The sequence below is a fragment of the Gobius niger genome (assembly GCF_951799975.1).
Source record: "Gobius niger genome assembly, chromosome: 1".
Lineage (NCBI taxonomy): Eukaryota > Metazoa > Chordata > Actinopteri > Gobiiformes > Gobiidae > Gobius > Gobius niger.
In genome coordinates, this window is record NC_136852.1 from 47,448,289 (window position 1) to 47,520,377 (window position 72,089).

The window sequence follows — 72,089 nt, forward strand, 5'->3', positions numbered from 1 at the left end:
ACGAAAGCTCGGAGGCGTCTCCAGGAGGTAGAGGCGTTCCTAGGAGGCAAACCTGTCCCTAAAATGGCCGCCATCAGAGTTTTTACAGATTACTCAAAAATACGTGAATGTGCCAAGGCAACACTTCAGGCATGTTTTTAATGAGGGAATGACATAATAACATGATTTATAGCTTGAAAAAGTCGATTTTGCATAACACCCCCCCTTTAAATAAACGTCAAACAGCTTGGTAGCTTCTAACTTCACCCCAGTTTGGAGCTATAGGAATATGCTAGGAGAGGCTTAATGCTAACAACGTCTTTGGTCTATTTGCCTGACTGAGCGCATGCATAAAAGACCAGACAGTTGCGCATCAACTCGTCGAAGCTAAGGTAAGAACATATCTCAGTATATAAAAACGATGGTCTGTTCCTTTAAAGCAGTACTAAGTAACTTGTTTACCTTAATAAATCCTTTTCGTAGGCCCTGTAAGGATTATACAAGTGTTGATGGGATGATTGGGGGGTCCTTCATCTCCCCCCTGGTGTCTCTGGCCAGAAAACCACACTTGCAGCTTTCTCAGAGGCCCCAATACACACTAATGGAATCACGAAGAAGAAGCTAACAGGCTAACGGGCAAAGCTAATTGTGAAAAAAATTATCTTGTGCGTAATTGGATGTACAATATCCCTCTCTCCCTTTGTCTTTTCTGTCAGCCTATTTACTCTCACGGACGATAAATGAGTAAAAAATGCAACATGCTACAACACCTGTGGTGGCGCTTATGGCCTCTGGGGTGTGAGTTACTTAGTTCTGCTTTAATGCATCAGAGGTGCAAGTGGAAGAAACCATAGTTTGTTTATCTGTTTGTTATTTTCAGCTTTACCCTGTCTTTCCCGCATGGCCATTTACTTAAAGCAGTGCAAAAATGAAATGAAAAACGCAAACAAAGTGGCAGATTTATAATGCGTCTGCGGGGGGCAATGGAATGGAAGTTTATTTATTTAGACCTAGCACTTTTCACATGACACAAGTCACCCAAAGCGCTTCACATAGTTTTAGGGGAGTTGTTCATTCATTCACTCACTACACATACTCTGGCGATAAGCTACTTATAAATGTAGCCACAGTTTCCCCTGGGGTAGATTGACAAAAGCACGACTGCACACATCTGTGCTAAAGGTCCTTCTGACCAGCACCATTCATTCACCATTCATTCACGTACACATCCTGACCTATTGTACATGTTTTTAGTGGTGGGGAAACCTGAGTACCCGGAAGAAACCTTTTCCCATACATGGAGAGAACATAGTCCACTCAGAAAAGACAAGTCTCGGAGCGATAAACATGCTGCCCATATTTCAAAGTCCTTTATCTACTTGTTGTGTGTTTCCACTACAAATAGTATTAAGTAGTAGTGGGCGGTCCTACGGCAGAAAGACAAAACACGCACCACTGAAGTACACACAACAATGAGGACAGTGGAGATAAAGTCAGGAAACTCTGTGGGCTGCTTGGGGAGCACTGTGGATAAACACTGCTTTTAGAGGAGCTTATGAAACTATTGAGAAGTGCCAAGCCTAAAACAAGGAAAGACGCAGCTAGTAGACAACTATGAGGGTAAGCTAATGTCACTAATGTTTTGCTAGCAGTGGTTCACTGGCAAAAATCGCCTCTTACAACCACATTATGAGGATGAGGTGAAATATGAGGTCACATATGCTATTTCAGAGGACTGTCTTCTCTCTCCTCTGACAAATCAGGAGCCAGCAGTCTATTCACATCATATTAGTATCAGTATGGCTCCTGGGAGGACGATTGTTCCAAAATGAGTGCTGGTCCGGCACACTAGCACCAAGTTGAGATCCAACAAAAGACAAGAGGCAGTCAGTTTTATACTTTGTGATCCTACACTCTTTGGACAACTACTATCAGTATACTACTTCTACTAGCTATGCTACAACCCCAGTTCTGTCAGTTTCCTATAAAAAGTATTTCAAGAAGTAATCTCAATCTGCAACACAATTATTATGTACTCAATCATTAGCACTCAAAACCCAAATTGAGCTGTAAACCCTATTGCCCTTCCAATTTGAAGACAGCAGCTTGTAACCTCCCTTAAACCTATAATTCATTCAGACACTGCACAGATAAGTGTTTTTTTTTTTTGTCTCTCTCTCTCTTTCTCCCTGCATTCCTCTGGTCTTTCATTACGCTCCGCCTGGGCCTAAAAAACTCCTTCGTATCACGTCTCCAATTTCCTCACCAAGTGCAGGGTCAACACCGGCATCAAAAAAGGGCCCGCCATTAGTAGTAGCAGCCAGCTTTCTCTCGGGCCGGGATAAAAGCTAAAATAATAAGCACGCTAGGTGAGTCTGTTGCACTCACACTGCTAATTGGCCATAAATGAGTCCATCTGGTTTGATTTGGGTTTTTCGGAAAGGCAGCGGGATAGCCAAGCACTCCCCTAGCCCCCCCCCCACCCGCCTACCCCCTACCCTGACACCCCTCCCGCAGCAAAGACCACCTAAGCTGAACTCATAAGATTGAAACCTAAACTTACACGGCTCCACGCTGCAGCAGGTATAGCAGCTTTTTTAGCCCCCACATAAGCCTGTCCTTAATGGCCACATTATGATTAAAAGCCCACAGCTAAAAAGGGCTTTTCCATTTGAGAAGCTGCCGTCTCATTACAGAAAATTAAAAATCGGTCGTTAGGGGATGGAGGGAATCAAACTCAAAGTCAGGAAGTCGGGATTAGGGCTGAAATGAGAAAGAGAAGACCTTGCACTGAACAGACCTGGCGAGATACTGTAAGATTGGATTTTCAGTGGAGGTGGGTGCCCACAAGATATATAAGATATGTCGAATAATGAGTGGTGTGCTGTCAAGGCCTGAAAAGCCTTCTCTACTGGCCTAAACTATTATATAATAACCCAAATGTATTTTATTATAGATCCTAATATTATTTGAAATCGCTCAACATATTATTTTCTCTATATTTAATCCATTATATTGTCATCCAACTGGATGTTTTGCTTTTGTTGCCGAGGGCAGAGAGGATTCAGATTCACAAGCAATACAACATCATATAAGCCACATGTGTCAAACACTAGGCCCTGGATTTAATCCGGCCAGTGACTTGTAGAGCAGAAATTCCCGAGTATGTAAAAAAGAATAAGTCTCGAGCGTCTAGCCCATGGCCCTTTTTATTTAAAATGTAATAATTCTACACAATTTTAACCTAACAACCAACTAATTTTATTGTGAGCCGGAGCTGGCATGAAGGTTTTAAGCATAAATAAAGGTGTGGGGCACAATTTAAACCTCTGCTAGTCGAAGGTTTCGCAACACTCGATCTGTGGCCCTTCGTCCCGTGTACGCTTCAGTATGCGGCCTCCCATGAAAAAAGTTCGGATATAGCCACAAGAGGGCAAGAATTCCACATGTGTCCAGCAGAGGGCACTGACATAGTTACAGATCAGGATATAAACAACACATTATAGCCATGTGGTAAATGCCCCAGAGCAGCTGTGGCTAGTACAACATGACTACAATGTAGCACTTTGAGAAACTTATTACACAGGCTTGTAAAGCGCAATATAAGTGTAAGCCGTTATTATTATTAATTGGCATAATCCTGTCGGGCTTTTATTTTAAAATCACAGTGCTCATTGTTCATTTATTGGAAAAGGTTTTCTCACTAGTATTTTCCTGTTTACAGTATATGTGGTCTGAGACCCACCGTGGAAACGGAATTTGACCATGAGATTGACACCCCTGATATAAGTGAACCAGCCAACCAATCAGAAGCCCTGATTTACATGGCCCTCTCAAAAGGCCATGGTGATGTTAACGCATCTCATTGCACAAGGCTCTGCCAATCAATCACAACCAATAAAACTGGTGTAATCTAGGAAATGTGTTTTATTGCTGATATGTTTCCCAAACATATCTCTATTGTTTTTATGTTTTTTTTTTAAACTGAACTTTTTTGGAATGACCCGAGCTTTGACCATTATGTTACCCGGAGCTGAGGCTTCCAATACTTTCAGCCCACAAAGCAAGAGCGTCACCCGGGGCTCATCCACCGGCCGGTCTCTGGAATATGTGGCTTTGAAAACAAAAGGACTAAATTTGGGGGAAACTAATAAAAAAAGAAGAGACTGTAATTTTGGCTGATATGATCAAAAACAAAAGTACTTATTGATGAAAAATACTTACACAATGAACTATATAAACATTTCGAAAATGAACATCCACACAAATTAGATTTACTTGCCTTATTTAACATTACACTCGTGGCACGGTGGAGTACAAATCTTACAGGAATAGGCCACCGTCTTTACATACTGAGATATGTTCTTACCTTAGCTTTGACGAGTTCTTTAGGACCTGTCTGATCTTCACCCGTGCCTTCAGTCACGTAAACACAGCGTAGACGGCGTTAGCATTTAGCCTCTCCCTCTCTCCACTATAGCTCCAAAACAGGTCAAGATAGAAGCTACCAAGCTCTTCCACGTTTTCCCTATTTAAATATGGTTACGTGAAGTGTTACACTACAAAGTATAATTACACAAAATTAAACAATGTGGATTTTCTAAGCGGATAAAAGGGGGAACTATATTGTAAGGCGTAATAATACCAGGAGTAGTTCGAAATCTGCGCAGTAATCTTCACTTTACTGTGCAGTAATCTTCACTTTACTGCGCAGTAATCTTCACTTTACTGTGCGGATGCCAAACTACTCCTGGTATTATTACGCCTTACAATATAGTTCCCCCTTTTATCTGCTTAGAAAATCCACATTGTTTAATTTTGTGTATTATACTTTGTAGTGTAACACTTCACGTAACCATATTTAAATAGGGAAAACGTGGAAGAGCTTGGTAGCTTCTATCTTGACCTGTTTTGGAGCTATAGAGGAGAGGGGGAGAGGCTAAATGCTAACGCCGTCTGCGCTGTGTTTACGTGACTGAAGGCACAGGTGAAGATCAGACAGGTCCTAAAGAACTCGTCAAAGCTAAGGTAAGAACATATCTCAGTATGTAAATACGGTGGCCTATTCCTTTAAACCACGTGGGCCTGTGCGGTGTTTGCATGCTCTCCCTGCTCCGTTTTTCCCAATCAACCCATGCACAACAGGCTAAATGCTCTTGCTCGGTACTCATGCTCAAATCGTGGTCAAGATCTTGAGATTGGTCCCCAAAAGCCACAATAATCCACATATTGTTGATTAAAAAAACCCAAAGCAGAGCAGTGAAGAGAAACGCTTGGCCACGAGAAAAAGCTGCTACTTTTCAGCGGCATCTTTCTCCTCGCCCACAACACACAAACTAAAGTTATTTTCCAAAGTCACCAACTCCATTAACCTTTGCTCAGCCTCAATTCAAATAATGTTAAATTTGACTGGTTCCACTCTGAGGGGTCCAGACCTGTTGGCACCAATTCACCACCTTTAGCCCCTGATCAATCCCGCCGCATGTGTTTGCTCAGCTGGGCCTGTCCACAATACTAATACTAATACAATACATTAGCACAAACACAATGGGCTATAGCAACCTCAGATCATGTGTAATGAAGGTAGCTGGTTGAAGGACTGAACAATTTGGAAACAAACAAGAAACCAAATGTAAAGTAATGTTTGAGGAAAGCAAAGTTATGTTTGAAGAAGACATCAGTTGAGCTTTTAACCATTTAATAACAATGTTTGCTTGCCAAAAAACAACAAGAGTATTTTGGATCATTCATGCAGGTTTTAGTAATCCAAGTCTTCAAAGCACCATGGATTTGTTAGCATGCCATCAGATGAAGTTTGTTTGAGCAGTAAGTCCTGCTTTTTAATGCCAAATACACATCTTAGCTCTTATTCTGCAAGGTAACATATTAGTCATGATTCTCCAGCTGCAATGTCCCTTGTGCTATCTGTCCAGGGGCAAAACAGTGCAACGAGTAACTTAACGCTTCCTATTCACCTTATTCCCCCCCGCCCACTTTTGCCACTTTTTGCGTTGTCTCGGCACTTCTGTTGTACAGACACTTCCGGTCGAGCGCGAAGCCCGTTCATTTTAACGGAGAATGAGGGAAAATATTCTCCGCTCAAATCTGATGTTTAGTCGATTGATTTGTGTAAAATGTCCAATGTTCATTTGCACCAACATGTCAACACTGCAGCGTTTCTCTGCGCGGCCGAAAAACTGCTTTGTTTTCGTGTAGTTTTATGTGGACTTCTCCAGTCCCATGTTAACAGATAGGAGAAAAGGGGCAGGCATAATTCATGGCGGCGCCCACACGAACGTCCGGAATAAGGTGGATAGCACTTTAAGTAAAAGTTCCGACAGCTCATGAAACATTTGGCAAAAGACAAGACTGATAGTAAACAAGTCTTACCTTGGCTTACAAGTTAGTGGCACCAGTCCTGCTTTGTTTTTGGCTTTGAAAGGGGAAAAACACATGGGGCCCGATCTTGTGCATCAAAACGGAGACGCTAGCGTGACATTTTGCGCTCAGTAGGAGCGCACTTGGTGATCTTGCCACTCCAGACTTAGCGCATTTAAGTGGGTGGAGACACAGATTTTCCTCCAACCAGATCGACTCCGCGTCCAGGAGAGTGGTTGTGTTGGGTGAACATGTGCTTTTGTTTTGCTTCGCGTTCACGCCAAGCGCGGGCCGATCCGCGCCACAGCAGACGCTGTAGCTCTTTTTCTCTCGAGACGTGAACATCGTTTAGCTCACGATGGGGTAAATAAAGTTTGTAGTTCGACCTGTGAGAGCCTAAGGCTTAAGAAAGAACGCAAGACAGTGCAATGTAAACGAGGAAGTGAATGTCAGCCGTGTTTCCATCAGTGCAGTCACCTCCTCTTGTGACGCCCCCTCACAGGTGGCGGAGGCGAATGGCACATATAGCACCGTCACTCGGAAAATAATTCGCCAAGAGCCTGCGCCGCCCCGTGCGCCGCCACAAGATCTGGCCCATTGTGTTTCACTCCTTTTCTATGACAGGAGATTCGGAGGCCAACGGCTGCTATGAGGTATGATCGGACGATGACAGTTTAGGAGTAGGGATTTGCTAAAGATCAATTCATTAAAAGACTTTGAAGGCTTTTCAATGCCCCTTCGGAGACCCTGTATAATAGTTTAGTTTCTCTTGTGACGTTTCAATATACTATGTCCTGGAAAGTACCGCAGTGTGTCTTCAAGCAAGATATATCTCCAGCTGTGACCTTTTCCGTTTTCCATTACGACTGTCACAAAATGTCCACCAACTTGTGAACTCTTAGAGATGAATGAAACATTCACAAATTACATGACATTAGTTTGAAATAGATTTCAATTTAGTCCTGCACATTACCCTTGAAGTCCTAAGATTCATTACATATGGGCTCGATCTAAGATAAGCCATCACTATCGTCTCTATAAATGTTTAAGAGGGAAAATCTCCCTCATAGGCTTCACTATGGCTCCCAAGTTGGGCAATAGTTCTCACAACACATGAGTCAGAGGTAGCTCTCTGACTGAAATAGTTTTAATCATCTAATCTCCGCAACATCCCACGGTTCAAAAATGAGCGCTATGTGGGCCTTCCCTCCCACGCCCAACTGCACTCCTAATTGAGAGGTTTTATATAAAGAAGTGGTGCGCCCGCACCTTGTTAAATTAAATATTTGGAGAGCTTTGTTACTTTGCTAAAGTGCTACTTGCAGCTATGGTGTCAAAGGAAAGATGTTGAAGAGGTACGTAAATTGGCATTGAGAGGCACAGAGTCAAAACCTCAACCTCTTTTACTTGAAAACAATGAACAAAACGCACTCTGAAAGTCTATTTCCGTTTGCACGTCTCAATCGGCTGTAAAAGCAGTCATCTAAAAGCCCCTGTTACTTCATTTCTTGTGTTATTTTTTGCGCTATGTTTGGTGCTAAGTGATCATTACCATCGTTGCGCTCCATAGAGGAGATCAGTCAGGGTCTCTGTAGCCTCCGCGCGTCTACAGTTCGGAGTTTGAAGTTTCTCGTTCGCTGGCGTGCGGGCTGTGACTTGCAGTAGTTAGGTAGCTGAAGCTGGTTTTCATCATTTATCACACGGGTGTCATAAAAAGAAAAAAGTCTTAAGGCTTTAAACCGTTAACAGCGCGCTAATAGGGTACAGCTAAAAGTGTAGGTTGATTTGGGAGGGAGATAACGACATAACCCAGAAAGGAGGTCGGTGACATTTGTGAAGGAAAGTCGCTCATTATTTATTTTATCACTTTAAGCCGTATATGAAACCATAAAAACTATAGGACTTCCTCGTTGTTCTGACAGGTGCAATTAAATTTCCAAACACACAGCAACATCTTTCATTTCTACATAATTCTATCTAAATAGCAAACCGAAAGGTTACACAGCGTAAAAAATAAAATTAATTGAGATATGGACTGGTGGAGCTATCTTCTAGAACCATAAACGGGGAAGGAACTATTTTTGGGAATCACAATATTTGACTCTTTTAAGCTGTTTGTGGGCGGAGTATGAACATATTTATCAAGCACAAATAAAGTCAAGTCAAAATCAGGTTCAAGAGAAGAAAAAAGAAATCACACAGCACTTGTAAGACGAGGTGGGTAGAGTAGCCTAAACATTTTCTCAAGTACGAGTAATGTTAGTTTGAAATAATTTTGCTCAAGTAAAATTTAGTGACCCAAATAAACCCTGAAGTAAATGTCAGAATCAGTATTGGTTTCATTACCATGGTTATGAACAGGTTCACAACTGGGAATTTTTTTTCAGTCAACCGTGCAACAAGAAACATTTAATACATAACTTTGTTGAATAAAAACGAAAAATTACTCACAGTGGCACAAGTAACATTTTCTTTTACTCATGTAAGTGTATAGGTACTTAAAATATTACTAAAGTAGAAGTAACAAAGTACTGAATAATATAACTTTTTTAACTCTAATAAGTATGGTTTCTTCATAAATTTAAATGGAACTGAGTACTACCCTAATGTTAGCATTATAGATAGCATTGTCTGTTATTTATGAGCTGTTGAACCCCTTTGCTCCTCTCCATGTCCATATTTTTTATGGAATATATTCATAATTCAGCCTTTGTTAAAGTTCTTTTGGAGTAATGGGAGAAAGTCTATTTATCCCCCTCTTGGTTTCTCCCAGCTGACTGTATGGGCGACTCCAAAGATGCCGCCTGTATTTATGAAATGAAAGACTGTCACTAAATGGTAAATGGTCACAACTTGTAAAGCACTTTTCTATCTACATTAGACCCAAAGCGCTTTACAGCAAGGAACCAGTCACCCATTCACACTCTCATTCATTCACCAAAATACGCTGGAAGCAGGGTGGGTGAAGTGTCTTGCCCAAGGACACAAAAACGGTGTGCAACTTCAGGGGCTGGGATTTGAACCCCCGACCTCCCGATCATGAGATGACCCGCCCTCCCAACTGCGTATCATGGCATTATCGTTCATTTGGGCTTGGATATTCAAATAAAGCCCATTCTCAAGTATATCATCAACATTCAACAAACGAAATTCACTTTTAGCATTTTGCATAATCCAATTTAACAAAAAGACTCACAAGAGCTTTGAACCGGAACGTGACTATAACCTTGGTTCAACGTTTCAAGTGCCTCCAGCTCTGAATGGATCGAAAGAGGACAGAAACGCGGTGCTGAGATCTTATTATGGTGAATCAGACGACCTCCTCGCTGTCGACACAATGGCCCGTTTCAGTCACGTTCTTCCCTGCTGAGGTGTGCACTTTAGACTTATGGAGATCGGCAGCCACTATAGCTATCAGGTCGATCAAACACACAGAAACACAATACAAATGGATAGCTGTTTGAAATAATGGTGTGGTTAGCCTAGTGGCCATTGTGTTAAAGCAGACATTATCCACTTTGCACAGTAGGCCATTGGTGTTTGTGTATAATTCTTATGCTCTCTTTGAAACACACCTATTGCAACGGGTGTTTTGCCACATTTATATTGGTGAACTGAGTAAATTTCATGAATATCAAACAAAGTGAGTAGGCCACTACATTTTAGTCTAAGACCACTACCTGAGATCTACCTATATTTAGTTAGGACTCAGCAAAAGGTCTCAATTTTGATTCCAGGACTGTGTGGTGTCTGGGTGTGTTTTCTTCTTACTCTGGCTTCCTCTATTCTCAAACATTCTCAGTCAGTAGTAACAAATATAGTGGTAATTGGAGCCATCAGCCATCGTCCAAGTTTAACATTTGATGAGTTCAGTGTCTTTGAAGGGCAGGAGTGAACCAGGAGTGACGGCAGGTGAAAGCAGAAGGAGACAGGGCAGGGAGGTGAGAGAGTTCAGCTTCCTGGTATCCTGATGTTGGCAGCTGTTATTCAGTCAGGTGGACCTAGAGAGTATACAGGTTGCTCGTGATTGTGAAGGCTTTGTGGGAGAAACGGGTGGAGCAAATATCCTGAATGAAGGGTAGTGGGGCACAGACGATCTTCTCAGTTGCTCTCACTGAAAGCTCTTACGGCAGGATGCAGTGCTGGCACAATACCACACAGAGAAGCAGCAGGCTTTCTCTTGTCCCTCTGTAGACAGTGCTCATGACTCCACTGGCAGTCTCTACCCAGCCTGGTCTACTCTTTTAGGCGAGTTCCCCCACTGCCCAGGCCTGGACCAATCCAGGCTCATCTGGGGCCGAGCTGAACAGTGATATACTAACGTGACGTAAACAGACGGCCCTCACTAAAACAGGAAGGTCATACGATATTTAATATTTCACAATATCAGTTATAACAGTTACCACTGTTAACAAAGGTGATTTTGATGATAGCATTTAGCCGCTGTTAGCAGAACTGTAGCTGGTGTTAGCACAACATAAGCACACAGGTTACCTTCATAGCTCGTCTTTTAGCTGCTTTCCTTTAGTTTTTGCCTTGGCACCTCGGAATTATTCCATAGACCCCACATATGACATTATTTGTCCACATTGTGCTCATTGCCGTTCTGTTTTTCCATCAGTCATGTGTATTCTAGCGTGTGCGTCTGTGGGGGCACCACCTACAACCACTACGGTCCTTTAGCAATGGAAATGCTCCACATGCGAAACCATCCCAAGTCATGTATTGATGTTATAAAAAGTAGGGTTCTTCAAAATCATCACCTTGGAAACTAACTAATAATAAATGTTTTTAAAAAAGTTTTAGAATATGTACATTGAGCTGATTATATTGTATATTATATACTCCAACAGACATAACACTCTAATGGTCCGTACATTAACAGTACATTAACAAAAACCGCAGTAACTTCTAGATTAGCGTACGCTCGTGGCAATAACTGAACCGTCTGCGTGTGACTCTTATCTCCACAGTATTAAAGCACATCTACAGCTCTCAGGAAGCGCCTTATCAATATCACCACACAAGTTTGCACAGTGAAGTTTGGGCTGTGTTTCAAGTGTGCCCCATTATAGCTGCTGCAAGGTGACACAGTGCTGTTGAACCAAGCAGACCACCCCTCTCCCCCTTCCCTCTCCCTCTACCACCAGCCCACACTACCCCCCCCCCCCCTTCTCCCTCTCCACGCCTCTTTGTTTGAGACTCCCATCAGCCTCCCAGCGGGGGGGCGTGGTCCGAAAGAGGAGGAAATTGCCGCGAATTTGCCGGTAATTGAAAACACCTATATCCCCCAGTGCGAAGGGCTGCCTACCTGTTCTCACAACCTGACGAAAACCTCTGCACTCCCGCTTCCTCGCCTCTATCCCGATGCTCCGCTAATGGCACCCCTTCCGCCGTCCCGTCCTCTGTCTCCCACTGGACCCAATTGATGCGAGCGATTGAGGGCCTATTTGCTGTCTAGAGGCGCGCTTGACCCGCCGCTGGTTGGTCGGCTCGCCCCACCCCGTCCCGGCAATTGCAGGTATTGATGCCCTGCTATTCCCTGGCCTCGGCCCGGGGGGTGGAGTGGTTTTGGGGAAAATTGGGGACCCCCCTCAGGTGTGTGATGGCTTTTATCGATTCACACCACACTCTCTGCTTTTGACGGGGCTGAATCTGCAGTTGGGGCCCCATTGTTAAGTATTATCATTATTGTGATGTGATGTTTTATCCCTGGCCGCCGATGGCTCTTCCAACATTTCAACTTCTTTCAAATTGTGCTTATGCAAAAAGTGCCCATTTGATTCACTGTCGTATTGTTTTAACAATCAAATACATTTATCTCGTGCATAATGCCAAGTGTATGTAAACTCGCCCACAAAGTAGGAACGGGCGACGCCTGTGTGTTTGGATTCGATTTGATACAAAGTTTTACTATAAGGCCAGAATTGTAAAATCCATCCAATACTGACGTTTTTTTTTTTTAATTAAAATTAAAATGGGGCAATAACCAAGGCCTGTCTATCACATGCTCGTTGATGAGTAGTCTTAAAATTAATTCCTATCACCAAAACTCTAATCTAACATTGGTTTTTCGCAATTTGTATGTCATTTTCTTTTGAGAATTGTAATTGAAATTGTATCTGAGAGTCTTATGCTGCCTCTTGGCCAGGACTCCCTTGACAAAAGGAGGTTTTTAATCTCAATGGGACTGTCCTGGTAAAATAGAGATCAAAAAGAAGAAAGAAGCAAGAAGAAATACGTACCGTACATACATAGCAATAACGTACTATATATAATCAGTTAATTCAATACATTTGTTATAAAGAAATATTGAAAGCAATTAAAATACTGATATCCAGAGTAACTTTTGATCATGTATTGATCAATATTTTGTGATCAATCCTTTCGCCATTGGCACAAAGTTTGGAGGATACATAATATGGCTGTATTTTACTTCATGTAGAAACTTGGTTTAAAATAGACTGGGCTGACCCGACTCTAACCTGGAAACAACGTTTTAGAACAATGGTTGGTTTCTTTTCCCACAAAGCTATTGTGCATTTGTCAAAGGAAACTTCAACCCGTCCCTTTACCACTTAAAATAAGTCTTTATCTAATAAAAAAAGAAAAAAGATTCAATAATCAAGAGCTTCTTTGTACAATTTAAAGCTGAATGTAGAACCCACACACGTCCCACACTCCGGGAATCAAACCTGCAACCTTGAAACTCCAAACAATGAGCTGTTGCAGCCACAGGAGGTTGAGTAGCATGACGATTATAGAGACAGACCACAGATTTAATCACGATCCAATCAATATTCAATTAATTACCCGGCACTAAATGCAACTGTCCCAAATTAGATCTCACTTCAAACTGTACCCTGGATTATACCTCGTTATAATCAAAGTATTCCTTGTACAGTCAATATGTCTACACTTAATTCTGTTTTTGAGGTGAATTTCTCTCATGTGAGAACAAAAAAAGTTTGATCTTATTTTATAAACTTTGTTCCCAAAAATGTTGTGCTGGGGTAAATCTGATTTCCCTTTTTGCATTTTTGCTTCACTGGAACTTACTTGAAAAATGACCTACAAAACTAACTAATACAAAGCTAACCAACGTCTAAATAGAATTGTTTTGCACTCTGTGGGGTCTACAAGGTCATCTTCCACAGTCTAATTCCTGTCTTTGTCACAGAGATGTTTTTGCCAATGTGTTTCCGCTGCAGCAGAACGTGTGAGAAGGCTTCCTCCAGCAGACAGGAAGCTCGTGGGCCTGTGCAGGTTGCCACACGACCATCTGACAGGCCCGATACGCGCCTCTATCAACTCTGCGGCTTCCTCTGCGCACTTCACCGGGGCTGAAAGCAGTGCAGAAAAAGCACTGTTGCTTTACAATCAAAGTGACACACAAGTGACAAGAAGGCGTGAAACAGAAATGCGCAAAGAAAAGAGTTTTGTTACTTAAAAAACAAACAAAAAACTAGGCAATAAATTATTTGATATTGCCGCCAAACATTTTTAGTAAGTAAGTCACAAAAATGATGCAACAATGAGATTTGGGTGGAGTTCACGCTGGAAAAATCAGTAGCGAAGATTATATTTCAATACAAAAGAAAAGAAAGTGACTTGAGTTCCCATTGTGATCTTTACTATTTTATCCAAAATGTTTGCAGAATGTGTTCAACAAGTTCAAAACAAGCTTATGCAAAAATGCAGAAAGGGGAGGCACCGGTTGGCGATCCCTGTGGTAAAGAAAAAACTTTTACTAATACTACTACAGTCTCAGCTGCACTATTACTACTAGAATCACAGCCACTACCACTAACATCACAGCAAAAACAACTACTACTCCAAAAAACATGTACTATAGGTCAGGTTGAGTGAGTGTCTATGCATAGTGTCTCGGCCACAATAATTACTCTATTGACTTATTGTACAGTAAATGACAGAAAAACAATACATTTACGCTCAATATTTAGCGTAAGTACATTTATTTACATTTTTCCTTATTTTTTTTATCCTATTTTTTGTTAAAGCGGCACTAAGTAACTTGTTTACCTACATAAATCCTTTCCTTAGTCCCTCTGGGGATAATACAAGCGTTAATGGGATGATTGGGGGGTCTTTCATCTCCCCCTGGTGTCTCTGGCCAGAAAACCACACATGCAACTTCCTGCCTCCGGGTCGGAGGTGCAACACACACTAATGGAATCACGAAGAAGCTAACAGGCTAACGTTTATAACTCATGTGTTATAAAGGATGTTACTACGCACTTTTAGAACAAGGGATTACGGAGATTTCCATTTTTCAAAGTTAGTTCCAGTGACATCAAGTGTTCCTCAATAATATAGTTTTTCATTATTTTCCTGCCTCAATATCAGTCTTGTTTTCCGATACCAGTTTTTTCCATCCATATCGATACTTGGGTTCAGAGTAGTCGCCGATACCGAGCACCAGTGCGATGACACAGCAAGTGAGTACAAATAATAATGACCCTGCAAAAATATACCAAAATCTATAGCACATGGATGGCTCATTCTGCATATTTAACAGGTGTGCACTGTGATATGCTGCTTGATTCTATGTAGGAGAAAAAAAAAAAACACAAATGTGATCATTAGAGGTTTTATTGTCTGCATAGACCAAAAAACACAATTTGGTATCGGATAGGTTTGGGTTCAAGTACTCACCAAAAATACCTGGAAAATCTGTCGGCATTGGAACAACCATGCTCAATATATTGAACTTCGAATGTTGTTGTCGTGACATGCCTATCGAAGGCGTAGTTACACCAAATAAACAAATACATAAAATAAATAAGTTGGATTTGTATGGTAGTTTCTTTTACAACTCTTTGACTCCTAAAACGATATTAATAAGCCAACCCTGTAGCACTAGCCTACTATCCTGAACCTCTCTGACCACCACCAAATCACTCAGTCACACACCATATTTATACATAAGTGTTTTGCCTGAGGTCACAATTTCAGCACTCACATTTCACAGAGATAAGTAGCAAAAAAAGAATGGGACCGGTACATAAACATATTAGAATTAGCCCTTAAAATGTGTCCATATTCCCATGTCAATCACTATCGATACTGACCTTTTACTATTTCCTTGAGTGTGATTTACATTCATTATTGAAACAAGGGACGAGGCATATTAATGGACATTTGCGATGTAACTTGTTACAGCAAAGATGCTTGTTTCCATCTGTAAGTGGTAGCGGCTCGTTCTGCACTCCTCTGATATGCCTTTCTGTTGCCCGATATGTAAATAAACCAGATATACCGGTCTGATTGAGGCTGTACTTTCCCCTTATCTGTCATATGAATTAACCTAAATACACTATCAGCCACTCAGCACTTGGGTTCCTTCCTGTTCTTATCGGCGCTCTGAATAATGGCCATATTATGTGTTGATTTTGCATTTATGTGATAAACTAAAGTTAAAGATGGTTATCACGTTCATATTCCAATTGTGACCTTCTGTTTGGCTGCGCTCACGTAGACACATGTTGCAGAATGTATACAAAAGAGCAGTGGGAAACACAATTTATGGGAACATGTGCGATACAAAGGAGCATGGCAGAGTGCTGAGACTTGGGCTAGCATTCCTCCATTCAATGTGAAGGTTGTAGGGTCACAAAAGGACCATATCCTTGAAGCATGTTCCTTATACCGTAGAATAACCGCGCGTTCTTATCAACATTCTCAAGTTCACTCTAAGTTACTGAAGGTGAGCGTGATGACAGTGTAGTAGTTAGGGTCAGAGCTTTTGCTTCCTGAAAGCTACAAAAGAACCACTGATATAAAACATGCTGATGACGAGCTGAACAAGAACAGTAGAAGTCCGCCAATTCAGAGCACTGTAAGCAAGAGTCAAATCATGGATTAGGAGAAATGCCATCAGCACAGAGAGCAATACCACAGATGGATCAGAAAAGCCATTGAGATCCGAAAACACGCTCCCAAGACTGCAAACCGGGATGAAAGGGCATACCAGCTTTCCCACAGCCCAGATACAGTTCTGAAGTCGGACTGCAAAACATGTCTTTTTGTTTGCTTTTCGGTGTTTCGGGGGGCAATAAACAGTGTAACACCAGTCCAACAACTCAACAACAACAACAACTCCTGGAAAAGGTTTTGCCCGCGTCTCTTCGGCATACATTGTACTTTTAAATCAGAAAATAAGCTGGATATAAGCAAATTCAGATGATATAATTAACCTTGGACATACCCGCACTGACGGGTGGCGCTATGTGAAATCTCCAGCTTCATACCATACGCAGTAAGTGGTCTGGACAGGGGCTGGACAGACTTCCATGGTGATGTTATGTACAGCAGTGGTCCCTCCCCAAGCTTTTACTCCTACAGACCGTACCAGACTGGAATATTTTCCATAACTATGGGTGGCGGTGAGTTTTGGTTACGTTTCTGCAGCGTGGAGTTTACGCCGCTCTTTAAGACTAAAGCTAGAGCGGAACCATCAATACATTCTCTCTCTCGGGACATGGACAGTGTTTAACTCACAGTGGAAGAAATACTTTGTAGTTGGTCCTGCAACTAGGGCTGGGTGCCGTTACATTTTTTCGACAACTGGATACCTACCTTAAATGATTGTATTTTCTCCAGTTTTCCCAGATCTAAAATATTCTCGACTGGAGCTTACAGACTTTAGGCCGCAGTGTAACGCCACATTTGAAGGCTAAGACTTACAAAATTCATCTAAGCTTCTTCCTCATTATGATTGTCACATTTTCGTCCTTTGTGTTGCTTTTCTAGACAAGTTTTGGTCACATTTTTGTGATTTGATCAGTTACATTACACTAAAAAAAACAAAAACTTGGCAAAAACATGACAAAAATGTGGAAAAAAAAGCGTCAAAAAAGCAATGACAAAAACCACTGAACATGATAAGAAAAACAAGGACGATGCTCAGTTTTGTAGGTCTTAGCATTCAAATGATGATGATGCATCCAAATGGTCTCCCATCCAAGTACCGACCAGGCCCCTTCCTGCTTAGCTTCCGAGGTCTGATGGGATCGGGCAGAGCAAAGGCGGTATGGCGGAGGCTCTACACTGGCCTAAAGGCTGTAAGCTCCAGTTGAGAAGCTTTAAGATTTGGGTAAAACTGGAGAAAATGTGCTCGGTTCAAGTGGGGGGTAAAGAGCATAGTTGGTTACCTGAATGATTTTTTTTACCCCATGACTTTTTATAAAACCTATACTAAAATATTTGTCATCTACAACAGAAACAGACTATTTCTTTTAAATGTATTTAATTTATTTGAGGAAGCAGCAAGCACTTGTAGTTAGCGCTGCTTGTACAGTACACCACACCTCTGCTGACCCCCTTTTCTTCTAAGTCCCGCCCTCAGGCTTACGGCAAAAGCACCGGCGCACCGTTGTTTGTTCGCAAGATACCAACTTCGTCTTGAGCAAAGCTGTTGATGCGCCAGGCGGAAGATTGGGGCCCTTAGGTGTCAAAAAAAGTGGCTTCCTACCTATGAGTCGCACCGATGAGTCATCAAGCAATCAAATTGGACTCATCAGGCCTATGTTGAAAAGTAGAAACACATCAATCAATGCATTTCATCTGCCTTCCTCCTTCTCCATTTACAAGCCGCCCACTCCCAGTCATTCCTATAGTGGCTGTGTGCCCGTGAATGCGGTGGGGGTGTCTTTTTCTTCCCTTTTTCTGGATGGTTAGCGATATCTTCCCTCCCTTGAAACGCACTCCGATGTATGTCACACCAGATGGCCAGTCAACAGAGGGCCTCTATAATGCGCTTGCACTTGATCATGCCTCCTCTGTGCCATAAATCAGGGCGCTATTAACAACCAGCATAAACGGCGAGCGCGCGCCTTGTCGACGGGCCCCCATGTGACGCGTAAAGCTACGTATATCATAAAGGCAACACTTAGGGGCACAACGTGGGTTTAGCCGAGCGTGCCCGAGTGCTAATCCGTGCCAAATCTCCCGGGTTTTATGCGCAATTTAGATACATTTCCGTGAATCTAATTACAGGGGCTCCTCACGTTTGCATTTACATATATATTTAGTTTAGAGAGACGGGAGATGAGCGATGGCTGTATGGGGAGAGCTAATTGACGCACATCAACAACACGTTTCCATTTCAAATTCACTGAAAACATGCGGCTTTATGTTTGAATGCAGATTTTATGGCTAAACAGGCTGCCATAAAGTAAAAGTCATACCTCATGTCAGTGATTGAGGCGATTCTGCCAGCGCCATACGACAGACAACAAAAAAGGGCTGCAAGATGAATCGCAGTTGAATCGAAATTGCATTAAGCCCGGCCATAATTAACGTGGTTACAAAGAACGGAACAGGATGCAATTATCTCGTGCAATATCATCAGCAAAACGCAAAATAACCTGCCTCCGTGAGGTCTTATTTTAGTATAAAAAACTGTGAGTCCTGCGGTTTCGGCCTCGGGAAGCATGTTCGTGTGATTCTTGCATTTGAAAAAGTTCATATTTCAGCCTACTCTCAGATGTCAAAGTATCAATATACTTTTGATACAGTGATTCAGCGACAACTTTTTCAGAATCAGCTAATGGAACAGATTCCTAGAAGCAAAACAAACACAATGTCTTCATCTCAATAAAAATGATAAGGTTCTTTTGTATTTTCAATTCAAAGTAATGTGTCAATGTCCTGCCCAATTCTTTCATTTCTGCTGCTCCAGTGGCATAAAATAGACATCATTTTCAACATCTACTCAAGTTACTTTAATAATATACCAAACATTTGCTGATACAGTCAAGAAAAAAGGAAAGGTTGTGATTGCAAAAGGCTGTATCCGAAACGGTATTGTTGGAATGTGAAAGAGGTGGTATCTCGAGACAATGTTGTAAAACCTTGCGACACAGCGGTAAATCGATTCCTACTGAATGGTCTTGAAATACTGAAATGAGTTAACGAGAGATACTTTGTAGGATCCAGTTTTGGACAGGTCTCTGCTCGATGGTGCGCCCTTTTCAGGCCACCAGTGATTCAACCTTCACCCAACCACAACAAACACTTTGAACAATCCACACTGAGAGAGAACTATACCGTAATGTATTTATTGCAGCCAGATTAATAGCAGAGTTCAACAGGCGGACATAAGATCACATGCTGTCAAATATCGGACCACTCCATAATAGCAATCAGCAACGAGAAAAATGACAATGTGGAAAAGAGAGTGAACCACCATCTCTTTCAACCTAGTCTTTCTCTTGAACTTCTACAGCACATGTCAAAATAAAAGGTTAGATGACATTTTCTATCTATTTAGTTTATTTTCACAACCAGTGATTTAGACTAAGTTACTTTTATTATCTTACATGTAGAATTAAAATGGTCAAATCTCTTCTTCACTGTTTTTATTCACTTACACATCTTCAAGAACGCATTAAGACTTGACAAACTATACAATTGTTGAAGTACACACCAGTAAAGCAGCTACACAATAATAATAACTTATATAATACAAAATGAGAGGAGCCTGTGACTTTAGTTGTGGAACACCGCCCTCGTGTGGGGAGAAGGTGTCAATAAACCGGACTGGGTTCATGTTCAGGCTACTGTACTATACAATAAAGAACCCCATGTTTTAGCATCTTCCCCGGACTTGTTGGTGCAGTTTTACTTCGACACCTGTTAAGTCAGATGCCCCAAAGCCTTTTTTTGCTTCTGTCGGTGCTTGTCTAAACGCTCTCCTTAGCAATATTTGCCAGAGGTGAGAAGTATACTTACATTTGTGGAGTTACTTCTTTTTTTTAACTTTTGTAACAGATTTGAGGTCCCCAAGACATGTGATAAACAATAATGAGTCAGTCTGTGTGTGTGTCTTTAGTTACTGTTACTGTACAACTTTACACTACTGTACCAATTATTATAAGAGTCTTTTTTTTAAATGTTTAGATTTGAAAACATCTTATCAAACAGAAAACGGAAAAAACGGACAACAAAAACTGCAAATGAATGTGTTTTAGATCATCATTTTGGTGTTTTCGATGATACACATTGTTGAGCAATAGAATAATTTTCCACAAAATTTTGATTTAATGCCAGTTTGAATCCAATTTAGCAAATATAGACTTTTGTTGTGTCAAAAAGAGACTAAAACAAGGCTTTTGCTCATTTTAGGGCAAAAAAAAAGTCAAAAAGTCTTTCAAATCAAAGACTATGGTGGCTTCTTACAATATGGATATTGCGCTAATATAGCGATAATAATCTGGCAGCTGGACGAAAAAAATAACAAAAATCCAGCAAAAAAAATGACAAAAGAGCAGCAAAAAAGTAATAAAAAAGTGACAAAAACACAAAAGGGAAATAAAAAGTGACGACAATGGCAAAGTGAAGAGAATGGATTTGGTTTGGGCGGGTGGTAAGAGGTTAAATGTGAATTTAACGTTAAGTTGGCTAAATTGAAGAATCTTAAGTTGGCTAAATTGAAGAATCTTTGGAAAAATAATTCATCCATTTTCCTGCTTGATTGTCTGATTGCAAAAAACAAAAAAACTTAAACACAAGTCAAACAATGTATCAAATCTATCACTTTTTGCCTAAAATATCGTGCTCAGGGTTTACACAGGTAGCAGAAAGTCCCATTTAAGGCTTGTTAATGCAATTTTAATGCCCAGATACTATATTTTGAATGCCACAAACCAAAAACATCAGTGCGTGTTCCATTTCTAAAGATTTGTGCACCAAACAGAGAAATGAGGGGAAATGTTCTCAATGTTGTTCATTTCAGCCGAAATTGACGCTGAATGTGTTTTAGACCCGAATTTTTGTATTTTTGACAAACCTATACACGAAAAATAGTTGAGCAATGGCTTTATTTCACGAGACGTTTATATTTAATGCTAGTTTTAATCCGATTTAATGACCTTTTGGCACAGTGCTTACGGTAACCTTGGCACTTAAGCGATGACACTGATTTTGAACCCGACCTCTGACTATTTCCCTGTGGCTGAAACACAAACCTGCTCATGTGCCCCCCCCCCCCCCCCCCCACCCCCTTTTTTTTTTTTTTAGCAGCGCTGCTTGTGTTGACCTGTCACACTCCGCACACGCAGCCTACGATTGTGAAGCAGGAGACTATTTTCAGAAGCTGGTCACTGGACACGGTGACCCAGCCTGACAGTCGGGAGGCTCGGACCTCAGAGCCACTTCTCCAGCGGGGCGGCTTCGTGCGGGAAATTAACGGTGAGTTTGTTTCCCTGACCTGGCTATTGCTGGCCCGAGTCTGTGGTTTTGATCGGCTCGTGTTTCACGCACCGCCGAGCTGCGGTAAAGGGCAGTCAGGTGGTACGGTTACGTCTGTCTCGAAAACATTCATCATACTGTATCAACAAAAAGACGAAAACAAAAAGTTCAGGGATCAGGGAGGAGACTGGTTTCTTTATTTATAGCTAAGAGCAATGACTTCTGTGCACTTTTAAGAACAGAAAGTTTCTTTGTTTCTTATTTTAGGGAAGTTTATTATACAATACTGTTGTAAATCCCCCAAACAAATCTGATCACTCACTCAACAATCATTCAAATCTTTGTTAAGGTATGTTTTTATGCCAGTGGTTCTCAAACTGATGGTGCTTGGGTTTTTTTAAGATAAGATAAGATAAACCTTTATTAATCTCACAAAGGAGAAATTCACTTGTTACAGTTTAAGTGGTACTTGCTGTAATTAGAGTTGATTTACTTTACACTACAGTAATGCATTTCACAGAAGCCCTCATCTGGTTTATATGAGACATAATCTTGTCCAATGATTTGAGCTTGGCCAACTCGTACTTGGAATACCAAATATTTTATGATCCAGTCCAATCCAATCCACCTTATATAGCACAGTTTATAAACAAAGTGTTTGTGCTGTACATTAAAAATATACAGACAACAATAAAAATACATATACTGCAAAGAAAATGTAAGAATAGATCTGGATATTTGATGTTTAACCTCTTAACACCCCGGCACATTTCCTCCAGTCTCCTCATTTGAAAGCTAAGACCTGCAAAACTGATCTAAACAGATCTTTTTCCTTGTGTTGTTGTCACTTATTTGTGGCTCTTTGTTGCATTTTCCGCCTCGTTTTTGACGCTCTTTTGTTGCTCTTTTGTTGCTTTTTGTCACGTTTTTGTTGCTTTTTGCTCGCTTTTGTTGTTATGGTTATGTTGTTATGTCAGTTTTTGTTGTGCTCTCATCTTAATTTTGTCACTTTTTTGTTGCTCCTTTGTGGCTTTGTAGCTGCTTTTTCATCTTTATTTTGTCGCTATTTTATATTTTTGACGCTTTTTTTTAGGAAGCTTTTATTTGGGTACTGCCAAACTGGGGAAAACATGGTCAGTTTAGGCAGGAGGTAAGAGGTTTTTTCAATGATGTTACCCCATGACCTGACAAGGCCCATTATCCATCTGTATCCATGCAATCACACCAGCAGACAATGTCGTGGTGAAATCTTAAAGGTGCAACTTTTTATGTAAAAAAAGAAAAGTTGATATCCGTGCGTATTTGACCTTTCAGTGACCTAGTGGCTGCTTGGGTGGTGAGCTTAGCGCCTTTACATACCATCCCGATGGCCCCTAAGACGCTCTATGATCTGTTATTTTAGGATTTCTGGTAGGTTTTCTGTGCTGATTGAACCATCTCCATGGTTACGCATACATTTCACTCCGAAAACCTACCAGAAATCCTAAAAAAACTGGAACGAAAGGCACTAATCTAACCACCCATACTGGGCCACTAAAAGGTCAAATATGATATTGTCTTGCTTTGAGTTTGAATCCCAGTTATTTTATGATGATATGTGACCCCGTGACTTGACAATGTCCATAACCCATCTATAACCATGCGCTCACATCACAAACAACCCAGCAATAGCACAGGTACCCACAGCAGGGGAAACTTTAAAGGAACAGGCCACCGTTTGGTCTTTGTGTGTGTGTTCAGTCCAGCAAAAGTTGTCAGCATTTAGCCTCTCCCAGCATATTCCTATAGCTCCAAACTGGGGTGAAGTGCTCCTGTGAAAACTGTGGCCCATTCCTTTAACACCACTACTGATGATGATGTTTCTTTGTCGTGTATTTACAGATAAATCACAATGACAGAGTTGCCACAGACCTGGAGACGGTGAGGTGCGGAGAGTCATGTGTCAGTCGAAGTTTACAGATCCCACAGCGGGCATGAGCAGTCCGGATCCTCTGGTGAGAGAGAAATCAATCTTACAATGAATCCTGTCAGCAATAAAATAAATATAACTGTTTTGCAACCAAATGTAGATAGATAGATAGATAGATAGATAGATAGATAGATAGATAGATAGATAGATAGATAGATAGATAGATAGATAGATAGATAGATAGATAGATAGATAGATAGATAGATAGATAGATAGATAGATAGATAGTTAGTTAGTTAGTTAGTTAGTATCAGCACAAATACAAGGTCAATATACAAATACAAGACATTTCACAAAGACAAGACAGTATGTTATGTTGCTTTTACTGAGTCCCTTTCAAACAAGTTGACATCTTACCCCCCCCCTGAACCGACCACATTTTCTCCAGTTTGGCTTCACCCAAATCGTAAAGATTACAGGCCAGTTTAACGCCTCATTTGAAAGCTTCAAAATTGATCTAAACGGATCTTTTTCCTCACGTTGCTGCTGTGTTGCCCTTCACTTTTTTCAATCCTCACATTTTTGTCACTTTTTTCTCACTCTCGTGATGCTTTTTAGTCACTTTTTTGTTTTGCTTTCATCACATTTTTGTTGTTCTTTTTTCATCACTTCACCGTTGGGTTATTGTCACTTTTTTATTGCGTTTTCTGTTGTTTTTTTGTTGCTTTTGTCACATTTTTGACGCCTTTTCATCGCTTTTTTTTGTCACAATACTGTTGCGTTTTGCTTTTTTTTGTTGTGTCTTCATCACATTTTTCTTGCTTTTCTGTTGCATTTTTCTCCTCATCTTCGTCTTGTTTTTAGCGCTTTGATTCTTTTTGTCAGATTTGGGTAAAGCCAAACTGGATCACCTGTGGTCGGGTTCAGGTGAGGGTTAGAGGGTTAGTTTTAGAGCGAATATTATCCACCGTACTTGACTTAACTCCAGGTGAGAGAGGCCTACCTGATGGCACACGACTACATCGACTACGTTACCTCCGGAGGGGCACACGGCACCATGGGATCTGCCCCCACGGTGTGCACGGCGGCACTGCGACACGCCGGGGACGAGCTTCTGGTGCGGTTCCCCATCTTCTTCAGGCGATGGCCCAGGGTGTTCAAAGACGTGAAGGAGGAGACGGCCATCCCCACGCTGATGAGCATCCTGGACCAGCACTTCTGTGCCCCCGTCCCGGGGGGCAGGCAGAGGGACTTGGCGTGGAGCGCGGTGCTGTCGGTGTATGTTTTGGCAGGGCAGATGGCGCTGCACTGCCAGGAGAGCGGGCTGGACGCCGTCCTGTCAGAGCTGAAGGAGAGCACAGGGGCCTACGTGGAGCGGGTCATCTGCCCACAGATACGGGAGAAAGGAGGATGGGTGAGAAGAACACAGGGTCATATTCAGCACGGCTCACACACATTCTTTTACTCATTGTGATTGTGAATACATTTTTTGGAGAGAAAACATCACTTAATCAGTTCCTATCGATCAGTGTTGTAAGCAGTTTGATGCTGCCTTCATGTGCTCTCGTAATTATGGTAAATACCACTTACCGAGTGGAAAATTGCACATGAACGCCACCTCAGCTTGTATTTTCCACTGGGAAACTGGGAGAAAACTTTGATGCCCCGGTTCCCGAGATGAGAACCCTTTTAACACAACAGCGATAATACAATTGTGTCTTTTAGCCATGGATCTATATATTAAACGCTTTTAGCTGACTTTAATGAAACCGACACTATGCGTTTAGTTATTTAGCAACTCAACTTTACTATCATCTCTTTTTCCACACTTGTTTGTTGTTTACTAAATCTTTGGAACCACTGGAAACGCTCATCTTTCCCAGAGCACATGAAGGCAGCATTATATATTCATGGTAATTTAGGAAGCACAAATTATAACTCGTCCTAACGATTTATTCTGCAGCTAATTTGTAGTCTATGAAGGATATGACAATGTGGGGGGTCACCATAATCTTATATTAATACAGCATTAGGCTACAAGGGAAAAAAAGTAAAAGATTACAGACCACAAAGGAACATTTACCAGTCAATTCTCTTCTGGGAAAATACAGGTAGAGCCATGAAATTGATCTCATTTACCAATTTGATGAGTTGTTTGTGAATAGGCTATTTTCAACAGACTGATCCTGATCTGTTACGCATGTGATCAGATTGTACTTTCGCCATAATATTATCAAAGGACTTTTAACTCATGTGGATTTGAATTAGATAAAACCAACATATCAATGGAAAGGCACAAGAAGTGATTTTGGATTTGCTGTGATTTGACACGCAACATTTACCCACCGGTCCAAACCAAATTTGACATGAAGTTCTCGTCTCTTGTCCCGTTGCAGAGTGGTTTCGTGTCTCGTTTTGGGAAGAAGCCGGGGCTGGAGAGCAGACTGAAGGCGGTGTGCTGCTGGACTCTGTTAGCATTAGCAGTTAGCATCATCACATACTGCCTTTGGAAACGAGGAACACTGACATCTAGTGGACATGAGCTGTAACCTCGCATACGTAAACCCAACAGTTTATGTACCGTTTTTAGCTTTACTATTGAATTTTTGTTGCATTTTAGATTTTGTACAGTAGGGTTTACTTTACAATAAACTTGTGAAAACTCTTAATGACTATATTCAATCTTTAACCTCCTTGTCAACTCCCAGTGTGAATATCTTACTCAAAACAAATGATCAGTTTTAATTTATCTTCAATAATTTCACCATTTAAACTACTGATCTAGTTTTTACTAAGCTAGCAACGCTCCTTTCCAGCATGAAGTACAAGACAGGATTCAAAAATATATGCAGAAGAATTTATTAACAGCATTGGACAGACAACATTGAAAACTGGAAACTTGAAAGCTTGGAACGTCACATTAACTGTAAATTTGAACTCTGTAACTGAACATTACTTTTAGAGACTGTCAAATTTGAACATTTGGCCAACTTCAGTGTGGAAATAACAGTAAAAGTGAGAATCATTTAAGCCAGCTCTTCCTCTCCCTCTTCCTCAAACTCGCCCTCCTCTTCGGCGGTGGCGTCCTGGTACTGCTGGTACTCAGACACCAGGTCGTTCATGTTGCTCTCTGCCTCAGTGAACTCCATCTCATCCATGCCCTCGCCCGTGTACCAATGGAGGAAAGCCTTACGCCTGAACATAGCGGTGAACTGCTCGGAGATGCGCTTGAACAGCTCCTGGATGGCCGTGCTGTTGCCGATGAAGGTGGCGGCCATCTTGAGACCGCGGGGAGGAATGTCGCACACGGCGGTCTTCACGTTGTTGGGGATCCATTCGACGAAGTAGCTGCTGTTCTTGTTCTGCACGTTCAGCATCTGCTCGTCGACCTCCTTCATGGACATGCGGCCTCTGAAGATGGCAGCAACGGTGAGGTAGCGGCCGTGGCGGGGATCACAGGCGGCCATCATGTTTTTGGCGTCGAACATTTGTTGCGTGAGCTCTGGCACAGTGAGGGACCTGTACTGCTGGCTGCCTCTGCTGGTGAGGGGGGCGAAGCCGGGCATGAAGAAGTGCAGACGAGGGAAGGGGACCATGTTGACAGCCAGCTTGCGGAGGTCAGCATTGAGCTGCCCGGGGAACCTGAGGCAGGTGGTGACACCGCTCATGGTGGCGGAAACCAGGTGGTTGAGGTCACCGTAGGAGGGTGTTGTGAGCTTGAGTGTGCGGAAGCAGATGTCATAGAGTGCCTCGTTGTCAATGCAGTATGTCTCGTCAGTGTTCTCTACAAGCTGGTGGACTGATAGTGTGGCGTTGTAGGGCTCTACGACTGTGTCCGAGACTTTGGGGGAAGGCACCACGCTGAAGGTGTTCATGATGCGGTCGGGGTACTCTTCACGGATTTTGCTGATGAGCAGGGTGCCCATGCCGGAGCCGGTGCCTCCTCCCAGGGAGTGTGTGAGCTGGAAGCCCTGCAGACAGTCACAGCTTTCCGCCTCTTTCCTCACTACGTCCAGGACAGAGTCAACCAGCTCTGCGCCCTCCGTGTAGTGGCCCTTCGCCCAGTTGTTTCCTGCTCCGCTCTGACCTGGAATGCAACAAATCGAATTACAGACTGCACTGAGCCACATTGGACAATTCAATTTACAGAGCTGCGTGTTCACTTACCGAATACAAAATTGTCAGGCCTGAAGACCTGGCCGAAGGGACCAGACCTCACAGAGTCCATGGTCCCTGGCTCCAGATCAACCAGCACAGCGCGGGGCACGTACTTGCCACCTGCAGAAAGCAGTGCGATTAAAAACATGCACATGAAGCTAAACAGCAGGACTCACGATATGACACGAGGCAAAGAAAAGAATAAAAATTTCATGACTCATTAAATTATAAATTGAGTTACAACTTACCAGTGGCTTCATTATAGTAGACATTGATCCTGTCCAGCTGCAGGTCACTTTCGCCATGGTATGTTCCAGTTGGGTCAATGCCGTGCTCGTCACTGATCACCTCCCAGAACTACAAAAAGACAAAAAAGGGGGTTATGAAAACATGCTTTCAGAGTGGATTATGTGACTGTTTTTTTGAAAGGCTTTCCCGCGTTCGTGCTTTGGGCGGGGACGGCGCCCTGGCCTGTGATTGGCTGCGACACTGAGTCGAGAAATTTGAACGCTCCCCACTACGTCACAGACCGCCAAAACCGCCCACTGCAGCACTAGCCGGCGCGGGTCCCACTGCAGCCAACGCGACCGAGCACGAGCAGGCCTCAGTCAGCCTGGATGCGCAAAAAACCGTGAAAAAACTAACCACATTGTCTTTCTACGTCTACAAAAAACACCGGAGACAATGCAGCTTACGTGACTACTTAACACATTTTAAAATGTTTTATCATTTAAACCGTATAATTTCAGAGGGAAATTCGATGGCTTATACAGAATACCACAACAGTAAAAATATAGAATTTCGACAGCCGTTGATGATGCAACACAACGGTAACTGAAGTAACGGTTTCCAGCGCAGCCGTTTTCCCGTTATTTTTCTTTTTAGAGAAAATATCATATTTACACTTATATTAATATGATTTGACGAAAGTATAGTTATATATGTTAGTATACAAGGCGTACAATAATACATAAAAGGAATTATAGCGTAATATTAACTGAAAAGACTAAATGAGATTCCAGGGTGTGGTTTCTTTGAGGCCGGACAAAGCACCGGCTTGCCGAGCAAAAAACTTGCCAATTTTAGGTAAAGTAACGACGTAAAGCTCTAAAATCATAAACGTGGTCTTAACTAACCTTGGCGCCGATCTGGTTTCCGCACTGGCCGGCCTGAAGATGGACAATTTCCCTCATTTTGTCTGGAGGTAGGAAAAAACCGTACAAGAGGAGACTTTGGCTTTCAATGAACTGCGTGCCGGAGGGCTGAGCGTTCGTATTTATATCTCAGATGAACCCGCCCTCAGCGATGCATCTCGCCTTCCTATTGGATAATGTTCGGAACCTCTTTAGACAGACACATAGACTGACCAATCAAATGGAAGATATCTCGACTACCATTGGTTCAAATCAAACGCCAATCACTCTCATCTGAAACGTGTGACTGCCGTAATCTGCGTACGTTAACCTAGATTTTCATGATGGCGGGGAAGGAGGAATTCGACTCACTTCGATTCGCATTTCTTAATCAAACCCTACGTTTTGATACTGTAGGTTACGTAGACTTATTGGACGGGGGGAATGTTGTCTTTTTGTGTGCTTAAAAACGGCGTTCATGCCACATTGTAGCTTTGAATGGGTCCACGTGGCGCGGCAGTGTCTGGTTTAGCAGATGTTCGAGCATTGGCAGCGGTACATTCATACATACCAGTGCAGTACCAGTGCATTGCGGGGAAATGGCTGCAGCTGCACCGACTCTTTTCAGTCATGTGCCTCAGAGGCAGAGCTGTGTACAGAAAAGTACAGCAGCTAATGACGCAGATTAGTTCCTCCTTTCTCTACTAAGCATTATTATGAGGCACAGGCTTAAACATCAGCTGACAAAGCTGTTTCCCTTCCATTTGCAAAAAAAAATAAAAATTCTTGAGTTTTCACTTTGATAAATTGTCACCATGTTGCACCCAAAAACCTTACTGTGATGAAGCAAATTATGAATGCATTTCTCTTGTGCACATACATGTTAATCTCTATTTGAAACTCGGGGATCATGACGTACTAAAACATGCATCTTTGACAAAGTATGAGTTGGTGTGCATTTAATCTATTCTATTGTCTCTTCAAATGGAGCGCGCTACCTGACTGCTTATTGCTCTCATCTATTGTGATTCACATAAAACAAAGCCTTACAATAAGACTATAGCTTATTGTGTATTTTGTATGATACTGTCAAGGCTAGGTATCTTATATTATCTCAGAATATGTACTGATTTCTTCAATTTATTATTATGTTTTGTGTTTTCAGGACTGACCAGGATTGAAAACATCAGCCGGTTGTCTCCATTACGATTAGCCTTACCCACTTCACTGGAGGTTTGTGCATTTGTACAAGCTGGCTTTTTATCCCGTCTTTTCAATGGCATGCGCATGCCCGGCATTTTTTTGCAGATTAGAGCTGACTGAGGCGCTGTGAAAATGTCTATACCCACAACAGTAACCCATTGAGTCAGTAAACAAAGCAGTGAAAATTGTAAATTTATTCTGAATTGATGAAGGCTCCCCTAAACTTGGCCCCGAACACTGTTGCACTTATCATATCGTTAGAGATGTAGGTCATACTCCTCCTACTCTCTGTGCACTGGGTAATATGACACACAAAAGGCTCTGTTGAGAAGCAGGGCTGTCACAAAGCGGATGTGTCATCTTCCTAAAATGACCAGCTCCTGAACTAGAACCCATCCCAGAGGAGGCATTCAACATTTGAGTTATCTTGATTAAACTTAACACTGATACATTCCAGGGAGTGAAAATTAGTTTGGAAATAGGGTCACCACATATCCATGTTTAGGCCTTCACTATTAGTAGAAGCAGCTATTCCATCAGGTATAATTACGGCGTGTGACTGAGTGGCTTCTTGCACGACTGTCTCACAGTAAGAAGGTCCCGGTTTGATGTCAACTTTTTTACCCAAGGCAGTGTGAGGCCTTTCTGTGATCAGTTGTGATTAGTTTAAGTTAGCTTATTTGTATAGCTTTCATAGGCCATAGTTGGCATGTTCTCTCCGGGTTTGTGTGGGTTTTGTCTGGGCTTTTTTCCTCATCATCCCACAAGACACGATAGACCTTGTTTAAGGACAATGTAATCTTAAGAAAAAGAAAATCCTTAAATTAAAGCATATAATTACAAGTTTCACACAAAGTAGCTTAACATTTATCCAGACATGGGGCTGGCATAATAACTAGCATAATCTTTTATTGTTATAAAATTTGGCCCGCTAAAATTTGGCTCTTTATTGTAATGTTTAGTGAATGCAAAGCCGTGGGAACCCAGGGTGCTAAGGGGGTCAGTCTTGTTTCTAAGCACCCTCTAACCAAAATATCTTCCCCAGGCTTTGAGTGAATGTTATGTGCAAACCAACTGAATCTCAAATCCCAGTGTTTTATATGATATTTCTTCTAGTACTCAGGACGGACATATGCGTATATCCTCTGTTCTCCAACAAAGTGATAATATAAATAATACAGTTTTGCAGTGTCATAAAAAATAGCCTCCTATACTGAAAATGGCCGCCTTGCAAATGCAGCCATAGTGCTTTCTGCCCCGTCACTCCCTTCTCTTCCAGTCCTCTGCATTGGCGTTGTCATAAAAATTGTAACAGGGCCTCCATCAGGTGCAGAATAACGCAGCGTTGGCGGTATAGCCGCAGTTAGCTTTAGCCCCAGGTCTATATGTGGAGCTTTGATCTTGGTCACTTTGTCTTCCGGCTGCCTTTATGCCAAACTGATCAATTATTCATTCACATGGGGGAGGATGCAGCTGGTTTAAGTGGTTGGTGGTGGTGACACAAGCAGGTCAGCTCTATCCAGAGAATCATACCGACAATCTGAACTGGTTTTGTCCTGATCTCTTTGCATTCAGGAGTTCTCTTTGGTCCTGTGGTTTAGTCCCATTTACTGCATGTTTAAACCGGATTTACTTCCTGGCTTCTGTAAATGCTGGTCTTTAAAGCAGTGGTTCTTCTTCCTTTGGAAACCCTTTGCCTTCCACGAAAAGCAGTGACTTATGACAATGGATATCAGCTGTAATTATTATAGAAAATGTATCCGCAGTCATTTTCTTTGCCAAAGGCCGACAACTAAAGGGTAACACTTGTCTTGTAGTGTATTGATCATTCATATCTTTTGGGAGGTACCTAAAACCATTTGCTGCTTCTTAAAGCCCACACTTCTCTGTGATTGGATAAATCCCCTTGTCACTCACTGACCAACCAATAGGAGGAGTGGATTGGATAAACGGACTGCATTTGTGCACAGACACCGCATTAATGTGGAAAGCAACTGAATCGTGATATGATGATATACTGTAGTTGCAACAAAGGGAGATTGCCACAATTGGATTTTTCCCGCCCAGCCCAAACTGCGACCCCTGAAAATGAGTATTTTTAATCCCAAACCACTGCTTTATAGCAATTTATTAGAGAAATACTAATAATGACAATCACTGTGCAGGCAAACACTTTCATTCTTTGCTGCTCTTTCTATAAACGCACCTAAAGTCTGGTTTAAACCGTGAGTCAGCATCTCTGCGGCTTTGCTGCACAGGCCTCACATGGTAAGATCAATAATGGGGCAGATGCTGCTGAGAGGGACACGCCCGTATTGACTGGTATGCTCTGAGGCCTTGGATTCACTGTCGGATGTGAGGTGAACATGCTCCTAAACAAGCTGTTCAAAACCACTCCCTTTCTCTCGTTTCTCTGGTTTGATTTGTGTTATGTAACCATAGAGGGGAACTGTTGAAATTCATTCAATATGTTCGGTTGTCCGATTTAGACATGGTTTGCACCCGGTGGACACATAATTTGGACACGTTTACTCACAATAATAATGATAATATTCCCGATCCGAGCCTGCTGGTATTCGTCTGTATTCGTCTGGCTCGGCGGTTTTGCCCCAGCAGACTTTCGGAACAATACCTTCTCATTTACACTGTGGCGACTCACAATTTACATCCTTAAAAACCTTCATCTAAACTGAGCGTTTGTTTGTGTAAGCTCCACATACAAAACCAAACGAAAACATCTCTGGAGGTATTTCGGACACACCCGTTGGACCGATGCGCTTCCCCACATTGTGAATACCAGCGCTGTGCTGTTGGCGCGCAGACAGCGGAGGGGCTTTTGGGCCAGACAGGTGCCACAGAGGAGCAGCTGGCCCCATGGCTGCACTCATTGACTGTGGCATTAGGTTTCTCGCTCTCACACAGCCGTGTTTCCCAAACAGGGGTGCGGGGGGGGGGGGGGGACCTCGAATAGGGGAGCAGTATCTGAGCACTTTGCAGGGGGTATTTTTATTTTTCTATTTTAGTTGGCTTTGTTGTCAGTTTCATGAAGCGCATACAGGCAGTTGCGTTTTTCTCACAGTGTAAAGAGCATTTAGGGGCAGCAGAGGCAGGGAAGGCGAGAGTTCAGCTTCCTCACAGCTGTCATTCGCTTTGCAATGCATTTCAAAGATCAAAAGATTGCATAGTCTTTTCATATTGAACCGAAGAGTCTCAGCTGGACAGATTAACCTCTTGAAAGCATTTTTGTTGCGCTTTTGTTGTGTTTTTGTCACCAGTTTTGTTGCTTATTCCTCACTTTTATTTCGCCTGTTTTGCCGCGTTTTTTTTGCGTTTCTGTTGCTTTTTCATAACCTGATTTGTTGCATTTTTTAAACCGTTTTGTTGCTTTTCATCACCATTTTTTGCCTATATGTAGTGTTTTTTTGTTGACACTTTTAGATTTGGGTGAAGTCAAACTGAAGAAAATGTGTGTCAAGGTGGGGGTTAAGAGGTTAAAACGATAAAACTTCAAAGAAATAGGGAATGTTGCACATAGCTGTCATGATAATTACTATATTGACTTATCGTTCAATAAAAAAACATTTAACAATTTGTTTTGGGGCTCAATATATATCATCAGTTCATTTATTTGCATGTTTTGCCCTCATTGTGAGATATTTTAAGCTTTAGAGTTAGTTTCTGTTGAATTAGGTCTTCATTGATATCATTTATCGCGATATCCTGCCTTAATATATCCAACTTTGGATTATGTTATCGTGACAGGCTTACCTGCACGTACGTTTTTTACATTTTCACATTGAATGGTGCCGTTGGTTGCATATCTGCCCACCACTTAAGACATGTTTTTTAGTCATGACAAATATATGGCTGGTTGACGCATTCAGCATAATTGGCAAGCAATATTTTTGATTGCATATACACAACTGACCCAAAGACAAAAAGACACCAAAAGGTCATTTGCTCTAATATTTCGTTGGACCGCCTTTAGCTTTGATTACAGCATTGTTTCATTGTTTCAATAAGCGTCTGCTATGTCAAAAGCTCCAGTGTCGCATTCATTTTTCTTTTTTTTTTTTAATGATTTTGTTTATTGAGGAAACACATTAATGATAAACATTAAAAACATTTTTTACAAAGTATTCCTCGTAACGTTTTTTTTTTTTCCCCCCAACAATAGGCCTACAATGAACAAAAATCAAGTACATTTGACTTGAAAGGCCAATACACATAACATATATGTATCAAATAAACACAAAAATCAAAATAAACTCACACACTCACCAAACACACACAGGGAAAGGGGCATTCATTTTTCACCAAGATCTTGTATTGATGATGGGAGAGAGTGACCACTGAGCAAAGCCCTTTCCAGCACATCTGAAATATTCTCAATGGGGTTGCCCAAATCTAGAAGCTTCTTGAAAAAAATAGCGTCAAAATAGCGAGGAAAACGAGGATGAAAGTGCAACGAAAAGCAACGAAAACATAACAAAAAAGCAAAGGGAAAAAGCTACAAAAAAGTGACAAAAAACGTGGCCAAAAAGCACAGCAAAAAAGCGACATGAAAAGAGTCAGTCAGTTTACTTTCAAATGTGGCATTACACTGTTGCTCTTCAATCAAAAAGCTTTTAGATTTGGATAAAGTCGAACTGGTGATATTACGCTCAGGTTCAGGCGGGAATATATAAGAAATATTGATTAATACAGGACTGTTGTTGAAGATATTTTACTCATTGATGGCCTGAGAAAATGTCCGTAGACGAGTTACAAATGACCAAAAGTAAAAAGGCTGGCGCACAGCAGTGCAAACACCACAAGCCTTTGAGCATCTTACTATCCCATCAAAGTATGTCAGGCCACGGCGTGTTTGTTCGCGGCCAGCAACACCCAGAGCTATAGTAGAAAACACAATAGTCGCGCTGGGAAAAGGGTATAGCATGAATAGATGCAGAGGATGTGTGCCAGTGGGCCGATACCGATGGGACTCAATGGGAACAAGAGAAATATCAAGTTTAAAGGGATTTCTTTGTTTCATGCTGGGCTCATGAGCTGATCTAATGCCAATAAGAAGATAATACCAAAAAGTCCTTGGGTTTGCAGACTAAACAAAGGGCTGTCTGAGCCTAGATAAGCCAAGGTAAATATCCTGCATTGCGCAATAAAATCCATGCTACCCTGGCAGCAAGACATGAAGAAGCGCCACCTTGGATGCCAACCGCCCAATTATAGTGTACTGTAAATGCAGCTTTCTCAAGGTCACAAAGAAAGAATATTGTTTTGAGTGAATTTCTTTAAGCTTTTTGTTCCCTCATGAAAAACATAGTTGTGTCTCATTCTTGCACGTTTGAGTCAGTCTCATTCCCAAGAGCTCAGAACTCTCGCCCCCACCTTATAATCCTTTATGGAAAATCTCCATGTTTCCAAAGTACCACCAACTTTGCTTGATCATTTCAGCTCTCAAACTGCCTTTACTATCAAGGCCGTCTTGTTAATGCCTGACAGTGTCTTTATCCAGATTCGTGATGACTTATACTTAATTGTTTTTTTGCATAGATACAGACGGCATCTCGTCATAGATGGGGGCGTGGCTTCGCCAAGGGGGAAAATAGAGTCATTTGGGAAACACAATTTTCACTCTTTTTAGCCATTTTCTGGTGGAATATCAACTTATTTATCACATAGAAATAAAGTCAAGTGTAAATCGGGTCCATGTGGATATTTTCTCACAGCAGATTGTTCTGGAGAAATGAAAAAACGGTAGTTGTAGCTAGCACTAGCTAATCGTTAGCATTAGCCCGATGCTAGCATGTAGCATCATGTTAGAAGTATGTATTTATGGGCTGTTTAACCACTTTGCTCCTTTCCATGTCTTTGTATCTTTATGTAGTAGAAACTATATTCATAATTCAGCATTTGTTACAGTAGTTTTTGAATAATTAGAGAAAGTTTAGATTTTTTTCAAAATTGTTTTCCCCCTTAACTGGTTTCAAACATGACCATATATGGGCGATTCCAGAGATGCCGTCTGTATCTATAGACAACGCAAGAAAATACAGATCTGTCTTGAGGCTGAATGATGCATATTTAGGATTTTGAAAAGTGTTTTGCGGTTAAGAACACTGAGCCTATTCTGAGCAGATCAGATCAATCTCCTGTGCAGCTCGCACCACATATTCATATTGATTTCAGATTACTCGGCTAAACAGGAAGCATGGATTTCCTGAAGATGAGCCTACATTACAACATGTGTGGGGGATGGTACTGTATATGAAGAATCACTATCTAATCTTCTCTGAAAATGAATCAACAAGCCTAATGGTTCTCTTTTCAGGCGTCAAAATGGCAGCTAACGCCATAAATAACTGCTGTTTTGGGGCTAACTAGTCCATCTTTGCTACTGCCATGTTGATCTTTAACTATACCCCCCTGATCTATGCCAGGATCTTCCTAGTATTTAAGCCTATATCCAGCCCATATTTGTGCCGGTGGAAAATGGCTAGTCTAGGTGAGCCCGGTTAGCTTGTTACAATCGCCTACAGCTCATTGTTGATGGTGTGCAATAAACCACAAATGTGTCAAGCCCAGCTCAGCCATCGTTTTTCCATACTGAGATATGTTCTTACCTGACTTTAGACGAGTTGACATGTACCTGTCTGGTCTTTGTGTGTGCCCGTGGAAGAGGTTGGTCGCTTCTAGCTTCACCCCGTTTGGAGCTATAGGAATATACTGGGAGAGGCGAAATGCTAACAACATCTTTGGTCTTTTTGTGTGACTGAGGGCACACAGTTCTTCCATACTGTGATGTGTTCTTACCTGAGCTTAGACGAGTTGATACGTACCTGTCTGGTCTTTGTGCGTGCCCGTGGAAGAGCGTGGTAGCTTCGTTTTGCGTGACTGAGGGCACACACAAAGACCAGACGGGTACGCATCAACTCGTCTAAGCTCAGGTAAGAACATATTTCAGTATCTGTTCCTTTAAAGGCTGCTTTATGTAGTTGGCTTTGTTGACATTATTAGTACAACATATTTGTTTTCAAAGGATCGATCCAAGCTGCTGGTTAGCCTACTCCGGGTGCAAACCTAATCAATTGTTAATGAAACATCTGCAATAAACTACAAAATCAACCAGCCCGGCTCAGTGCGATCATTGTAAAACAGTTGCTTTATGTAGATGGTACTTTTATTGACTTTATTTGAGCATATTTCTCATTTTCACATCGATTGGAGCTTTAGCTCATAGCATTAGCTTTGGGAATTCTCAGGGCATCATCAAGGCCCAAAAACATTACCATCGCAGATCAAACCACTGAAATAAGTTTTCTGGTAGCTGCTTTTAATCCTGGGTGTTTAGGTAAAAGAAACAGTGATGTGTGTCTTTGTAAAAAGTCCCAGAGCTGCTGTAGCTCTGGTTCACAACACGATGAGAGCGAATCCCCTATGACTGTTTACATCTGCGGTGGCTCCGCTCCTACAGCTCTGTTGGAGAAAGCTCCTGATTGGTCGATGCTCGCGAATTTCGCCAAAAGTTCAACAATCCCAATCCTAGTTTCAGCACCATATATTTTGCATGTAAACCAGACGCTTTTGACGCTTTCGGTGTGAACGTGCCATAAGAGCCTGCGCATTTTGCTGCTTGAGGAAGTAACATGTTGTTATTATTTGTTGTTATTTAACTTAACCAATGAATTTTAAGTTTGTTTTGCCCATCTCTTCCACTCTATCCTGTACATGTTGGGTTGAGCGTCTACTATTCTTCCCTATCAGCGTCTCCCTTCTGGGGCAGCAAATGTCGCCGCTAGTTTTTGCAGGAATTTGCATAACAAATGAGCATTTTTGCCCTGTGCTATTGATCGCTCCTGCGTGGAACAGCTCTCCACATGCAGGAGGGATAGGAATGACAAAAAGCATTGTTGCTCACTGTGGCTGTATGCAAATGACATCTTTCAAATGCAAGCATTCAGTGGAAATGAGCGAATACCATTATGTCTTAAACGTTAGCAGTGAGATTACCCTCAGCTTCTTCACCTCGCTGTCTTTTGGGAAAAAACTCATGCTTGTTGTGTATGCACTCTTGCCTGATTTTCTCTACTGTATATCATGTCATAAAGGTGGTTAGATACTGTAATAAGCTTGATCTGAATGATAAGCGAGCTAAACTAACCTTTACTGCCTTTGGATATCTGGACTGATGTGAAAGTGAAACCTCTCGCGACCTTTGGAGTCGTACATGTAAAGAAATCTCTTCACTGGAAAAAAGAGACCATCTAGATAATTTGACAAATTCACTTATACATTTAAATATATCTATTTTTCACTTGTTTATTTAATGCAATTATACACAATAATCTGGATTAATATAAAATGTGCTTCTTCCATCGGAATTATCCACATTTAGAACAAACCTGCTCAAAGTAAATTTATGTAATTTCTTCCTTCAGATGATTGCTGTTTTTCCAGTGTTGCTACTTTGTATTTGTATTATCTGTCTGCTGTTCAAAAATGTTGCCTTAAGTTCTCGGGTTTCAGAATTTGCATTCACCTACACAGTTACACAAAGAAGTACAGCTGGAATAACAGGAACAGCCATATGTGTCAGCAGAAGTCATATATAATAGATTAGAGGCTTTGACTTGACGCACTAAGCTGCTTTCACAGTGGTGGTATATGCCTGTGGGTTGCACCTTTTTTTGCCGAATACTCATATTTCTATGTATTTGAACAATTGAAGTATGAAACGGCGTTTTGCTGTACACATCTGAAAAAGGATAAACATATACTGTGTCATATAACTCAAACCGATTTCTCCTTCAAGGCAGTGGTGCTGGTGTCTTTAAGAGCTTCAGGAAGTGACTCAGGAAAAGGCCCATTTGCTGCAGCCACAGTCAGCAGTGGAGTATGCTGGAGCCTCCCTCCCCATGTCTCTCTCTCTCTGTCTCTCTGCTTACTTCCCTCTGTCCAAGTCTGGTTTTAGGGGAAGTTATAGTATGACACTGGGGCTCATGTTTCCGAAATACTGCCATGTCACAACAGCAGCGAAAAGTGTGGGGTTTAAACCATTCAATCATGATTGAGAGAGTCAATATAATGGTAGTAATGGTTCAGTTATTGCTAGGGCTAATAAAAATGTGCAATTTTACAATATATCGAGTTCATCTCCAATATCAAGAAATGTGTGAAAAATGGGGGATAATTTCGGAATAGTGGGAAAAATTGTGACAAAAAATGAGGAAAACTTGCGTAAAAAGAATTTGGGGAAAAATTAGGAATACATTGGGTGGTAAATAGGGGGAGAAATAGGGAAAATATTAATGAACATGAGCAAACATGAGAACTGTTTGAACAAGAAAAAATTGGGCAAAAAATAATTTATTTGAAGCTGAAAAAACCAAGTCACTTCCTTTACTACTGCTCCTGGACCAACATGGATCAAAACTTCGATCTAAAGATATACGTTTTACGATTCCTGCTTTCGATACTTTCATTTTTTCGATACCAGTAATTCCTAAACTCTTTTTTTCTCGATACCAGACTGGTATTGTTTAACGGTGCCCACTCCTACGTATTATGTACATTGTGCTGTAATTACGCACAGGCAGAATTGAAACACTGTTGAAAGTAAAGGCAGTGGAAAAGCACCTCACATGAAAGCATTAACAAAAGCATGAATGAAAGTATCAAATCAATAAAGTCTGAATTTGCAGATGGCTCTTAGCACCGCACCCTTAGCCAGCCACCACTGCACTAGACCAGAGGGATTATAGGGTAAGGTTTGGGCGGTGACTCATTCATTATTAAATGACCGCATAGTCAGAGATTGCCTGGTGTATCTATGGTTTATGTGCTTTTATGACACTTGATCTTCATTACGTCACGCAGAAATTGGCTTCAGTTTGACTGAGGGTGAAATCACTGGTGCAGGGAGTGGAGTGAAAACCGAGTTATAAACCGCACCTCTGAATGGCCTCAGAGAAACATTAGCAAGAGAAGTGTGACCTATATTTCTTTGCAATGTTCTAAAAAGAAGAAGCCATTGTATCTCCTTCACCTCATGATTGGCTAAAGGCAAACCGTGTGATGAAAGTAAAGCTTTTCCATATCTCATTATTATGTTATACTTTCTTATCATGTGGTCCGACAATGTAAGAGATATGATTAGATTGAATCCGATTAAAATTGATTATTCTATATTCCAAACTGAAAATAGCTACATTTTGTGAGCCTTGTTAAGATCAACTCCCTATTTTTTGGTCTGTGTCAAATTCAAGTACATGATGTACCGTGGAAAACTTGTATAAGCTACTGAGCTGCTCCAATGCAGCACTTGAAACAAAGCACTTTGACTCCCCCTAGTGGTGTTTAGATTAAATTGCCGGGCAGAGATGTGGAATCGCAATAATAAATCTAAATTGAAGGTCATGATAGACTTTGCTTTTGTAGTAATAGTGCTAGTGTGGTAATTAGCGATTAGGTTAAAATTAAAGTTGGTGGCATTTCGATTTTGATACAAGAATATTGTTATAATATTGTATAATAAGAACATCTAAATCGCTTTCATTTTTCTTCAATCAAGATTCAGAAAAAGCTTAATTTTGACACTGACACATTGAAACTTGCCTGACCTGCCAGACACTCCTCCTTTTGAAATATCTATGAAAAAGCATGTAGTTTGGCAGGCCAGGCAAGATTGAAACGTGAACATTAGTGCATTTGTGTACAAGCCGGTTACCTTTACGCAAAGCTGGCTCCCTCTGGTGGTGTTTTCTGGTACATGCACTCAACATACACAAACCAGACAGTAATGTTATACAGTTATGTTAGAAGATTGGAGGAATACACAGGCAGCAATACTCGACAAGAACAATTGGTATTGCTTTATATTATATGTGCTCATTCATTCTTAATAAGCATTAGTCATGTTTTAGGGTTACGGGTTCGGATTAGGGTATCGGCTATGAATGAGCATGTTATTCATGGCCAAGCATGGTAGTTGATTATAATGATCAGCTTATCAATATCTTTATGGCATTGGCAAAGCATGTTTATTTATATCGCACATGTCATACATAAGGTATCTCAATGCGCCTACTAGTATGTTAACAGATAAAAGTATAATAAGCAGCTTTACAATATAATTAATGATCTGTTAATGACTAATGCTCATTAATACCATACCATACCAACTTTATTTATAAAGCACTATAAAAACTGTACAGTTGGCCAAAGTGCCGCACACAGAAACAGATACAAAGATTCACACTAAAAATATAAAGAACAAGAGTAACAAAAAAGTGAAATTTAAGATGGAAACGCAATAAAAAACAAAAGAACCACAAGAAACTGGCGAAAATGAGATGAAAAGAATGTGAAACAAGTGACAACATGGCAACAACGCGAGAAACAAGATCCATTTTGATCAGTTGTGTAGGTCTTAGCTTTCAAATGAGGCCTCACACCTATAGGCCGTAAGCTCAAGTCAAGAAGCTTTTAGATTTTAAAGCCGAACTGGAGAAAATCCGCTTGGTTGAGGCGGGGGTTCAGAGGTTAACATGCACTGCCCCGACCAAAATAAACAAACCAAACATTAATAAAATACATTTTATTTAACATAACAGAGTTCTATCAAAGGTACATTTATAACAATCAATGAAAGTTTTATTCCCGTCTTCTGATCTACAGGAGGATGCAGCAGATCATTTTGGTTTCTCCGGGCGTGAATCCTGATTCGGGATTTGGATTCTTGGGGATGATGTTGTTACTGCCTGCAACTGAAACAGACACATGGTGAGTCAATGGCTTTGTTTTGCGTCGTTCTTGTTTCATCTTTCATTTGTCTTAAACTATCTCAACCCCAGAACAGCGCTAAACTTTGGATGGCAAAAAGTCCAATAATCTTACTACTGGTGCCTTAAATACATTCTGTTTTGCTCTTTTGAACAGAGGGGGGGAAAAACTGCTTTCCTCAAGGCTTTATTGATAAGGGCATTTTACTAAGGACCAAAGACACAAAAAGACTTTGCCAGGGAGGGAGCATAGGTGTGAAAAAAAAAAAAGGAAAACATACAAACATATTACATAATATGCAATCACGGTATGGAAGTGATAAATCCTCTATGAGCTTAACTGAAATGTCAGCGTGTGCTCACATTCAAACAGGTGCACAATTACACAAGTATTTCCCATAGAAGTCTCTTATGTGAAAATGCTCAAGGGCTTGTATGTCCTTTAAAACAACATGTATGAGCAGATTAGAGGACCTTTTCCCCTGTACTGTCGGGGGATTATTTTTTTCCGAGCACATTTTCTCTAGTTTGGTCAAAACAGCGACGAACACGCAACAAATCAAGTATCAAAAAAGCAACAAAAATGTAACAGAAACGCAGCTTTCGAATCAGGCGTGGCACTGGCCTTTAGGCTGTAAGCTCCAGTCCAGAAGCTTTTAGATTTGGGTAAAGCTGAACTGGAGACAATGGGCTCTGTGAAGGTGGGGTGTAAGAGGTTAAATAGTTAAGTCTGTTTATGTGTGTTTCCTGATCTCTTGCACCCTCTCCACCCAAAACAATCTGCCATCTGACAATCACATAATCTTTTGAGTTTTTATTATGAGCCAGATTAAATGAATGTGCGTAAAAGTGAAGTGCAACGCAATCGGCAACATAAGCAGTAAAAATGTCTGCGTGTCGCCATTACCTACAGCGCTGAACGTCATGTGCTTTACCTTTAGGGAGGACGTTTTGCTGGAAGTATCCCGGGCTGTTCATGTTCCCAGCTGGTCGATACTGTCCCACCACAAACACCTTTTTACCACTGGAGGCCACGCCCACTCCCAGTTCTGTGCTGTCCTTCCACACCACCTGAGTGAAGTGCCCTGGGACAAAGGCAAGAACAATATATAAATAGTATACAAGAGATCGATGATTATCTATTCAGCCCCATTCATAGTAATGATCCCGAGTGGTCTGGGAAATGAACATGGCTGCTATATTTCCTCCTACGAAGCCTGTTCCTTAAAATGGCAGGACCAGCTTCGAGCCTCCACAGTGCTCCAGAGCCTGTCAATCATAGACCACTTTTTATTTCTATATATTAATATACAAAACCAGCCTGGTTAAAAATATGACACCAACCCCAGCGTTGTCACATGGGTCATAGTGAATTTTAGAAAAAAAAAAAACTCTTTGGAGCCTGGCTTTTAAGCAGTGCAAACGAGGTCCAAAGCTTCATAAGAATCTTGTTTCCAAAGAGTCTTTGGAGTCGCCCCAGGCCACCAGGGGGTGGTATTACAGCAATGTCAGCTTCCCGCCGTGAGGACCAAAGAGAAGCACTTTCCTCTCCCATTCGTCCTGAACCTTTCCCTGGGAACATTTCTTTCAATATTTATGATCTAAAAAAAGTATAGTAACACCGTCTGAGTCTGTTAAAATGACCGTTATGAGCTGGTTTAGGCTCATCTAAAGCTTATACAACAACAATTTGCTGGGAAAATACAATATTTTTTGCTGTTCCATGTGTTTCATATGGACAATATCTAACTGGTTCAGATTAGGGTAAGTGTAAGTGTAGAAACAGGAAAACAATTAAGGTTAAGGTTTGCGAAAAGGTTTAGGCTATAGGCTTATTTAGCAATATACTGTATAACGATGTGACCATTAAAAATCAAGTTTGTCTAATAGCTGATCATTTGTTTTATCTCTAACCATTATATAGTGCCTGAAATTAACAAAACAACAACAACATGTTGAGCTGTTCAAAAAAGTTGAGCTGACTAAAAAGTTAGTGTAGACTCTTGATTACAGCACATTTTTATACGCATTATCATAAGGAGACGACAAAATAGCAAAGAGCTTGTCGCCGTCTGACAGTTCTATAGACACTGCCAATTCAATTCTTATTTGGGTCGCAGCATGTCCTCCATATCTTGATAGTGGGTCCTGATGCCATATCAGTTGAGAACCATTGGTTTAGTAGTTGTAACTTCTGTCGTTTGTCTGTGATGGCTTTAAACCACCAAAAAAAAAGATCTGTGGTATCATAGGGTCACAATCTCTCTGATACTTGTACTTGTGAGCGGAGCATGACACCAACGCTGCCGCACCTGTGTTCTCTTATTTACAGCACATTGAATCTTTTGTAATTCGGGCAAAGATTTGAGTGGGTGCTCGAGCCCCGCATCACCCACGGGATCTTCACCTCGCTTGGTATTACGCTCATAATAAACATACTGACATTTTAAATAGGCTACCGTACTACCGTACTCTATTATTGTCTTTGTGAAGTTGGATTTACCAGTTTTGCTGTTGTACGCCGGTTGGTTCCAGTTGTAATACTTGATCTCACTGTACCACGAATCCACAGCTTCTCTGCCTGAAGGAGACACAGAGATGTGTTAAAGCAGTAATAAGTAGCTCTTGCCCCGAAAGGCCATAAGCGCAACTGCAGGTGTTGTAGTAAGTTGCAATTTATTAACTTATTCATTGTCCGTGAGAGTAAATACTACGCTGACAGAAAAGACAAAGGGAGAGAGGGATATTGTACATCCAATTACACAATGGAGATAATTTTTTTCACTCAAACCTGGCTGTAAATGCTGTTTAAAGTGGCGCTAGCCCACAGTTAGCTTTGCCCGTTAGCACCTTCTTCGTGACCCTTATATTACCCCCAGAGGGACTGGATTTATTATGGTAAACAAGTTACTTAGTATTGCTTTAAGATCATGCCAAGCAAGCGTGATTGTGACTATTTGCTCTATACGTGACACTTGTAGCAGAGTGTTAGTATATTTCATCTACAGATATTTAAGGAAAGCAGAAAAAGAGATTGATTTTATGAGCTATACTGAATATAGCAATACTGAAAGCTCAATGAAGTTCAAAGGTGTTGTCTGGACTTAGTATGACACACAAACGATCACCCCCCCTATAAGTTAGACAACACTGGTTTGAGTCAACACAGAAGAGTCAGCAGATAACATGCAAATTTGAAGGTGGAGCTGCAGTTCTTTGATTTACGCTCTTCAGGCATAAACCTGTCAAAAGACTGACATGTTGTTCTGCACAAAACATGCAAAACACATGTGGGTGGGTGTTCGTTGTAGAGAAAAGTGATTTATGAAGAGGTCATTTTAAACACTGTCTATAGAGCAAATCCGCAACACGAACACAGCTCTTTTTGTAGCAACCTTTAGTCCTCAGTCAAGGCCCATACGTTTACACGACATGCACGGGGTGGGGTCAGATGCCAACTTTATTGCTTATAGATGAGTAAGACAAAATCAGAGTAAACTGGGGTAGAGTAAGATATCCATGAGTCCCCTGTGGTGGACATTGACAGATCATCACCTACTGTGTGTTAAAAACTTGTAATGTATGTAAATACTTGTGTCTGTGTTTAGAAAGGTAAGTTTGTCTTGAAGCTAAAGGCTCACATGCAATAAATAATAAATAAAAGAAATAACTAAAAAGAAGGAAATAAAAACTATAGACAATTGTTTGTTATGCAAATTGGTTCATATTTTATATTCATCAAATAAAACCTGAGCCTTTATAAACCGAGACATCTCCTCCGCTGAAATATTTACATCCCACGCAAGCTCTTAACAAACTGTACGTGATCCAGGAACACGCTGTTCTAGCTTGAAAATATGCTTATACGCCAATGGGTCTAAGATAATCTTGATACTGTAGGATATGAACAGGTACATGAAGTACTAAGACTCACAACTTCAGGTCAGCAGAACTAGTGTCACCACATCACACAACAAACCAATTAAAATGGTTTTGTGGTAAGCGGTTTGGCAGAAGATGGCAATTTGTATATTTCTTGTTAAATGTAATGTTTTCACACACAGTAGGCTGCCATGTTGAACAGACCATGCTTTTCGCTGGTTGATTGTCAATCACACCTATCAAAACTGACGGAGCCTCGCGTCTGGCTGGCCAGGCTACAGGAAGCATCCACAAAAGCATTGGTCTGAGAGCCGCACTTTGGGCTGCCCTGCTTATGTATCACTCTTGTAGCCATTAGGGGTAGGGAAGTTTGCGGAGTGCACCACTTTCTACAAATGCCAGTGGTGCACATAATATATGACCCAATTATGTGTTCTGTTTGGAAACTTTGAGGTAATTGACAATAATTCTCACATTTAGAGTAGTTTCAACTCTTTAACTCTAACAAATGCTAAAGTACTCTCTGATTTGTGTAATAATATTTCTCAAAATCATCTTGAGGGCCAGGGTTCTATACTGGAGGGCTAGATTTGGCCCTGGGGCCTGACGATGCCTAGCCCTGACCTAGATTATGAATAGCAATATGAATTAGATTAGGTTTAGTAACTAGTTTGTCCTGGATTTATATAACTAGTTAACCCAGGGTTTGTCTTGGGTTCTCCTTTGTACTTTGGACCCTAATCAGTCCTGGATTAATCCTTGTGTAATGCTGATTTATCCTTATTTGCACTGATTTCGTCTTGGTTTGGTCCTGAGCTCCTCTGACCTGTGAGTTTGATGGGAGCCGAGCTGCTAAAGCAGTAGATGTTCTCTCCGTCGCTGGTGCTGCTGTGCATCATGGTGTTCCTCTGGAGCAGGTTGTCAGCCCATCTCTGAGCCTCGGTGCACAGCTCAGTGCTCAGGCTCAGGGCGGGGGTGCTGTGCTGGGCCCGGTACAGGTTATGGGCCTCCAGGAACTCACGCTTAAAACTGCTGTCTGTGATCAACAACCAGCGTTAGGACAACACAACTATAGGACAATAATTACTATGAGGTTTATTGTACAAGAGTACATTTTAATGCTTTCAATGCCCAATGTTTTATTTCTTATGCCACAAACACAACACATCTATGCATTCACAGCTTCTAAAGACTTGCAAACTTTAGATCAAGCAAAGTAAAAATTGAAATGTGGATATTTTAAAGTATTTTTGACAGATTGGGGTGCAGAAAATGTCAGCACAATATGCAGTTGAATTAATTTAGGGCATAAAGGTTCAAATAATGCTTTTCCTGCACCAATATATCAAACGTAAAATTTTCTTTCAGGCCTAAACAGATTTTTTCAGTTGAGAATGCAATGGGGTAGTAAATAAAATGTATTCTTGAATACATTTCTGGTTTCTGGAAACCGTGTGCCACTTCCACTTTCTTTACCAGTTGGTATCATTCTAGACCAGGACATTTGTTCCATTTAAACTAAGAAATGCCCCCCTTATAATCTGAGAATATCTCATCTACATAATTTCTCGTCTCCTTTCGTTGTCATGTGTGCTAAATAAAATATTGAAACAGAAAACAACACCTGTAAATCACAGAAACGTTATTATTCATGAGACAGTTATGGGCAGAGAGATTTTAGCAAAGTGCCAAGTCAGACAATAACCGCAACGCTCCGAGTGCATGCACTTACCTGCCATTATGAGTCATCCAAGCCGCCAGGCGTCTGCTCCTCTGTGATCCGCTCTGCAACAAACAATTACCAACACACTTCTTCAATGTCTTGTCAAAGGACCATTGCTAAAATTACTCATGTAATGTGATGGTTTTCAAAAAGACACTAATGTGTTGATGGTTTTACACGAGGAGATATTTGTGCCCGTGTTGAAATGATGTGGTCATAACGTTGTTTTCTTAGGTTAATATCTAGTTATTAAAATGCAGATGATTTTATTAAAACTCTCAGTGACCCGTATTTTTGGCCGTATTATATATCGGGAAAAAATATAAAATTTGACAGGAAATACGATATTGGGTATACGAGCGATCGCGATGTCGTCACATCCGTTGGCCGTGGTAGGCATTTTACGTTTTCATATTGATAAAAATTTGATTAAAATCCTATGATCGGCAAAAACAATGTCCATAAACAAGGCATTGCTTCTCTTGCGCTGTAATAGATCTATCATTTTATAAAACCGAATTAGTGACCTGGATGCATCAGCTACCATTCACCAAAACATCCAGCGAAAAGTGCGGAAGTAAACAATAACAGCGATCGCTCGTATCGGCTACAAATATCCGATATTGAAATGATACCTGTTTTCACTCTCAGCGCTTTAAAAGCACAAATCTAAGTGAATATGGACATGATGTATGTCCTTTTGAAGCTCAGGAGAATTAAATGGCTGAGTTTAACCTAAACACACTTTTAATTGCAGTACAAAATGCCATGGCTAGCAACAGTATGCTAAAGCTCGCAGCAGCATGCTAATGCTAACATCAACTAATCAATCATGATGGATCACCTAATAAAATAAAACACCCACTGCTGGTGGGGCCGAGTGTTTTGTTTTGAAATGCTGGTGAAGAATAACTGACATAATGCACAAGTTATAATGATCAGATCACTTTCTGTGAGTTCTTTATATTAATGTAGCCTGTATTATGCCAAATGATGTCTAGTGTAGAAAAGTCCAGTGAAAAGTCTTTTTTTCCATTTGTCTATTAATAGATAGGCCTATAATTGATCTTCAATATTTGCAAGCAAAGACAGGCTAAGACTTTAATTGATCTGACACTGGAGAAAAGACTGACAAAACAAAACAAAAAGAGGACAAACCCAAAGGACGACTAAAGCTTGACCAACTGCTTTCCCAGTATCACCACAAGAGCCTGAGAACCACCTACTACTGCAACCACCACAACTTGCAGTAGTACACGTACCGCAGCAAGTATTGATAATCTAAAAAATTGAAATACACGATTTACATTCCTCAAATCTGCTGTGTTGTCAGCTCATTGTCTCCTAAAACAGGACGTCACTGACAGATACTTAAAGTACATTACTAATATTTCACTCATGTCCATCAGCAAGGACTTAGTGGCGTCAGCAACAACATCTTTCTTTCCAGTAATTGCCTTCTGGTGAATATACCCAGGGCTTATTCACTCGGCCAAAGAGGATATAAAACAGATTAGTCCCTTGAAAACATTGAAACTAGTCATTCCAGAGGTGGGTTGTACTTAGTTACATTTACTCAAGAACATGTACTTCAATAACTGTACCTTTGTAAGTACCTTTTTCATACTCCTACTGGAGTTTTATTAAAATGAAGTATCTTACTTCAGGAAAAATATGGCAACTGTGAGTAACTCTTATGTATATTGTGTTCTGTTTACTTAATTTTTCATAATGATTTCTTTTTATGTTTTTGCAGTATTTTCTTTGTAAACATTACAATTTCCGTATTGTTTCATATATTTCATAATTTATGTCACTACTGAAACATGAATCAAACTTTTACGCTCAAACAGTTTCTCAGTACTCACGCTACTCAACTAAAATCTCTCTTCTCCAAGTACTTTTTACTCTTTTTGGGCTGATACTTTTGACAATTACCTCAGTAGAAGTAGAAGTCGTTCAAAAGTAGTAGAATAAAGTTTCAAACTAGCTTTATTCTTACTTTAGTAAATATTTTGGCTACTCTGCCCACCGCTGGTAACTTCTGATACGCATAGTTTACTGCATTCCACTGCGTTGTTAATGATAATACCAATTAAGAGACTTGAATATCTAAGTATTCAAAAATGCAGCTATCAGACTTTTCGTGAACTTTGAAACACTCTTGTCCATTATACATCAGAAAATGTGCAACTCCTTTACATTAATGATCATTGTTAACAGTTAAAAATCTGTAAAATTGAACTGAAACGTTCAGCTGTTTAAAGGTCAATCATAAACACACTCCACTTTCCCAATCAGTAAAAAATGAGATCAAAACAGTCTAATCGAAGGCAGTAAAGTGTGTAGTAAATGGTGCCTTACCTGCTGAGGAGTGCTGTAGGTGTGGAGCAACCTTCTGTCCTCTGTCTATTTATACAGGCCTTTAGTGAGTATGTAGAAGGAGACACCCATTCAAATAAGACCACTGTAAGCCATAGTAACCTCTCAGTATGTCAGTCAAAGACAATTCAACTTTCTCAATCTGTGGCCCGCGTCCCAGTGTGTTTGCTTCGGCTTCCTCTGATGCTACAAAGTCAACACGATTGTAGTATTATCCACCTGAATCAAGCACATTTTCTACAGTTTGCCACAAAATGTGATGAAAAAGCAAAAAACAACAACACGGTCACAAAAAAGCGACAAAAAGTGGGGATGAAAACGCTGCAAAAATAGCGTAAAACAGCAAAAAAAAAACACAACAAAGAAAGTGACAAAACGTGATGAACAAGCAACTAAAAGTGAGGGTAAAACTGCAGTAAAAAAACAACATACAAACGCAACAAAAACGCAACAAAACAGGCGCCAAAAAAGAGTAAAAAATGCAACAAAACGGTTTCACAAAAGCAACAAAAAATTGGGATGAAAACACAGCAAAAAAAAGCATAAAAAGCAACAAAAACACAACAAAGAAAGTGATGAAAAGGAAATGAAACAGTTACAAAAAAGCAACAAAAAGTGAGGATAAAAGCAGTAAAAAAAAAACATTAAAAAAGCAAGGAATAAAAACTATTAATAATAGATTTTATGGGTAAAGCTGAAGTGGAGAAAAAATGTGCTCGGTTCAGGAGGGAGTTAAGAGGTAGAAATGAAAGACTCAAGAGAACATGTTGTTATAGTTTACATTGCTGTGACAGTATTGCTCCCTGAAAACTATAAAATAATTCAGTCCTGATTTAGACCAGGTTTAGTGTTGATCCAAACCTGGAAAAGTCCGTGTTTTATCCCAAAGACTGAATCACTGCTGCTCCCCCTGATGACTAAACCCTGGGAACGGTCTTAAACCACATATCTGTCACCCGACGCTGATCCGGCTTCAGTTTTTGTTGCTAAACAGGTTCATCAATCAACCAGGAGAACGTTTTACAATTGTACTCATTAAATTGTCACTTAGTAGTAAAGCTTTCTCAGACACGTCAATCTGTGCGTTAGAAATGGAGAGCGTTTTGCAAACTTTGGCACGGGTTCATATTCTCTTTTTCTCTTTACTTTAGAGACTATAGGTTGGACCTGAGGGTAAGGAGAAAAATGGAATTTGCATATTTCCTGACACAGTAATCTCTCGAAAGTGCACAACATACTGTTTAGCTCATCTACAATACAGTAGTATGCACTTTAGTTGGATTGGAAAATTCATTTTAAAATATTGCCACTGAGCCACTTTTGCCCCAAAAATTGTATAGGTTGCTGCAGTATTTTATGAAATGTGTCACATATTTTTCACGTTAGGGTGCTTTTATCCAGAAGTGAATAGTTTTCAGTTACATTTTCTCAAGTACATGTACTTAAAGAGACTATACTGAGTTTAAAAATGTTAACATTATGTAATTTCCTCTCCCCACATGTTCCAACAATGTCCTAATGTGTAGAATAAGCTCAGACCTGTTCACCACATTTGCCTCTAAAATCCTGCACTGCATGACCTGAGGTGGCAGTCGTGAGTATAAAATGGCCAACTTGCATCTAGCCCCTTTAAGTGAATGTTTGAAGTAATTGTACTTTTGGTGTTATTATATTATAGAATATTATTATTTAAAAAATGAGTAAATCTTAAAGGAAAAATCTTAATTTTAATGCGTAATAAAGATGTATTTCTTGTTTTATTTACGTCATAATTCTTCATAATGATTTATTTCGTATATGATTTTGAGGGTATTTTTTTTTACATTATTTCATGTTTTGTTCCTTTTTGTGTCACCACTGAAACAATAATCAAGCTTTTACACTCAAACAGTTCCTCAGTGCTCAAGTAAAAGATTTAAGTAGTTTTTCAATCTTATAGAGTAAATATTTGGACCACTACTTTTTACTTCTACTTCAACATTACTCTTACTTGAGTAAATATTTTGGCTGCTCTTCCCACCTCTGCTTTAATCTTACCTTTTGAGGTCAAACCAGAATAGGTCACAACCTTAAGGGAAAAAACTATAAAATGCATATTATTGTTATCTTTTTAACTGTGAAAGGAGTCACTACAGGTATAGCTAACCCAGTGACACGCTCTGGTCTCCCCTTTGAATACAGCTTCAATACTAACTTTTCTACCTCTGCATGTCTAACCGTTCTTTGAAAGCCCCTTATCAGCTTTTCACAGATCAACACTTCAGCTGCGTCGTCCTCCTTAAACTTTCAGTAATCTCTCAAAATACTTGCAAAATACTCTCACCGTACAGATTTGCAGTTTCCCGCTTGTTCCTTGGACCAGTTTCTCTGTAGTCGTCATGTGCAGTGTTGGTCAGTCTGTAAAAATGTATTTAGTCAGAGCTGATCGGGTTACTTCGTCTACGCTGTCGCATCACATCTTGGTGCCAGATACCACACACAAGAGGAAGTGAGCTTGACAGCGGAGGAGGCCGTGGTCACATGACTGTTTTGTTTTGCTCAATTGTGGATATAAGAAATATGGTTGCACATCAAGGTTATGGGCTCACGTTATTTTATGTGTTATGTTCTTCATAACATCAGACAGAGGTGTTTAATCAATTAATCAATCAATCAATCAATCAATCAATCAATCAATCAATCAATCAATCAATCAATCAATCAATCAATCAATCATCTTTATTTATAAAACACTTTTCATACATTTCATGTAACACAAAGTGCTTTACAGATTTAAAAACATTCCCTCATACCCACCTCCTCCCACAGATACAAACACATTGTCACAATCACACTCGCCCCATCCACCTCCCCAGGGACACACCACACAAGCACATCACACACACTCAAGGTAAAACAATGGACACAATGGATGTAAGGCTGAGTACAGATGGGTGTATGGCTACATCGGGAACAGCACCTCGGCTGCAGCCACAGGGTGCCAAGAGAAGGCGCTGTAGAGACACCACGCCTCCATTCAGTCAGCCCCCCGGCAGCCACAGCCAATCACTGCTCCCGGGGCAGTCTAGCTAGAAAAAAAGCTAAACTAAAAAGGCGGGTCTTGAGCCTGCTCTTAAAATCATGAACGTTCTGCAGCCCTGAGCTCCTCCGGCAGGCCGTTCCAGAGGCGAGGGCCGTAATACTGGAAAGACGGCAATGACTAAAACTTCGGTTTTGTCCTGGTTTAGCTGGAGAAAGTTTTCTGCCACCCAGGATTTGATATCTAAAATGCAGTTGAAAAGTGCATCCATTGGCCTGGTGTCATCTGGAAACATGGAGATGTATAACTGTGTATCATCAGCATAACTTGGCGATGTCTCCTGATGACATCGCCAAGAGGGAGCATATACAGGTTAAAAAACACTGGACCTAAAATCGAACCCTGGGGCACACCACATGTAATTTTATGGACCTTAGAGGAGCAGGTGTCCTGTCTGTGAGGTAGGATGTAAACCATTTGTGGACAGTACCAGAGAGGCCGATGTGTTGAAACAAGTTAAAAGAATAGTGTGGTCGACTGTATCAAAGGCAGCCAACACTGTGACCTTCTGTGAATCATAATTGAATCTACATCGTTGAAAATCTTTAAAAAGGATTTTATCTCGATGCTGTGGTTTACCCTAAAGCCAGACTTTAATTTCTCAAGGACATTATGTGCAGTAATAAAATCATTTAGTTGGATAAAAACAAGATTGTCTAAAAAGTTTGCTTAAAGCTGCCCTAAGTGATGTCTGTTTGAATTTTTTTCTTCAGTCGGTGGAGTAGTGAACCCTGCTCTGCAGCTTAGCTTCTTCTTCGTGATTCCATTAGTGTGTTTTGCTTGCTCCGGTCCGGTGGCAGTCAAGTTGCAAACATGGTTTTCTGGCCAGAGACACCGGGGGAGATGAAAGACCCTCCAATCATCCCATAAACACTTGTATTACCCCCACAGGGACTACGAAAAGGATTTATTAAGGTAAACACGTTACTTAGTACTGCTTTAAGGTAGACAAGCACTGTATAAGTTGAGACCATTTACCATTTGTTTCCTATTAGTTAATATTGCCTGCAATGCCAAAACTATCCACAAGACGTTGCTGCGGCACCCTCAGCACCCTAGGTTCCCACGGTCTTGTTTGCTTCCACCTTTAGAAACTTTGTTTTGCCATTGTCATCAAAATGTAAGACAGGACAGCCATTACCCCAACCACTGCACTTTTTTATAGTTTCACTGTTCACAATAGCTATTGTTGTGGTTGCGGAGAAACGGGAAGTTGTTTGATTTCTTTTTAAATCAAAATCCCTGCAGCTAACTTGGTCTCCTCTATTCAAAGGACTCCTCGGCTCAAGGGAGGAGCAGGACTTTGGTAATGCAAATGAGACTCACAGTTATACCAGTTACACCATATACAGTAGGGCTGGGCGATACTTCCTCGATGACACTGATGAAGCGATACTTTTGAAAACCATCAGAATTGTAAAAAAAAACATCTTACTTTTTGCTTTGTCACTGAGAAAGATCATGAACAGACAGCAAAAGGGCAGAAATAACTTTTTTTTTCATAATTTTACCCCAATTTTTAAACATTTTCCCTCCCTTTTTGCCTATTTTTTAAATTATTCATTATTAATTTATTCTTATTCCCTTTGTTTTGCCCCCAACCCGTCGATTATTTTTTTAATATCATTTTTTACCTGCTTTTTTTCTCACAATTCCCCCCCACCCCCCCACCCCTTACTTTTCCTATTTTTTTCTCCTGATTTTCCTCTCCACATTTTTCCACATTTCTTGACATTGGTGATTAGCGAATGTAGTGAGTGAGTGAGTGGTTGGTGGTGGTCGGAGGGGCCGATGGCGCAGACTGGTTGCCTCGCTTCCGTCAGTCTACCCCAGGGCAGCTGTGGCTACAATAGTAGCTTGCCACCACCGAGTATGGAGTGAATGAATAGTGCAATGTAAAGCGTCTTTGAGTGCCCAGAAAAGCGCTATATAAAACCAATGCATTATTATTATTATTATTATTATTATTATTATTATTATTATTATTATTATTATTATTATTATTATTATTATTATTATTATTATTATTATTATTATTATTATTATTATTATTATAAGCTCGATATTATAAATGTGCAACTCTAGACTCAAGCTTTTATCTGAGTTACTATTTAGAAGGATTATATTTTTATCGACTGGTGTAAAATATTCCAAAGAATACTCATGCACGAGGAATATTTTTGCTACTCTACCCATCGTTGACTCAAACAATGTATTTTCATAACGTACTCTTTTATTGACAATAGAAAAAGCCAAATCAGTTTCACAAAACCATACAGTATTTTGACACGGATAAAACTTCTAACGTTGAAGTCTGACAGCAGTAATGTTTCAGTCTTGTCCTAGAGCAGAGTGCAGGATTTCTTCCGGTCTCCTCCGCTGCCATTGGTCTTAGCTGTAAAATGCACAGCCTTTATGCTGCAAAGTAACAGTACACAGTGATAGGAGAGTAGTTATGGGTTAACCTGTGAGAAAATCATATACACATTGTTTCCACGAACCACAAAGTGAGTAGAATAGAATTAGTTAGGTGTTAAAGGGGGCAAATTTGAAACCTTTGTTGAGAAACTAGCCAAAAATCAATGTTTTCCCCTGCCCTGTCTTGCTTTGAAATGGTTTTAATGTGAAATAAAGTGTTATGGTGTCAAACCCTGTTAAAGATAGGCTACTCTGCATGCATGTTTTGTTTATATGTTCAAACTGAAGCTCCAGAATATATTGCCTAATTGATGTCATTGGTTTTTGGCATTATCCTTATTAGAGTCATTGAGGTGCTTGACTGAGATTTGCGCTTAAGTTCAGTTTACTCATTGTTCCTTTGTGTGTAAACGTGTCAAATCATCCACATCTTATGCACTTACCTTTGGGCAGGACGTTTTTCTCAAAGTAACCATCCATGTTCATGTTGCCAGCCGGTCGGTACTGACCCACTACAAACACGGTCTTCCCATCAGTGGCCATCCCCACGCCGAGCTCTGTGCTCTCCTTCCACACCACCTGAGTAAAGTGCCCTATATGGGACACACACTAGTCACAGTACCCACAAAACATGTGCTGTTTTTATATCAACCTCTGATGGAAATTCAGGGCCAGGAGGTTATAAACACAGAGTTGGTGGAAAGCAGAAAAATTAAATCTCGATTTCTCGTGATCGATTTCATTTTTTTCCTGGATACGTTCCGATCCGATATCAAGATCCCATCGATAACCAACTGCCTTTAAGACTTAAAATATCATTTCATTATATAAATATAGAAGCTTTATTTCATAGATTTAATGACTTCACCCTGAAGAGATTTCACCCGACCTGATACCCAGTAACAATAAATAAGAGCGAAGTCGAACTCCAAGTATACTTTCGACTTATATTTGCCACTCATTTGTGAATTGATATCCGAAATATTTTCTCCCTGCCTGGCTGTGTGTACTGCAACTGCAAATACCTGTGCTGCCGTTGTACCCCGGTGCTCCAAAGTTGTAGTCCTTGATCTCGCTGTACCAGCTCTCCACGGCCTCTTTGCCTAAAACACACCATCAGTTATGACATGGGACTGAGGACAGGATAATTGTTTGATGAGGTTCAAGTTTGAGGAAGAACTAGCCTGGAAGTTCATGAAAATGATGCAAAGGATTTAACAGTTAGATGAACGGTACTTTAAAGCACAAACATGAGTCCAGTGTTGGTCAGTTTGGTGTTGTCTAGACAAGAGTATAAAGAACTGATATCCTAAAACCTTGAACATACACCTGCATGTTAAGGGCAGTGCCGCAAAGCAGGAGTTGGATGTACCGGTGGGAGTGAAGGCGACAGAGCTGGAGGCGTAGAAGACGTTTTCTCCATCCTTGGTGTCACTGTGCATTAAGGTTTTTTTCTCCAGCAGAGTGTCGGCCCATTTCTGCGCCGCCTCGCACAGCTCAGTGTTGTAGGTCATCTTCGGGGCGCTGTGATCGCCTCGGTACGAGTTATGGGCCTCCAGGAACACCTCTTTAAAGCTGTTGCCTGTGGTTTAGAAAGACAGAAGTGGTGATGTAAGTAAAGTTGTAAATATAATATTAGAAAGAAATTGATAATACGCAATAAAGAGTTAAGGAATGCTTTCCGCATTTAACAGAATACTAAAACAATTTGAAACGTTTTCTTTTAATTCGTCACAGAAAACTCTACTGAAACAAAAAGCTGGTTCGAAAGGTTATTTTAGAAAGACATTTTGAAAACAAGAAGACACTCTGAAAGACAATAGAGACAAAAAGCTGTTGCTTAGTTGTTAACGATAAAAAGACAAAAACACTTAATTGGCTGCATATAGTCAACAAAGATAAACCTTCAATAATACCTTCTCTCTATAGGGCCTTAATGCACACAAAACAATGTAAATGATGGCAAGAAAGAGAGAGAGAAAATTGACAAGACACGCAGTACAAATCAATCGAATGAAATAACAAAATTGCATTGCACTTACTTGCCATAGTGTCTCTTGTCAAACCTATGGAACAAAAACACAGGAATAATGAGCGCACTCTTCTAAAGCACTGCTATGCGTCCTGAACATTTGCAAACTTAAATATTTATCAGCTGTGCAGTGCAGTCCTACCTGGTGCTCGAGTGCTCAGAGGGTCGCAGGACTGTCCTATATGAAGATGTGGCTCGCCTTGTTGTTTAAATAGCGTCCCGTTTGAAGGTGAGGAGGAGGAGACTGAGGGGCAGAGCTAAGTGTCCCGCTGCTGAATAACCTCACAGAAATGCAGTCTGTTGTGTTCATTTAGGCTGCTTTTGTTTAGACGGAATCTCGCCGTGATTATGTGGCGTGGACGTGTCAAGGCAGAGTCGTGGTTAAACAAGTGTCATTTCTGTTTTTTGAGAGGAGATGTACTTGTTGTATGACTGGAGCTTTGAAGTATAGGCTGATAATGTAGAGAAGGTTACGTTTACACGCACTGCATAAAAGCCTCACTTATCTATTTTTCCTCACTATCTAACATTAAATAAAAATGAAATTGTGAAACGCTCAATTAGCAAAAATTACTTCTAATCATTTGTATTTATCACAAACACCAGAAATTAATAAGAAAAAAAAAAAAAAACATGCAACGGTTTATGTCAGGCCACTACCCCCAAAATCACTCAAGTCAACAGACAACTTGGGACACCCTTCTGTAAAATGCAATTTACATTTATAACAATATAAGGTGCAAAACATTTAAGATGTGGCTTAATGATTTGGTTATTGTATTTTGAAGAAAATAGATCAAATTCAATCTCAGAAATGCAATAAAAATATCGTCTCGAAATAATTCCAATTAGAGTACAAGCTAATACAAGCACAAGTGAAAGGATTGCAAATACTTGAATGATAACCTCAAACTTAAGCTTCAAAAACAAGATTTTGCACAGATTATTCACTTGTATTGACATTTTTTTAAATTGTGTTTCTTACAGTGAGATGTTTTGCCTTGTGTACATACAAATATGCATACTTACAAATTCTTATATTCACATATTTAAATGCATTCACTCAAGGCACATGCTGCATCTTTCATACTCTTTATCTAATCTGTTTATGTTTGTTATAACAAAGTAACAGTACACAGTGATAGGAGAGTAGTTATGGGTTAACCTGTGAGAAAATCATATACACATTGTTTCCAGAAACAAGTAGTAGAATAGAATTAGTTAGTTGTTAAAGTGAATAGGGGGCACACAACTAGCCAAAAATCAATGTTTTTCACCTGCCCTGTCTCGCCTTAAAATGGTTTTATGTTAATGTCAAATAAAGTGTTATGGTGTCATCTCTGTTAAAGATAGGCTACTATGCATGCATGTTTTGTTTATATGTTCAAACTGAAGCTCCAGAATATATTGCGTAATTAATGTCATTGTTCTTATTTGGTATTTGGCCTTATCCATATTAGAGTCACTGAGGTGTTTGACTGAGATTTGCACTAAAGTTCAGTTTACTCATTGTTCCTTTGTGTGCAACGTGTCAAATCATCCACATCTTATGCACTTACCTTTGGATTCGTGACTAGTGGGAAATTTTGCACCATATCCAATAAAACGTGAGAGTAAATAAACACTCAATAACCGCCTTCTCCCATATTAAAATTCCATACAGCAGACTTTTAGATGCTCCAAAAATACAGCAGTCAATCTCTCTCATGCGAAACCCCGATTCCCATCATGCAACGGTGGCTGCTTTTAACGAGCGGAAACAGGATCTAAATGCAAACTCTTCAAAGGCCCTCGTCCTTCATTAGCGCGCTATAAAACCCTCCTATGGAACCGACCGAATACCTACGTTCAACCACATGTCCCGAACATCAACTTTCTCTTCCCAAAGGTTCAGATGGGGCGCTTGTGCGTGTGAAAACAGCCGTACATGTTGACAGAGCTCAGTCCAAAACACAAAAGACACCCATATGTTGTTGTGTATGGCAACATATTGCATCCATTGAGGCAAGGCAAGTTTATTGGAAGAGCACAATTTAAGCACAAAGCTCCCGTTTTACTGAGAAAAGTTATTTTTTTCTTATAGTGTGCTAGTGTGGCATTGAACAGACTCTGTATTACCACACAAAATATTTGCAATTCCAAGTACCACCAGGCGTAGAACAAGATGAGATCAGAACTAAACGGATCAAAACGTAAACAAATATACCGAAATTTGATTAAAATATGTCTAAACCAGGAAAAAAAAAACACATAACTAAAATTACACATCAATTATACACTATACTAGATTAAAAAAACAAAAAACAAAAAAACAACTGTTCTGATCCTAAATGACCAGTCTTCCCTGATGGCACCGGCATATTCCAAGATGACAGGATTCATCGGGCTCACATTGTGAAGGAGTGGTTCAGGGAGCATGAGACAGATTGGCCACGACAGAGTCCAGATGTTAACCCCATTGAGAATCTTTGGGATGTGCTCTAGAATACTTTGCACAGTGGTCACACTCTCCCATCATCAATACAAGATCTTGATGATGATGATGATGTACTGCAATGCTAAATACAGTTTAACATTGGTAAACATAAGGTAAACTACAAGAGGCTATAATTGTGTGAACTAGACGAGAACATGTTTATTTTAATTCATGAATACATCCAACTGATGACCAAACATAGAAAACATCAGAAAACGTAGAAAGAAAGCTAACCAGGGTTGGGCCATTTTCCCTTAATTTTGACCAACCAGAAGGTTCCAGTCGCTCAGGCTGATTTGCATGTTACAGATAAGCCTTTAATTTGCTCCAACATGTTTTAGGGTGATTTTACTGAAACCATACACAATGCACACACACGCATGTTGGTATTGAAGAGAACTTAAGCACAGACGGTCGCCTGGAGGGACCTGTTCTGTCGACTCTGTCTTTGAACCGTAAAAAACCCTGTAATTTATATGTCACCGCTTTGCTTTATGATTAGCTATTTTCCTATTTAGTCTGAACAGCGTGATTTGAACACACTTAAGATGAGACGCTGCAGGTGAATAAGGAAAAAAATAACAATAGAGATGTCAGGTTGAAACTTTTGCTGTAGATTGCTGTAGAGAAAAAAATGTATTGCAAGTGTTCGGTCATTTGATGTTTTCATACAAAAAGACATTTCATGCATAAACATTAGCAATGAAAAAACCTAAATAATGTAGAGAGCCAGGTTTAAATGTAAGGTTTTATTTCGTTCTAGTTACAAAGACTTTTGGGGATTTGGGATATCTGGGGGTTAGTTTTCAATTACGTAAGCTGTTTATTGATTGAAAAATCTAGACAATCAAAAGTTAACACATCAAGCTCAAAATAGATATTTAAAAGTCCATCTGAAAAAACCTTCAGAATATTATTAAGTCTGTAGCAGCTGAGCAAAACAAAGTTAGCCTGCAGTGTCTCCCCTTAAGGTCATGACTTCAACACTAGGATTCTCAAACCCAAAGTCGACCTATAAAGTGGGAGTACCACCAGATTGAAACCAGGTCTAGAACAAAGGACCTAAGGAGGTCAAAACTTGAGCCGAAGTTGGACTTAACTTGACTTAACTAGTTTTAAACTACTATTAGTTATAAGTAACTGACCGGAATGATAAAAAGAATAAAATAAAGACTGAAAGGAATAGCACCTGAATTGTGCCACACTTTGACAAACACCATACAACAATATACTGTAGATGATCTACAGTATGTCTTGAACTTTCAGGCAGCAGATGAGTTAAATGCTCCACTATAGGGCAAGGTTGGTTCAAATGAAGGCGGTGCACTTAAAGACACTCAACCTACACTTGTACAACAGTGTGATTTGTTACTGACATTTACACAGCTGTTTTACACTTTAACTACAATGTAAGTCCTGCCATTTTGCTTAAAACCTCAGCAATAAACTGTTCAGAAGTGCCAGGAGCTGAAAATAGCAGCACAAAGCTCTAGGAGTGGATTTGCAGAGTCAAGTTTGTGCGCTTTTCCTCTGAGGATGCTGCTTTTTTTCCCATGTGGAATGAGTGAATGATGCCTACAGCAAGATTTAACCAAAATCTCGGCTCAAAAACTGGCATGGGAATGTGTGGTCGCTCCCTGCTCCCGCCATTTTTTCCCACGGACATCGCACCTTCCATATGAGGGCAGTGGCTCCGTTTACATGGTCAGAAAAATCAGATTACACAATTAGCAGATCTGATTTTTATTGATGTATTTTATTTAACCAGGAAAAAGACTCATTGAGATTAAGAATCTCTTTTTCAAGAGTGTCCTGGCCAAAAATGGCAGCACAATGAGTTTACATTCTCTTCAGAAATCGGAGAATCCCAAACTCCGAGTTCTACGTGAGCCAGAGCAGATTTGGATTTTTAGAGCAACTGAAATATCTCCCCGCCCCTCCCTTCAGTCTGGCCCAGCTGCAGAAGCAGGTGCACCTCTTGGCCATTCTATTTTCAATTTAAAATTGGAGATGAAAATACAGGAAACCACCTTAAATCAAGAAAGCACATTTACACTCTCGCATCATCAATACAAGATCTTGGTGACTGGATCTTAAACATTGCAAAAGCAAACAATGTTGACCAACCAGTAGGTTCCAGTCGCTCAGGCTGATTTGCATGTTACAGGTAAGCCTTTCATTTGCTTTAGGGTGATTTTACTGAAACCATACACAATGCGGTTGGATTCTTCGGGGGGGGGGAGCTTGAACGCCACGCATCATTTAAATGGTAACATTTTGGCGTCCCTGTCAAAATGAACGATGAAGGATAGAGTGCACGGCTCCTGTGTTGTCTGGGCACAAAACAAAACCCTGAGAATAGCTGATAATGATAGAGGCTTATTAACCATCCTCATCAACTCAGCATCTCCCCTGTCAACGCCATCTACTATGTTAATCCACTCTCTGAAAGTCCTCGATGTTATTGAAATAACTGACTACACAGTTTAGGTTTCTAATCTATTTAATTGTCTGTGATACATTTAACATTAGCAATAGTAGAGTTTTTTTTTATTAATGGCCATTGGTCCATGTTTAAAGGAAGGAGATAATATGCCTTTACTGATCCGAAAAATGATCCAATCCATGAGTTTTGGCACCCCTGAGTTGCACCCCTAGTGCACATGCATGTTGGTATGAAAGACTGAAGGACAGACGATCGCCAGGAGGGACCTGTTCTGTCGAGGGATCATAGATCATTAAAAAACTGTATATTAGGGGTTCAACGGATCAAAAAACTCACGGATTGGATCGTTCCTCGGATCAGAGTCACGGATCGGATCATTTTTCGGATCAGCAAAAGACATATTACTATTACTAATGTGAAATGTATCAAAGACAATTAAATAGATTATAAACCTAAACTGTGTAGTCAGTGTTATTTCAATGACAAGCGTTTTGCCCGGATGGAGCGCATAGATGCGAAGAAATGCGCATAGATGGCCCAACATCGAGGACTCTCAGAGAGTGAATTTACATAGTAGATGGCGTTGACAGGGGAGACGCTGAGCTGATGAGGATGGTTAATAAGCCTCTATCATTATCAGCTATTCTCAGGGTTTTGTTTTGTGCCCAGACAACACGGGAGCCGTGCACTCTATCCAACCTCTTTCCTTCATCACTACATTTGACAGGGACGCCAAAATGTTCCCATTTAAAGCAGTACTAAGTAACTCTTGCTCCTAGAGGTCATAAGAAGAAGATCTTTATTTATATAGCGCCTTTCACAGACATGGTCACAAAGCGCTTTTACATGAGACAATTGTTCATTCACTCCATACTCGGTGGTGGTAAACTACGTTTGTAGCTTCAGTTTCCCCTGGGGGAGACTGTCAGAAGCGCTTTCGCGACAACACACGTCTGCGCCAACGGACCCTCTGACCACCACCATACATTCACTCACACATCATTCATCCTGGCCTATTGTGCATGTTTTTAGTGGTAGGGGAAACCGGAGTGCCCGGAGGAAACCTACGCAGACACGGGGAGAACATGCAAACTCCACACAGAAAGGCCCCGTCCTTGGTGGGAATCGAACCCGGACCTTCTACCTGTGAAGCGAGAGCACTAACCGCCCCCATAAGTGCAACTGCAGGTGTCGTAGCAAGTTGCGATTTTTTTAACTTATTAATTGTCTTGGAGAGCAAATACTACGCTGACAGAAAAGACGAAGGGAGAGAGGAATATTGTACATCCAATTATACAATGGAATTATTTTTTTTCAACCTTTGCTGTAAATACTGTGATGCTAGCCCCCAGTTACCTTTGCCCGTTAGCCTGTTAGCTTCTTCTTCGTGATTCCATTAGTGTGTATTGGTGCTCCGGTCTGGTGGCAGTACTATAAGCATAGTTGTCTGGCCAGAGCATGGATCTATTATAAACTGGATAAGGCATGCTGTCCCAGCTCCTATCTCTTTACATAGAGGTGCTCAGTGGCGCATGAAACCAGTTTCGTCCGCCATTGCGGCCCAAAGTACCCGTATGACGCGTCACCTGTATCTATGCTCCCTACGGCCCAAGTGGGTGAAAGCAGCGTGAGCGCGCACGGCTGCCGACGAAGCCTCAGAGCGGAGCGGACGCCATTACGCAAAAAGTCAAATCTCTTAATATCATCGTTCTTTAAACACAAAATGTTTTTTTAAGGCCATTTCAGGCGAATAAGCTGCCATGCTACGATGACTTTGGGGGTTAGTTTGTCAGTGCGGGGCTTAAAAAGCTCGTTTAGCCGCTCTTGGAACAACCGGGCGCTTAGCGGCCCTTTGGACGTACGTAGCCGCGCTCATGAACTTCCGCTCGGTCACTTTTCTGGGAAGTTTCGTAAGTGCTGGAAGTCTTGATATTGTGATAGAATTGATAAAAATCGAGTTGTTACTTCACTGTATTTGCTAGTATAACGTCACAACTAGAATTGTTTGGCTGAAATACAAAGAATGAGCACTGCAAAAGTGTTTTATATTACATTTTCATTGGTAAAATGTGAGATATTGTTTTTTACATAGCATTTATCTGTACAGTACTGTACTGTACTGGATCCAGGACAGATGCGGAAATCACGCATTTTTTTGTGTTTCATTCTACTTGCACAAATAATGGTGTAAGTACATAAGTACATTAAATGCTGGTAGTATTTTTTAAATTAATAAAACAGTTACAGGTTATTAGTGCCATTATTTAATTTTCAGAAATGAGTTTAATAACATGTAGACTAGTTGTTTCTTTTTAACCATAATCCAATGCTATAAACACATGTTATATTCATCATACAAACGTATTTAGTTTTTGGCTAAAGACTTAGAGAAACATAAACTTACTTGAGATGTTTGTTATTTCGCGTTTATCCTTGTTTTTAGTCCAGTCCATTCATTTGTTTTGCTCAGACTTCAGCCGCTAAATCACACGAGGGAGAATCTGCTCGTTCATGAGTTATCACGCACACGCTCGCGCACGTCTACGGCCCTGGTGACGTCACGTCATTAGAACACTTTTAAAAATGTATTTTTGATACTTTACAATTTTTTTACGAAGAAAAAAAGTCCATGTCCTAAAAATAGTAATTTTAAAGAAATATATTTGCCTCAGTCTGAAACTCCAGATGCCTGTGGACCATTTTACAGGCTGCTCCTTTTACATGAGTGTCTATGACAAAAAGGGCTTTTTGGGCTGCTGGCTGCAATATCACGGCCTGCCACTAACACGTACTCATTTCAGAGTGAAGGGGGCGGACCCCCCCACTGGGCCAGAGACACCAGGGGGAGATGAAAGACCCTCCAATCATCCCATCAGCACTTGTATTACCCCCACAGGGACTACGAAAAGGATTTATTAAGGTAAACACGTTACTTAGTACTGCTTTAAATGACACGGGGCATTCAAGCCCCTCCGTTCCTCCGCTCACCATGACCCGCTGTGTGTGGACTGAACGTGTGCACAACTTTTTTGATCACAAACTGCTGCTTATCTTTACCAGGAAACAAGTCCGCACATATTTTAGAGCAGACTGACAGGGGCCTTATTGTTCAGTTGATAAAGTTTGGCGACAAATTTGTGGATGGGGGCGGGTCATAAGACTCAGGTGAGATGAGACAGAGTTAGAGCAGCAGAACCGACGTCTGCAAAACACAGGGGGCCCGATCTTGTGCATCAAAACGGAGACGATAGCGTGACATTTTGCGCTCAGTAGGAGCGCACTTTGTGATCTTGCCACACTTGCCAGACTTAGCGCATTTAAGTGGGTGGAGACACAGATTTTCCTCCAACCAGATCGACTCTGCGTCCAGGAGAGTGGTTGTGGGGGGTGAACATGTGCTTTTGTTTTGCTTCGCGTTCACGCCAAGTGCGGGCCGATCCGCGCCAAAGCGGACGCTGTAGCTCTTTTTCTCTCGAGACGTGAACATCGTTTAGCTCACGATGGGGTAAATAAAGTTTTTAGTTTGACCTGTGAGAGCCTAAGGCTTAAGAAAGAACGCAAGACAGCGCAATGTAAACGAGGAAGTGAATGTCAGCCGTGTTTCCATCAGTGCAGTCACCTCCTCTTGTGACGCCCCCTCACAGGTGGCGGAGGCGAATGGCACATATAGCACCGCCACTCGGAAAATAATTCGCCAAGAGCCTGCGCCGCCCCGTGCGCCGCCACAAGATCTGGCCCAGGATGTGCATCAGTTATCTGTTCTGCCGGACAAAACACGTCAATCACAGCCTTATGGACATACACTGCTCACAAAAACTTAGGGCACACTCAAAAAACACATCCTAGATGTCAATCAATTCGATTTTTCGGATGAAAATCTTTATTCATAGTGTAGGGCAATGTGTTGAGAACAAAATAACATAAGAATGATAAATGGAAATCAAATTCTCAGCCCCTGGAGGTCTGGATCCACAATTATAGTCAAAATCAAAGTGACAAATCAGGTCACTGGTTGATCCAAATTCTGTAGAAATTCCTCAAAACGAGTCTGTATCATCCTCAGTCGTGTGTGTGGCCTCCACGTGCCTGAATGCACTCCCTACAACGCCATGCTCCTGATGAGACCACGGATGTCCTCCTGAGGGATCTCCTCCCAGACCTGGATTAGAGCATCAGTCAGCTCCTGGACAGTCTGTGGTGCGACGTGGCATTGATGGATGGACCGAGACATGATGTTCCAGATGTGCTCTATTGGATTTAAGTCTGGGGAATGGGCAGGCCAGTCCATAACATCAATACCTTCATCATGCAGGACCTGCTGACACACTCTTGCCACATGTGGCCTGGCATTATCAGGCATCAGAAGGAACCCAGGGCCCACAGCACCAGCATATGGTCTTACAATAGGTCTGAGGATCTCATCCCGGTCCCCAATGCCAGTCAGGGAACCTCTGGCTAGCACATGGAGGGCTGTGCGGCCCTCCAATGAAATGCCTCCCCAGACCATCACTGACCCACCACCAAACCGGTCATGCTGGATGATGTTGCAGCAGCAGAACGTTCTCAAGGGCGTCTCCAGACTCTGTCACGTCTGTCACATGTGCTCAGGGTGAACCTGCTCTCATCCGTGAAGAGCACAGGGCATCATTGGCCAATCTACCAATCGCTGTGTTCTCGGGCAAATGCCAATCGGGCTGCACGGTGTTGGGCAGTAAGCACCGGCCCAACGCCCTCATACCACCCTCATGGAGTCTCCTGGTATCTCCTCCATGCTCTGGACACTGTGCTGGGAGACACAGCAAACCTTCTTGCCACAGCACGAATGGACGTGCCTTTTTGGATGAGCATCACTCCCTGAGCGACTTCTGTGGGTTGTAGATGCTCCTCATGATACCGCTAGTGGTGAGAACACTGGACAAATGCCAAAGTGTTCCAAAAATACGGTACAAAGGATGAAGACAGGGAAATGGTCTGTGGTCACCACCTGCAAAACCATTCCTCTTTTGGAGTGATCTTGCTAATTGCCTCTCATTTGAAAAAAGAACATGAAAACCAATAATTAACTGCGGAAAGTATTCCGCAGTCAATCAACTAAGACATTTGTCTGGTGAGACCAGAATGATTCCCCTCATTTTTTTTTTTATACAGAGGGGGATCAGTCTGGACCCCCCGCCCCCATTGGTGTAATCAGAACAATCAAAATGATCCTGTGCAATCAGATTTGTTTATTTGTGTTACGTGTTGTTCACGAGCAGTGTGGTGATTAATAATCCTGCGCTGAACATTAAAGCGAAACCACTAATGACACCGCGTCAACGGCAGACGCCCCACCCTTCACTGATTGATTTACTCAGCTTCCTGTTTGCTTACGTACAGTGCCTCTCGAAAGTATTCATACACCTTGAACTTTTGCACATTTTGTCATGTTTACAGCCCTAAACATAAAGATTTTATTTTGATTTTTTTACTGAACGTTCACACACAAGTAACAGACAACTGTGAGGTGAAAGCAAAATGATACATGATTCCGTTATTTTTCAAAAAAATTTCAGCTGTTCTTTTAGGCCCTCAGAGCTGTGGTCGGAGTGTATTGGTCACTAAACAACATCATGAAGGTCAAGGAGCACCAGAGAGGTCAGGGATAAAGTTCTGGAGAAGTGTAAAGCAGCATTAAGTTATACAAAGATTTCCCAAGATTTAAACATCTCCCGGGGCACTGTTCAATCCTTCATTCGGAAATGGAAAGAGTAAAGCACCACTGCCAACTTACCAAGACACGGTCACCCATCTAAAATATTAGATCAAACAAGGAGGACACTGGTAAGAAATATGGACACAGCTCCATGTGGAAGAAGGAGCTTTGGTCAGATAAGAGAAAAATGTAACTTTTTGGCCCAGATGCAAAACGTTATGTATGGAGCAAACCTAACACTGCTCATGGTCCTGAGTGCACCATCCCCGGTGTCAAATATACGGGGGGGAGCATCATGCTGTGGGGCTGCTTTTGCTCAGCAGGGACTGGGAAGATTGTAAGAATAGTTGGGAAGATGGATGGAGCCAAACACAGGGACATTTTGGAGGAAAACCTGCTGGAGTCAGCAAGAGCACTGAGGCTGGGGCGGAGATTCACCTTCAGCAGGACAATGACCCGGAGCACAAAGTTAAATCTACAATGGAATGGTTCAATAAAAACATATTAATGTGTTTGAATGGCCCAGTCAAAGTCCTGACCTAAATCCTATTGAAAATCTGTGGAATAATGTGAAAACTGCTGTTCACAAACGCTCTCCGTCTAATCTGACTGTTTTGAAAGAGGAATTGGCTAAAATGTCAGTCTCTACATGTGCAAATCTTGTAGAGTCAAACCCCAAAAGACTTGTGCTGTTATTGCAGTAAAAGGGGGTCCCACAAAGTATTCATTCATGCTGTATGAATACTTATGCACACCCCACTTTTCGGTTTTCTATTTTTTGAAAAATAACAGAATCATGTATCATTTTGCTTTCACTTCACAGTTGTCTGTTACTTGTGTGTGAACGTTCAGTAAAAAAATCCAAATAAAATCTTTATGTTTAGGGTTGTAAACATGACAAAATGTGCAAAAGTTCAAGGTGTATGAATACTTTCGAGAGGCACTGTATGTACAGTATAGCTGTGAGAAATGGAACTGATGCTTCGGTGACCAGACTCACTTGCTGGTACAGTGAGTTCCCAGCCTTGTTTTTGCAATGAAACCTAAATAATGGAGAGAGCCTGCTTTAAATGTATGGTTTTACTTTGTTCATACATTATAGTGACAAAGACTTTTGGATAACTTATTTATGGAAAAATCTAAACAATCAACAAATCAAACTAGGAATTAGATATTTAAAAGTCCATCTGAAAAAACATTCTGAAGGGTGCGTGCAAGTATAATTCATTTTTTGTTTCAACGTTAGGAATGAAAGTGTCCATGTATACTTTGTTTTATCGATTTTCAAATTAAAATCCAAAACACAAAATGTTTTATCTCCTGTAGATAAAGTAAATCATTAAAAATGTACCTTAAGTCAAGATGACACATTTATTTGCAGTATACATCAGAATCCAACTCATCAGTCCACTGAGATGAATCCGTGTATGGTTCGTTCTTTGTTTTGTTTGTGAGAGGTTTATGAGATGAACCGAGTGCTGGTAACAACGCCTTTGTCCCATACAGGTTCACAGATCATTTAGGTATTTTGTCGCAGCTCAGAGTATGTGGATTTCAACACAAGTGACTCATCCTTTTGTGTGAAACCACTGTTTTCTGGTATCCGACTCTCTTGAGTGTTGGCGTGTTTGCTGAGGTTATAGCCCCATAAAAAAACACTGAAGCAATAGTGGAACGACACTTTTAACATGTTTATTTGTTTTATGGGCAAAATATTGATTGGAAGTCAATGCGTCAATCAAAGGCATTATTTATGTATCAAACTGTGCGGTGGCTTATTCTTCAGAAAGGCTTTAGAAACATAAGATCTCATTGTTGTTGTCAGCAGTAGTAATATCCAGGTAGAGCATGCAGTCTGAGGGGTGGGCACTGTGGCTTTGTGTGTTGTGTAATACATAAGTACTACACTGACAGCTTTATTAAACAGCAGCACAAGTAGAAGCTGTACTTAAATGTGTAAAATGGCAATTGGCAGCTGTGGCAACTGTTTGTAATGAATGGTGTTGAAAAAAGAAAAAAAGACACCATGGCCTGAAAACTATTTAAAACTCCAGAGCCCCGTGTGGATGGAGGAAATGTAGCAGAGCGGGTTGAAGTAATTTAACCCAAATCACTTTTATGGTAAAGCCAACAAAACACCTGGAGATTCTAAACAGGATATACCGAGAAGACACAGAGGTTCGACATTATGAGGCAGAAAAGGGTTAAAATAGTGCCAGAGGTTTGGGGACATCAAAAAGGGGCAGTAAACTTAACAGGAAGAAGACACACAAAACAAAACACACTGAAGTACAGTAAGTGTACCTCAAACCAAAACAGGGGACCACCACCTCTGGGATGGGCCAGCAGCTCCGAGGCCACAGAGATTCAGGTTAGTTTAATGCAGGGTACACTTCACACACTGAAATGTCCATAAACGCTTTATCAATTAAAAAAACAAACAGTTCAGCAGATTAGTCCAGAGCTGCTTTAGAGGGATGAAGATCAGCACCTCAAAACGCTAGACTATATTCTCAAAAGGAAGATGGTGGTCGTTTTGTTTTGACCAGCTGCGTCCACAAGAGGAGCAGTTAAGGTGACTTACTGTACATCTATTCTGGATGGCTATTGTCATTCGCCGTCGTTGGACTCAATTGGCTTATTGTGCTCCTTAGACTGCCGCGCTCCACACTTGAAGCAGATGTAAAGACAGGGCGGATTCACACAGGAGAAAAAAAAGGCTTTTCGAGGCTGAGTTTGCTTTCGTGTTGTAAGTCTCCCTCTTGTCATTAACAAAGTGTGATGTTCAGTAGTGCCTGTTCGAGCTGTTTAGCTGCCAATAAGTCTCTGCATTTGCTTTAAAGGCCTTGTAATGGATTTTTTTTTTATCTACATGCAATGAAAGTGTGAGCCACTTAATTAGATGTGACATTGCACGACGTGGGGAGTGGAAATCTTGAGCCTGCTCTCGTCTCCACGGTGCAATGGTTCAAAGAGACAATCATAGCTATGACTGAAGGTTTTGGCGCAGCAGTTTCAGGTGTCAGACGGCGTGTGTTTAGCTGAGGCAAGTGCCGCATGCTAGCGGTGTTTATTTCCGTGGAAAAGTGTCGGGAAAGTGCTGTGAAATGCAGTCGGACCCGCTCATGCCGGGCCTCTGCTGCTTGTGACTCTGGCGGCGGTGAGGCATGCCCTGTAAACCATACAATACCATACAAAACCACACCATACCATGTTGTTCACGCGACACTTGTCAGAGATCTTACTTGCCGTGAGAGGAGGCTCACTATGACTATCGTGTCAAAATATCAGACACTGCCTGATTTTTCGACCCAAGATTTTCAATAAACGACCAGTGATTGTTTGACTTTGCCAAAATCATGCAGTGCACACCCAGCTTAACACACTTCTTGCTTCAAATATTCTGTAGTTATTTATTTGTCCAGTTGTAGGGTAAACTGGAAGAAACCAATGCAGACAAGGGGAGCACATGGAAACTCCACACAGAAAGCCCCCGTCTGGCCGGGGATTGAAACCGGGACCTTCTGTGCTGTAGAGGGAAGAATTCATTAGCACTATTCACCATTTGCAGCACTTCAGGGTCACTGTCACAGAAATGCCAACAAACTAGCCTGCAAGTTCACAAAATTGATAAGATTGCTTTATGATTAGATGCACAGCAGACTTCAGTTCAACACACTCCCCATCGCTTGCTGGGCTTGTTGCTTCCCTCTGCGAGCCCACAAAGTGTATAAAGTGGATGAGTTGGAACTGGTCACTTCTGTCACTCTGCTTTAGCTTCAGTTTGGTGGGTCTATCACAGCTCCGGCCTGTGCATACCATCATCGTATCCTTTAAAGGGGGGGTATTATGCAAAATCGACTTTTTCAAGCTTTACATCATGTTATTATGCCATTCCCTCATTAAAAACATGCCTGAAGTGTTGCCTTGGCACATTCACATATTTTTGAGTAATCTATAAAAACTCTGATGGCGGCCATTTTAGGGATAGGTTTGCCTGAGTCCTCCTAGGAACGCCCCCACCTCCAGGAGACGCCTCTGAGCTTTCGTCACCAGCCGAGTAACCAACCACTGCTCCTCAGCAGAACCCCCTCCCCACTGATGCCACAGACAGCGTGTGGAGGGGGCGTGCCGGAAAGGGTCAGAGGTTCTTAAAGAGACAGAGGCCTATTTCAAGACATTCACTACAGCCATTTTGAGAGAGCA

General features: G+C 41.1%; 3 protein-coding genes across 3 annotated transcripts; 1 reads left to right on the forward strand and 2 right to left on the reverse strand.

Moving 5' to 3' along the window:
* Positions 1–21,488: 21,488 nt before the first annotated feature.
* bcl2l16 (BCL2 like 16) lies at positions 21,489–26,041 on the forward strand. The gene is made up of 4 exons (XM_079569586.1): positions 21,489–21,570; positions 23,452–23,564; positions 24,468–24,893; positions 25,876–26,041. The coding sequence occupies exons 2-4, from the start codon at positions 23,508–23,510 to the stop codon at positions 26,026–26,028; spliced, it is 636 nt and encodes a 211-aa protein (XP_079425712.1). The 5' UTR covers positions 21,489–21,570; positions 23,452–23,507; the 3' UTR covers positions 26,029–26,041.
* Positions 26,042–26,322: 281 nt separating this feature from the next.
* Positions 26,323–28,885, reverse strand: tubb2b (tubulin, beta 2b). Its single transcript, XM_079554839.1, has 4 exons — positions 28,774–28,885; positions 27,886–27,994; positions 27,647–27,757; positions 26,323–27,566 (listed from the first exon to the last, which is right to left on the reverse strand). The coding sequence occupies exons 1-4, from the start codon at positions 28,828–28,830 to the stop codon at positions 26,506–26,508; spliced, it is 1,338 nt and encodes a 445-aa protein (XP_079410965.1). The 5' UTR covers positions 28,831–28,885; the 3' UTR covers positions 26,323–26,505.
* A 12,706-nt stretch (positions 28,886–41,591) lies between these two features.
* Positions 41,592–57,450, reverse strand: LOC306972027 (uncharacterized protein). Its single transcript, XM_079568470.1, has 9 exons — positions 57,412–57,450; positions 57,280–57,303; positions 56,610–56,819; positions 56,263–56,340; positions 55,681–55,830; positions 46,462–46,671; positions 44,257–44,334; positions 42,689–42,838; positions 41,592–41,738 (listed from the first exon to the last, which is right to left on the reverse strand). Exons 2-9 carry the CDS (start codon positions 57,284–57,286, stop codon positions 41,644–41,646), a joined length of 978 nt encoding a protein of 325 aa, XP_079424596.1. The 5' UTR covers positions 57,287–57,303; positions 57,412–57,450; the 3' UTR covers positions 41,592–41,643.
* Positions 57,451–72,089: the final 14,639 nt, after the last annotated feature.

Excerpts from the sequence above, each read along its gene's own strand:
- bcl2l16 (XM_079569586.1), top strand. The coding sequence starts at position 23,508 with ATGTGTCAGTCGAAGTTTACAGATCCCACAGCGGGCATGAGCAGTCCG. Across the intron at positions 23,565-24,467 it reads TGAGCAGTCCGGATCCTCTG|GTGAGAGAGGCCTACCTGAT; the intron begins GTGAGAGAGAAA and ends ACTTAACTCCAG. Across the intron at positions 24,894-25,875 it reads TACGGGAGAAAGGAGGATGG|AGTGGTTTCGTGTCTCGTTT; the intron begins GTGAGAAGAACA and ends GTCCCGTTGCAG.
- tubb2b (XM_079554839.1), bottom strand. The coding sequence starts at position 28,830 with ATGAGGGAAATTGTCCATCTTCAGGCCGGCCAGTGCGGAAACCAGATC. Across the intron at positions 27,995-28,773 it reads GAAACCAGATCGGCGCCAAG|TTCTGGGAGGTGATCAGTGA; the intron begins GTTAGTTAAGAC and ends GTCTTTTTGTAG. Across the intron at positions 27,567-27,646 it reads GCCTGACAATTTTGTATTCG|GTCAGAGCGGAGCAGGAAAC; the intron begins GTAAGTGAACAC and ends GTTGCATTCCAG.
- LOC306972027 (XM_079568470.1), bottom strand. Across the intron at positions 46,672-55,680 it reads GAAAAACGTCCTGCCCAAAG|ACAGCAGTTTTAAGCGTGAG; the intron begins GTAAGTGCATAA and ends TGTTGATCACAG. Across the intron at positions 42,839-44,256 it reads GGCGTACAACAGCAAAACTG|GGCACTTCACTCAGGTGGTG; the intron begins GTAAATCCAACT and ends CCTTTGTCCCAG.